The sequence below is a fragment of the Notothenia rossii genome (assembly GCF_949606895.1).
Source record: "Notothenia rossii genome assembly, chromosome: 11".
In the NCBI taxonomy this organism is placed as follows: domain Eukaryota; kingdom Metazoa; phylum Chordata; class Actinopteri; order Perciformes; family Nototheniidae; genus Notothenia; species Notothenia rossii.
Genome location: NC_136910.1, coordinates 27,839,245 through 27,900,192, shown reverse-complemented (window position 1 = coordinate 27,900,192; position 60,948 = coordinate 27,839,245). Strand labels below are relative to the sequence as shown.

The 60,948-nt window shown below is 44.9% G+C and overlaps 1 protein-coding gene and 1 long non-coding RNA gene across 4 annotated transcripts; both read left to right on the top strand.

The window, feature by feature from the left end:
• The first annotated feature begins 10,426 nt into the window (after positions 1 to 10,426).
• Positions 10,427 to 16,770, top strand: LOC307024057 (uncharacterized protein). 3 transcript variants are annotated; one of them, XM_079657853.1, is made up of 3 exons: positions 10,427 to 10,590; positions 11,609 to 11,928; positions 14,277 to 16,770. In XM_079657853.1, exons 2-3 carry the CDS (start codon positions 11,691 to 11,693, stop codon positions 15,563 to 15,565), a joined length of 1,527 nt encoding a protein of 508 aa, XP_079513979.1. In that variant the 5' UTR covers positions 10,427 to 10,590; positions 11,609 to 11,690; the 3' UTR covers positions 15,566 to 16,770. The 3 variants fall into 3 exon arrangements, with proteins under 3 accessions (XP_079513979.1, XP_079513980.1, XP_079513978.1); XM_079657854.1 differs by having other exon boundaries at positions 10,427 to 10,706; positions 11,609 to 11,744; XM_079657852.1 differs by having other exon boundaries at positions 10,427 to 10,706.
• Positions 16,771 to 30,106: 13,336 nt separating this feature from the next.
• Positions 30,107 to 31,164, top strand: LOC307023513. Its single transcript, XR_013803726.1, has 2 exons — positions 30,107 to 30,596; positions 31,034 to 31,164. It is a non-coding gene; the product is annotated as an uncharacterized lncRNA (long non-coding RNA).
• Positions 31,165 to 60,948: the final 29,784 nt, after the last annotated feature.

Here is a 60,948-nt window from a genome sequence, read left to right as displayed (position 1 = left end):
TGTTGGTTGGAAAGACAGTAGTTGAGTGATTACTGAGAGAAAATTATTAAAATAGATAATTATTCAGTGTTGTTACTTTAAGTGTTGTTACTGACCTTTTTCTCTTTTATTTTCTTTACCTCACCTGTAACTGCTGAGACCCTGAGGAACATGCACACTGGACTGACCTGCTCTGGCAACCTGATTTCCACTGTACTTAATAGTTTAATATTTGGTTATGGTATATTATTTATATACATCAAAGGCACAATGCACCCCCCAGAGAGACACATGTATTGAGTGTGATATTTTGCATAGGTCATGTGAAATCATCTTTACATACTAGAAAACTGTAGGAGCGGCAACTTGTTTTGAAATTGAATTTTTAATATCCGATAATAAAGTTGATCTGTTTTCTTTATTCTTCTCTCTTCCCAGCTCCATCCATCACCGTTCTCTGTTCCTGCAGGTCCTGCTTGCTAATAAATGCTTAATTTTTTTACACAATTACAAATAAAGTCATTGTATTGTATGACATGAAGTTGTGCTTCATTCTGAGTCAATAATAAATTCATTCTGCCTTCAACTGCAAAATGATTGTGGACTGCACCAACATCCATGTAACTGCCCCCAGTAAGATGAACCAAGCAAAGTTGACACTCAACATACAGCTGTGCTCTTAAGTTGACATGAAGAATTTGTGAAATATTGGTAATTATTTGGAAAAAATTACTGATGATGCAGAAAACTTTTTTTATTTAGGAACAGTGTTCAGGTGAAGCATTTATCACTACATATGTGTCACACTTAAAAGGCCAAACACACTGGCCAAACACACCTGGTTTACAACTCCCCAGTTGACAGCCATGACTCCGTCTAAATTGTACCCCCCAAGCACCTTCTTCATGAGGGACGCGCATGGAGTGGATGAAAGTCCCGACCTCAGCACAGCACCAAAATTGCTGGCTGTCAACCTGCCCTGCCTGTGTAACTGCCACTGAGGATTTGTCCGCTGTCCTACGGTGGCTGTCTGGATGGCAGCTTGCTGGTCTCTGCTCAGTCGCATTGAGGCAAGAATTGCCTCAAGCCCCCGACCCCCATGCTCCTTCACCAGCTCCGGCACGTTGAAAATGGCCTGATGTTGAGGCTGCAGCTCTGGCTCAGGTGACAAAAGCCATGCCATGCCACGCTGCACCCCTCAGTGGAGACCTGAACAAGTCTACTTCCTCAGTGGCGATGTCTCTGGCCAGTGGGTTGTATGTCTCCTCTTGCTGTTGGTAGAGTTGAGACACCGGCTGGACTACTTTTGAAGTGTCAGGCTTCCTCCACTGGCACTCAACTTCTGTGGAGCTGATCTGCCACATGGCAAACATTGCCAATGCTGCAGCGTGGCTGCATTTGTACATCCCCCGTGCACAACCACAGACAGCGCTCTGCATCGCGCCATCCTCTCCCATGTAGATCTGTACAAATAAAGTAAGTACCGTGTTTGTTAACATGCTATAATAGATTGAATGAGCAATACAAGGATGGTCCGGATCTGGGGGTGGGAGGGTTTATTTTTCCAAAATGTTGTCCTCTTGTCTGATTGTTGTTATTGTTTGTTTTTTCTGTATTTTTTGTAATTTGTGTTGTATTGGTTGTGATTGTACATTGTATTTTTTTAAATGTGTATTACATTTTTGAAAAACATTTGATAAAAAAAAAAGGATTTGGTCAGGATCTAGACTCAGTGTGTAGTTTATGAATTAATCAATGCTCTCTACATTAGGAAAACATACCAGTGTACCAGAGGGAGTCACACACAGCTGTGCCTAGATAACCAAACAAATTGACAAGATAACCAAAATCCTTGAATCTACACACAGCAAATAAACTCAAATGACACAACGAGATGTAAAAAGGAGATCACACATATAGTCGATATAAAACTGTCCGCTTCAATCTGAAGAGCAACTAAAACAAAACACGGGAGTGTACCTTGTTCTTGTGAACACTAATGTTATCCACAGCATCCACACCCGTATACAGTACACCCGTTCTAGGTTCTGATTGGCTCTCTAGGTTGGCATTCTAGCTTCTGACTGGCTGTCCAGGTTGTCAATCACAGCCGTGGGCATATTATACTAGTCGACTCGTAACATCGCTAAACTTTTTTTCTTGACGGTTTTCTCAGTCAACTAATGCTATTGATAACAGTAACATAAATTAACACAGCCCTGCACACTGCAGTCATTATATGCCGGGTCTGTGGTTCATCATCTTCTTTTTCATTCTCCTCCTTATTGACTGACATTAACGTTAAACATTGCACTCATGTTACTCACCGAAACCTTGTAAAGCCGGTCCCGCATATTGGCTCTTACAGAACCGACTAACTCCCCTTTCGTGTATGTACAGCTCTCAACGGGCCCAGACTTGTAGTGATTTTCACCTCGTTTTATACTTTTATTCTCATTCTGAAAGAATGAGGTGAAATGTGCCAACGTGACGGTCATCTTTGTGTTGGTGACGCGTATTGTGCGGGACCAGAGACATGTAGTTCACTGAGCGGCTTATCACAAAAAAATGTGTTACTTCACAGTTTTACGACACATTTTAATTTTTTTGACTTGCAAAATGTTCTTTTAAATTGACAAACATCATATGTGTAGTTCGTGGCACAATTCAAACCGGATCAAAAGATACGTTTTCTCTCTCCATTGAATTCAATGTATAATTTTCCGCTTCCGGGGTCCCATGGAGGCTCCCGGAAGGGGAGGGACTTCGCCTCTCTATAGAGAGGCGAAGTCCCTACCTTTCCGGGGGAGCTCAAAAGAACATTTTGCATCATGGTAAGTATTTCGTGAAACATTTGAAGAGTGGCCTACTGCGCCCTCCACCGGGTGCTAAGGAAGCAGTTCAGGGAGAGTCGAAGGAAGGCAGGCAGGCAGGGAGCTTTGCATGACATTCTTCTGGACATGTGTCATTGTGATGACAGTGAGGGTGAGTCAATCTGTTGGTTGGAAAGACAGTAGTTGAGTGATTACTGAGAGAAAATTATTAAAATAGATAATTATTCAGTGTTGTTACTTTAAGTGTTGTTACTGACCTTTTTCTCTTTTATTTTCTTTACCTCACCTGTAACTGCTGAGACCCTGAGGAACATGCACACTGGACTGACCTGCTCTGGCAACCTGATTTCCACTGTACTTAATAGTTTAATATTTGGTTATGGTATATTATTTATATACATCAAAGGCACAATGCACCCCCCAGAGAGACACATGTATTGAGTGTGATATTTTGCATAGGTCATGTGAAATCATCTTTACATACTAGAAAACTGTAGGAGCGGCAACTTGTTTTGAAATTGAATTTTTAATATCCGATAATAAAGTTGATCTGTTTTCTTTATTCTTCTCTCTTCCCAGCTCCATCCATCACCGTATTAATTGGAGGGAATAAATCAGTTATGAAATCTTCTTCTTCGCTTTAATTACGAGTCGCAACCACTTGGAGCATTATCGCCTGTGACATCACATACGCGACCCAGAATGGGATTTGGGATTTGTAGTCTTTGTAGTCGCGTATTTTTCATAGTCTTATATTTCAACAGTTTTACGACAAAATGTGACTTTTTTGACATGGAAATGATTGTTTAAGATTGACAAACATCATATGTGTAGTTTGTGGCACAATTCAAACGGGATCAAAAGATACGTTTTCTCTCTCCATTGAATTCAATGTATAATTTTTCGCTTCCGGGGTCCCATGGACCGGAAGTAGATGGGCATGACTTCGCCTCTCTATGAGCAACTCTCATAGGAATTAATGAGGCCCCGCCTCCCCCGCTGTATCCAGTTCTTATTATACATCCTGATACATGGGCAAGGCCAGGCAGGAAACATGTGACTTATCAGTAACTTTAGACATCGTAACACAATTTTAAACGAGATTTTATTGAAGATTATACATTTTACTGATACCAATTATATAATATTTACCTTGTTTATTAAAAATAAAAATAAAAAATAAAAAATATATATATATTTTCTTTTAATGTTGGAAGATGAGGGGCGGCGTCCCTAGCGCCCCTATGGGCCGGCCGCCACTGTTAGACCAGTTACTGGAGGGTATCGATGATTACAAATATACACAAACATTAGTGTATGAGGACAACCAGGGAACAATTGCCCTAGCCAAAAACCCTGTTAACAGACAGAGCGGTGTAAGCACATGGACATAAAGTACCACTTCATAAGATCAACTGTAAAGGATGGGAAACTAACTATTGTGTAGCCTACTGTCCTATTGAAGAGATGGTGGCAGACATAATGACAAAACCTGTAAATAAGCTGAAACTGAAGAAGTCAAGCAAAATAAAATACATTTAAAAAATAAAACTATAAGTTGCAAACAAATCATTTGTGTAATCATGTGAACTATAAGTCTTTTTTTTCTTTGTTTTAAGATAGGTTTTTGTTTGCAGTTCTTGTTTCTTCTTTCTCAATGATCAGACTTTTGCTCTCGCTGCAGCTTTGCGCTCCCTCATTTTTTGTTTTCGATTCTGACACAAACGTCCCAGGTGGGCGGGACTTTCAGGGGTATGTCCCCATTGGCTACTCAGTTTTTGAGTGACAGCCCACTACACCACAGATCATACATTGCAACTCATGCAGCAAACTCCGGAGTCCACTCGGCCACGTTAGTGTCGGTGTCTCCTGGGGAGTTTCATGAACATATCGGACTTCTCTTATGGATTGCTGTGCATTAGACTTGTGTTGTATAGTTTATACTTTATTCCAACTTTAAATATTTTAATACCTGAACACACTGCTGCTGTTAAATAATTTCCCAATTTGGGATTGATAAAGTGTCTGTCTGTCTATTTATTTTATAGATTAAAAAAACACATCTATGTATTTTCAAGCTAAAGGTGATAAATACTGTATACTATTATTATTCTTAAAGACATGTTACATTTCAAAAGCATATATTGCTATGTTTAGGATAAACAATTAAAGACTGCTTTAATTTAACAAATTCTACAATATAAAAGTGGCAGATTTGCTTTATTAAACAGACCTGGCCTAGGCTGCATACCAACACAATTAAGAACACGCTCACATCTTACTATGTTGGTCTGAAGAGCTGAAGCATTCATCCACAATAGATAAAAACTGTGTTGTCTCATTCTATATCCTGTGAGAAAATGATATTCATTTAGCATTACAAACTCGACATACTATTCCTAGCCTGAGGAAGATCTGAATAATCAACAGAGTTGAATGGAATCTCTAACATTTTCATGTAGAATAAAGACAAAAGAGTGATTATACAAATTACATTTATTGAAATTTGAACCAGAAGATGAAGTCTCAAAGAATGTTTTAAATAAAAGGACATAAAACAAAAAGGTGGATAATAATAAAATCTATTAAATTTAAAGACATTTGGTCAAATGAAATGACACTGAGCCAGTGATAACAACAACAATGCATGGATGAAGCTGGTGCAGGTCTTTCTTCATGCACCCCCTCCGTGCTGTCCCCTCAGAGGAAGTGGGAAAACACCACACCACGCTGTCTCAATGATCCACTCTGTTAATATGAGAGGAAAATAAATGTTTTAGGAAATGAAAAATATGAAGTTAACAAATAAAACACAGCGCAGGGGCGTCATGGACGGTAGGTTTTCCTACAAAGTTAACTCAGCCACCATTGATTTTCATATCAAATTAGCGTGTTAATAAAATAAGCTATCATGGCTTATACTTGCATATCTAAACAGAATCATGAAAGCCTGTTGGTAGAGTCAGGCACACGAGTCCGTTTGAGTGTGTGCGCCGGTGTCTGAATGCTCACTCACTGCTAACTATGTAGCTAACTGTTAGGCTACTTAGCTTGCATTGTTATTGATCTAAAGGTAGCAAAAGCTAACTTTCATAGCACAGCTTTTCTTCTCACTTAAGACCAGTGCTTGAATTGGGCCGGTACTCACCGGTACGCAGTACCGGCACTTCTGATTTTGACCCATGTGGTACCGGCACTTCTTACTGAGTACCGGCAAGGTGCCGGTACTCAGTAAAATGCCGGTACTCAGCCGCCGGCAATATACGTATATATTGTAAACGCAACGCAACGCAAATGTGGGTAGGAATCTGCCTCACAGAGGGTGACTGGCTGTCTACATGACGTGGCCTGCCGACATTGCCACTTTCATACAGATCATACTAATGCCCTCGATTGGTCTCTGTGTGTCATTCAAGCTCGGGAGGGTGTGTGTTGGTGTATGTGTGGCACGAGCGAGCGAGAAAGCGCGCGCACCGGTTACGTGTATTGTTGTTAGCATCTGGTGCTAGCTAGCTGCGCTAACGGATATAAGGAGCTGTTTCAACAACAAGGTGGAGGGAGAGTCCTTTGCTGTCAGACTGAGAGGCTGATAACTACAGCTCTGGTGAGGTAAATTACTCTCTTAGTCTTTAGATAGTTAACTTAGTTTAAGTTATCTCAGTGGGTCTCAAACGGTTCGGTCACCATTTATGTAAACACATATTTCCATTTGAGGGGGTAGTGATTAGTAAAATATGCATGAATAATAGAAACAAAATGTTAACTAGGTGAAAAAAGGTAAGATAAACTTGTTGAGAGCTAAAACTAGTCTTTGCTGTTGCCTCAAAGAGGAGCAGGGGGAGAGGAGGGAGACAGGAGAGGCCGATTCAGGAGCCCAGACACACTCACAACTATAAATGAACCAAAAACAAATAAATAAACAAGTTTCAATGTTTTTTCATATTGGATATTGTATGTTATTGGTTATGGCCATGTACTTATGATTTTATGATTATTTAAATGTATACATTTTTGTTTCATATGGGTGTAGTCTCTTTATTTCCCCCTCAAAATGCATCAGATTGATGCATTTAAGTCCAACATTTAAAACAAAATCTTACCGGGGGAGCATGCCCCCGGACCCCCCTATAGGATTTCAGGCCCGGCCGCACTGTTCCCAAATAGATTTGCATTTTTTTTTTAAATAGTAACCCATCTCCATATGTTTCTTTTTGGCTAGTAGATTTAAACTAGAGGGCTATCACTTTGTGCAGCAACGCTATTGACAAATAAATCCAGCAAAATGGCACAAAAAACTGGTAGTGGCCTCAGGGACGAGGAGTCATTTAACCAGCCAGTAGGAGTCAAGCTTTACTTTCTTTTATATCCATAAAGAAAAAGTAAATCTGTTTACAGTTGTTTCATTATGGATGTTGAGAGGTATCCATATATCTCTGCACCCCCTCTAATCTCAGATGCACCCTGAGTCATTTTGTTTAAGTACAGTGAGCCTTTCTAAAATATACAGTAAAGAGACAAACCCACCAGAATTATAGGATATACTATGACTTTGTGCCAAATACTTGTTGCTGATTTAGAGTACTGGCACCTTTTTTATTCCAATTCAAGCACTGCTTAAGACAATAAAGAAACAGACCGTATAGTACAGCACAAACAACACAAATGATCAATACTTGCATATATTTTCACTTGTAGTATTATAATAATTGAAATGCTGGTTCTTCTGCGGGTGTTCTATCCACGCTCAGCTACCGCACCGCAGCTGCCTGCACTGTTCAATCGCTGGAGGAATGGGCTGTCACTTAAAAGTGCCATACCTGCCAACCCTACCGATTTGGGCGGTAGTCTACCGCTTTTGACATGTTTCTACCGCTTACCGACTTTCCCTACCGATTTTCAATCTTCCCAAACTATAACAAATAAAAATGACACTCCATAGACACTGGACTCGACTTTTGGCGGACACCGTTTGCAGCGTGTCTGTGATCGCATCATACAAACAGTCCTCTGTGTTTCTGAAAGAGAAACAACGTGAAGACCGGGGGTAACGCTGCGGGAAAGGCAGCGTCCCCCGACGAGGCATTTGAGTCCTGCAGGATTTCCCCGTTAATATCAGTGTCTCGAAAACACATGTTGGCGACTGAAAGACATCCAGTGTTTGGTTTTTTCCTGAAGCATCCGTCACCTACAGTGTCTCAACTGAAAGAGGACCACAAACACACACAAAATATAATACAATTTTGAGATTTGGGGATATTTATCTCCCATTCTTTCACTTTTTCTGACATTTTCAACACCAAACATGTCGTTAATGTCTCTGTTTAGTGAACTACAGCAATCTGAAAGCCTGTACATTATTTATATCACACTTTACCAGTAGACAAATGCAGGAAATGACTTTTTTAATGCAGAATTTTCTGATTTATGGCGCAACACAAAGATATTTCGCTCTGTGCAAACTTTGACTCTAATATATCAACAACATGAAACAAGAATATGAACCTGGCTTTATCCAATGTTCACACAAGAGTGCTACATCCTGACACATCCTTCATCTACACTGTCTCAACTGAAAGAGGACCAGAAACACATTACAAATATAATAAAATGTGGAGACTTTGGGATATTTATCTCCCATTCTTTTACTTTTCGGGCATTTTACAGACCAAACATGTTGTTGATGTCACTATTTACCAAACTACCACTTTTTCTGAAAAATGCATACAATGATGCAATATATGTTAAATACATGGTTTAAACATGTAATTACTGGGGTTCCATTTCTTCTGATTACCTAATTTAGGCGTGCACATTTGCCGCGCGCAAACCTACCTCTTTTGGATTTGGAAAGGTTGGCATGTATGAAGTGCAAATGAGAAAGCTGCAGCGAGAGCAAAAGTCTGATTATTGAGAAAGAAGAAACAACAACTGCAAACAAAAAGATATGAACAAAGAAAAAATACTTATAGTTTACACGATTACACAAATGATTTGTTTGCAACTTATAGTTTTATTTTTGAAATTTATTTTATTTTGCTTGACTCAGTTTTTTTTTCTTTTAAACTCATAGTTTTGCTTTATTCTGAGAAAGTATTGCTTTATCTTTATGATACAAAACTAATCCCATAGGAATAATGGATAGGTAATAATGGAGAAAACAGCTCGAGTGCGCTAGAATTTGAAAGTACACAACCGAAATAAATCTGCCCCTTCCTTCAGACCTTCTTACAGAACCCCTCCTCCAACACACACAAACGTGCACATGCCCAATGAGGGCACGAGATAAGTTTGTGCACGAGATGGAAGGCTGACAGGCAGGTAGGCCATCCAGTTATTTGAGCCGGGCCGGCTCAGATAATTGGTCGTGCTTTTTACAGCGCCACGGCTTCCACAGATGACATTTTTTATTGTATTTATTGTCAAAAATTGTATTCATTGCTATCGGGATGTTAAGAGCATTCCATGGAATATAACAGATAGTGTTATGACCCAGACCACAGCGTACCTCCCTACCTCTCATCAATTCCAACTAAGGCTCCAGTGGGGACCTTGCTCCCTGTGTGTGCCTCTCCACCTCTGTTTGTTACTCTCTACTTGCTACCCTTTTCCCTCAATCTAAGGGAGTGCTTGTTCTTCCGTCTGCAAGGGAGTGCTTGTTCTTCCGTCTGTCTGTCTGTCTGTGTCTGTGTATTCTCATGTTCCGATTAACCCAGCCTCCCCCAAATGTTCTTGTTTTGTGTCTATATATACGCCGGGATCCTGAGTCGAGGCTGACCCTGTTTGCTGTGGTCCTGTGCCCTGGATCCTCTATTCTGAGTTCTGGATTAAGTCGTGGACTTCGGGTCGTGACTGGGCCTGTCTCTGCGGTCCTGCCTGGGTCTCGTCATGCTGCTTCCCTGATGGCTCCCACAGGATTGTTTTTGACACCTTCGTGGATTCATCTTCTTATTATAGACACATGCATTTCCAAACATTCGGTCTACCTACGCTGTAAAATGTATTATCTCTTCGATTTACACACGGCATCTATTGCACGTCTGTCCGTCCTGGAAGAGGGATCCCTCCTCTGTTGCTCTCCCTGAGGTTTCTCCCATTTTTCCCTTTAAACTGTGGGTTTTTCTCCGGATGTTTTTCCTTGTACGATGTGAGGGTCTAAGGACAGAGGGTGTCATTTTCTCTACTGATATTTCTCAACGGCACAGTTTGCTGTAAAGTGTCTTTACTTTAGGGTATTTTTAATATGTACATTACTTTGGCTCGACCAAATTTTTTTTCAAAATGTGCGATATAAATAAAACTTGATTTGATCTGATTCTGAAGTGAATTACCTGCCTTACCTTTAAGCATGTTCAAATGCAAGAATAGTTGGCTTTAAGATTAATTAGAATAAGAATATCAATTTAAATGTATATTGTAAATAAATCCATTCATGTCAGAGAACCCAGAGTATTGAACTTAGGAGACAACTATCTTTTATACCATAAATGGAAGTTTAGTGTTGGCCTGCGTGGTCAGTATTTGAACACCTGCTGCTAAAGAGCGTTATGCTGCAGTTGAACAGTAGATGGCGCTAATGTTGTTACTACGCCTACTATCAATGGCAACCCAAGAAGAAGAAGCTGGAGCCTCTGCAAGCTAACTGAAGCTAACGCTGTGTTTTCAGCATTATGACGTTGCACACCATAGAGCTCGCTAGTTAGCTGTGGAGCTTTTAAAACCCGGGAAACCAGGGGCACCATAATAAACTAGAAATATCAGTGTACTGTCATGTTCTCTAGTAAGTAGTTCTCCGCTTAGTAGCTCTTGTATGACCTAGCTGCTAAGTGAGGTAGCCTTCCTCGATTACAACAAGTGCGCTAATGAGACAGTGAGCTAACAGAAACAGTCAGCAGGGTAAGCTAATGTACCTGTCAGTGTTTTACTCAGTGTCTGTTCAGGGTCATATTACGTTGTCACTCCGACATGTAGCTACAGCTTTATTAAAAGTCTTTGCATTATTGTGTCCTTGGTTGCCACTAAACGTACATATAGCTAATAACCGTTACAGCATGACGTAACCTGTACATGGTTTCTGTATCCTGAGGGATACATTTATCTTACAGGCTGTGTCCATGTATAAAATGGGTATAATAATAGTGTAATTGGTGTGACATATGGGCTAATATTGGTGTTACATGGGTTTAATATAGGTGTATTAACAATGTATTATGGGACTAATGACAAATATGGGTGTAATATTGGTGTAATTACAGTAATATGGGTCTAATGCAGAACATAGCAATCAATTGATTTCCCAAAAATATCGAATGCTCATTGAAGGGTACATTATTTTATGAATTCATATTTTACTCAACCAGAAAATAATAATAATAATTTACCTATCTAAAGATCTCTCTACATAATCCCAATCAGTGTATTTGGGTGCTGCTCTATCTGTACATTATATTTATAATATAATATTGAATATGTTTTTATAATAAAAGACAAGAAAACTGAGCTGCGTTATTTTCTATTCATGCAATGAAAACAGGTCATTCTTGACTTTTAACCACAATCCCACTAGTATTAGTTGTTGTACTTAACAAACTCGATTCATCTCAAATGTGAGCACATAGCAAGAAATTCCTATCTCTGTTACCCACAGCACAACAATTCTTACAAGAGCTTGTCCCAAACAAAATATATAAATGTTACTGTCACAGAAAGTTGAGAAATGAAAAAACATACATTTGAGTATTTCTTCTTAATGATCATAATTGTTTTCAATAAATGTTCTGTTTTCTGTCTGTTTGCAGACATGGCCAAAGCAGAGTAGGGTCTGAGGACACTGAGAGTTCAGGAGGAGCGACTAAGAGCAACAAGAAGGCTTGAGGCCTTATGTCTACTTCACACACACACCCGGACTCTCGCTTTGGAGATCACCTCAGCAGGGTGAGGGCAGTGAAGATGGAGCAGCTGAGAGCACTGGTCAGCGAGCGTTTGTCTGCAGCTGCAGAGGAGATCTTCAGGATTGTAGAGAGGACAATCGTAGAATATGAAAAAGAAATGTCCTGTTCAAAGTGGGTGGTGGACAGCCACCGCAGACTGCTGGATGTCGCCAAGGCACAGAGTGAAGGTGGGTTTAACAGAGGGAAATAATAACTAGGGCTGTCAAACTATTACAATTTTTAATCAGATTAATCACAGTTTAAAACAGTGATGCAAATTAGTCGCTTTTCAGCACCTCCCGCTTTTTTAACGCTGCTTTGGGTGACTTGTGTATTTCGTGGAGAACCGAAGAGTTTTCGTTTTGGGGGGGGGGGGGGGGGGGGGTCCGTCAGTCCGTCTCAAAAAAGAAGAAGAAATCTAGATCGCAAAATAATTCAACAAGCGAGTGCCTGTTTTTTTTTCAAGGACAGGTTCCTTGAACACAACACGAGCGTAACGTGTCTTCACGTGGTTATGTCTCGTCTTAAAGGAGTGTAGACTAGACTAGAGTGCTTACGGAGAGCACCGGAACGCCGCTCCAGCTCTTCAAATATTGCAGTACCCATAAGGAGCCGTACACATGCCGCAGTGTTTGCGTGGCTGTGTCTTTAGTTGTAAGCACAGTGGCGATCTGTTGTTATTAGCATCTGGTTAGCTAGCTATGCTAACGAATTTAAAGAGCTTTTCTACAACCAGGTGGAAGAGAGCTCTCTCCTGAGAGGCTCAAATAACCTCAGCTCAGTGAGGTTAAGGCACACCTTGATATGATCATTATGATTATTAATGAGACATTAGAGACTAAATGAAAAACAGGTATAAAAAACTATATGACAGTACAAAAAAGTTGTTAAAAATAAGTGATTTGTAAAATATCCCAAAAGAAAAATCTGCTTACAGTTCTGTTTCAAATGGGTGTTGAGAGATGTATCCATAGATCTCCTCATGTTGCTCTCAAAGTGCGCCAGATTGATGCTTTTAACTTCAATATTTAAAACAAAAAATCTTCCCGGGGGAGCATGCCCCCGGACCCCCCTAGAGGAGGTTAGGTCCCCCCCACTTAAATCATGTTCACATGTATACTAAATACATTTGCATACATCTTGTGTCCATATCTTTCTGTTTTGGTGGTCATGCCATGCCGTGCACATGCATGCATGCGCGAGTCATGGTAAGATATCTGGATTAAGAGGTTGCTTTTTGTTTGCACAGCATGAAAGAAAAGGCCAAATGAATTGGTTGTGATTTTAGTTTTTTTAAGCAGAGGTTGAGTTCAATAATTTGTACGGCCCTCGGAGGATGTTGTAAAGATTGAAAGGAAAAAGGTTCCCCACCCCTGCTGTAAATAATAATAAAAACCCTTGATTTATAACTTAACATCTCTGTCTCCTATTGATCTGAGTATATTATAAAGAATAGCCAGTTAATTGAAACATTATAGCACAGGCCTTTGTCAGATGGTATATTACCCTGTTTTTTTCCTGCTTCGAATAGTTCCTCTTTTTTCACCATACCTGTGTTTGCATCACTGTTAAAAATTAATTAATCATGATTAATCACCATTCGAAATATGTCCAAAATATTCCATTTCTTTATGTATATTGTTGTGGGAATGGAAAGATAAATGAAAGAAGGCGGATATATCCATTTAACATACAGTATGTATGTTTATTATAACATTGTTCTGTGTGTCAAAATGAAAGACAGCCCACACACCTATCAATCATCAAACCGTGGGGTATTATTTCATTACGTGTTGATTTCTATCAACACGTAATGTTGTATCGATGTATATAGAGATGCACTACCGCAAAAGTATTATCCGTCAGGACTTCCTGCAACAACACCTCGCCGTTATCTTGATTCTGATTGGCCAGAAGACATTATCAAATATGTTCTATTGAGAAGACGATCACTACGTGACAAAAGTTTTCAAAACCGTTTCTAGTCTTCGGTATTTCCCTTTATATATACAGTCTATGGTATTTCCAGACAAGTGGCTACTGAAATCAATCTTACTAACTGCTGTCTGTGCAATTTACTTGGCGTGAGTTGGCGGACTTTATTTTGCTTACTTTAACATCATTTTTCATGGTGGGGCTAAGCCATTTCTTGGTATGGCTGTAGCCTACCCCAGCGTTGCCACTGGTGGGATGTATGGGGCGGGCCATTCTGCACATGCGTTAAATGCGTTAAATATTTTTAACGCAATTCATTCAAAACATTAATTACTGCCGTTAACGCGATAATTTTGACAGCATTAATAATAACACAAATCATGTGTTAAGTTTTCTGTGATAGAGTTGTTTATTATATATTTATTTGAATGGACTACACACATTACTTTTAAGATCCTGCTTATAAACTGCTTATTTTGAGCCAGTCAACATTTTATAAAAAATTTCTATATTAGAAGTATTAAATAGGAAAAAAAAATAAAACGAACGGTCAAAAGCAGTAAAATAAATGTTTTTTCTTTTCCTTTCCTTTTTTCTTCAGACTCTCTCCAGATGTCTGTCACAGATGTGCGGCTTCAGCCTGCTGCCAGTGTGAACGTCAGTGTGTGCTGGGAGGAAGCAGGAGAAGCCACGTCAGAGCAAGCTGAACACCGTCCAAATATGAACACTCATTCAGGCGGCTCTCCTTCCAGAGAAAACGATAATGAGATAGAGGTGGATATTGCAGACGATGATGTGACGCAGGAGTGTGACCCGAACATGCCGTTAAAGGTCCTCGTCGTGAATAAATCATTCAAATGTCCAGTTTGCATAAGCACTTTTTCTTCCAAGAAGACGATGGTACGTCACTTAAAAAAACATCCACGCGACGGTTCATCACTGTACCAGTGTCAGATCTGTGAGCAAAACTTCTGCCACAAGTCTGAATTCTTCGCTCACAGTAGAACACACCAAGGCCCCAAACCATACCAGTGCCAAGAGTGTGAGGAAAGTTTTGACGAGAGGGATAGTCTGCTTGTCCACAGCCTGAAACACTCTAAGGAACAACAAAATGAGTGTCTCAGTGAGAAGGAGGAGGCAGAAACTCACCTCAGATCAGTGACAGCTGCTGGTGAGATTAGAGAGCTGAACTGCACTCAGGAAATACCTGGCATTAAGACTTTCCCACTTACCTTCTCTCCCTATGATCAGAGTGAGTTTGATCAGGAGTCTCTGCAGCCCCTGTGTCTCTACCAAGTCCAGAGTCTGTGTGATATGGAAGAAGACTCCTCGGCTGCAGGAACAGTCAATCACATCAAAACTGAGCCGGCTGATGGAGTATCAGACTGCATCAATGATGATCAGTTGCTCCTTTCAGTGAACCAGAGCCAACAGGGAGAAGATGAGCCCAAACATCTCAACAATAGAGATATTCAGCCAAGTGGAACTTCAGGGAAATCCACAGAGCTCATAGTTCAGTTTGAAGAAGGAACAGCAGAGAAACCCTACAAGTGTCCGTGTTGTGCCAAATGTTTCTCCTTGCATAAGACTTTAATAAGACATGTGAGGATCCACACAGAGGACAAACAGTACCATTGCCAGTTTTGTGGGAGGAACTTCGGTCAGAAGTCAGACCTGGTCAATCACACCAGGATACACACAGGAGAGAGACCATACAAATGCCCAGAATGTGACAAATCTTTCACCCAGAAAGGAAACCTGGTGATTCACATGAGGAAACACACAGGGGATAAACCTTATCAGTGCCTGGAGTGCAGCTGTAGCTTCAGTCAGAGGGCGTCTCTGGACTACCACATGCAGAGCCACACACACTCTACAGCTCGGACCTGAGGATGGCCATTCAAAATAAACTCTTTTTTTGGCAGTGAGTGTATATTCACTTTGCATTTCATAACATTTAACAGACACTTTTATCTAAATGACTTACATACATTTCAATACTGTAGACATGCCCACAGAAGCAATTTGGGGTTAAGTATCTTGCCCAAGGAGATTTCTGGGATCAAACCATTGACCCTCTGATTGCTGGACAACCAGCCTGTGGTTTTATAAAAAAATTACGAAAACTCGTTTTTTTCTGTCATGTGCGCTAACAGCCACTATGGGACGTCTCTAGGATTTCTTTCACAAAACAGCATATTAAGCAAGCAGGATATTTTGTATGACACTTTACATTTGCAACTGGGGATTTCAATAAAACTTCCTTTGGGATCCTGCTCATGTGTTGGTGAAAGCAAATCAGAAGAAAGATGTCTTGGCCAAACAATCAAATCAGAAAGTCTGAACGGTAACTTCGTACCAAAGGAATTATCTGACCTGGGCCGACCCTTTTAAAGAGGCTTTGACTTTATTGAGGCCTTAACTTTGCACTCATGATGCGGACACTGAAGTATTGCTACTATCGACGTGTGCATAGACTACTGGCACTAGTTTCTTTGTTTAGGCCTTGATTTGTACATGTTTCTCAGACTCAAAAGTATTTGCTGGTTTGCTATGCGTCTATAAGTTTAACAGTATTAACAATTATTTGAACCTTAGTCCGATGGAGGTTCAAGTTCAAAACACCTGCTGTTTGTTTGTCTGCATGATTGAAGGAAGTTCTCTCTTTCAGGTTAATCTTCAAGTCAGCTGTTCCTGATATTAAATTAAATAGCAGTTTATTTATGGTCAGGTTATGGGATTGCCCTGTGGTGAAACTGTTTTAATGTTCCCACGGTCATAAACTAATGGTTAATCTGAACATTTTGCCACTTTTTCATTTAATTAAAGTTCTTGTCCTGTTGCTTTTGTTCGAAAACACAAAACTCATGATCTGTATCGGAAATATATTTCTAACAAACCAAACCAGTGTTTTTGACATTATGGGTGCTGTTACGTGTAAAGTATGGTTCTCGACACCACTGTAAATAGTTAATGTCAGTGTTCCTGAAAGGTTTTTAATGTGATGAGTTGGTTCCCAGTTAAACATGTTTTCAGAAAAATAAAGTCAGTGTTAATTTTGAAATGTTGTTTCAATAAAAAAATCTTGGCATTAATAGTTTACGTTTTGTATTACAAGCTGCTTTAACATATTATCTATTCTCTTATATTCTCTGTTTTATATTGCTATGAAAACATCTTCAAACAACAGTACCATTGACGGATCAATACGTCTGTTACGCCCCTGTAACGGGTGTGGATGAAGGATAGAGAGAGAGATAGAGGCTGTGCTCTGGAAGCAGATACATTAGCTGCATGTGTGTGTTGTATTTTATGCACTTTTTGTTCTCCCCAAACCTCGTCGCTTCTGTAAAGAATCCAGTCCTTATTAACTGGGGGAAATATTTGGTGTCCTCTAGACACAGCTTAATGCGCCTTTTAGGCCTTCAATGCGTCAGAAAGGCAGGAGGCGTGCCTTTCAACATCACTGACGTCATCTTATTATTTTCTGCAGACCTGAATTCAGTTGTTGTCCACGGATTTCTGACAGTGAATTAAAAATAGCTGAGCAGTGCAACAATTGGGTGAGAAAAGTGATCTAAGCAAAGATTAAGATAAAGAAGCAGCACCTTGAGAAAGGCCTTTGGACCTTTGTGCAGAAGCATGTGTTTGTGTAGGTAAAGAATGGAGAGGAGACGTATAGTTTTGTTGCAGCCTTTATTTTGATTTTACAAATCCCTGTCAAGTCTTAGAAATGTATATTGTGTTCACAGGTATGTATTTTTTATAATGTTTAAAAACGGTATGTTTTTTTAATTATTAAATTGTATGAGAAATGTGTTTCTACTTTAAATATCAAGATGACAGTTTGAAACTAAGCTTATGCTAGTGTGTGTACTAGCTAGTGATACAGACTTTTCAGTTGTCATTCTTCAGAGTTTAATTCAAAGTCAAAGATGCTTGATGTTTTGGCATGTAGTAAATCGTTCACATTATATTAATAGAAAGTCAAAATATAACCTACATGATCTTATTGCCATAACCTTTTATCCACGTAAAGGCAAAATATTGCTCCTTTTATAAGACCATAAGGGTTTATGAGCATGCCTGATGTATATAGTAATTTAACAAATGGCTATAATACCAAAAAATCCCAATTGATTTTGGACTTGAGAAAATCCAGACATTAAAATGTGCAGAAAGTGGAAGGTCTTTGAGCTTTCATATGTACTGTTTCTTTATTAATGTGTGAACATTGACATGGACTGGAGTACAGACTGATGATTTATTAGCGGATCAGGTAAGGGTGAGTGTGTGAGTTTTCTTGATAGATTTGTTTTTGGGTTACAATACTGTCGGAGGAAAATCTCAGACTAGGCTAGTTGAAAAAGTCTGGACCTCCTTCTCAACATTATATCTTATTAACTTTCTTTGTGATAATGCAATTCTAATGTGTTCTGAAGAAATCACTGGAGGCAGACAGAGTTTGGTGCAATATAACTTTTATTACGTCAAAAGACATAATAGACAGGGTACATGTTCACAAAATCAGAACCCCGAAGGCATTTTGTGTTTATTTATGCTATACAACAGTTATAGGGTATTAAGGGGTGCTGAATCCAAATCTGCTGTATATAAAGTAAAACAATGTCCCAAAATGCCTCAAAATAGAGAAATCCAACATGGCCGCCACCGCCAGCCTGAAATCTATTTTAAGTATATCTTTTTGACTAAACAAAGTACAAACTTGAATTAAATGTGCTTTTATAAGTTCTCCTACATGGGCAATCTGATGCCATATTCAGATTTGAGATGTAATGTGAATAAACTGCTTAGATCTCATATATATTGCAAACATAGTAGTTTTTAACTATGAATAATTACTCAGCTATTATTATTATTATCAGGCTACTTTTACTTACTTTGTATATTGTTTTGAGGTTAAATGTTTCAAATGTGCTGTGATGGAACCTTTGCCTTCCCCACTATTGTCAAGCGAATGCTTCATATCTCCAAATCAATGTAACAACAGCATGTCATTCTGACAGTGGGCGAGGCACTTTATCCGAAGTTGGTAGAACTGAAGTGGTCAGTAGAAGAATACAGGGACGTGCTTATCCCTTGCCTTGGAGGCCTTCACATAGTCATGAACTTCCTGGGTGTGATACGACAACACATGGTTGATTCTGGCCTGAGCGACCTATGGGTCAAGTGTGATCTGTTGGGAGCAAATGCTGCTGAGCATGTCCGGGTACAAACTTACCCTACAGCAGGCCTATTCAACTGGCGGCCCGTGGGCCAGATGCGGCCCAGAACCAACTCCCGAGTGGCCCAGCCTCCCGTAGCCAAATTCCTACACTATTACAGACCATGAACGCAACACTCTGCATTGCATAGAAACCACCAAACCACAACGCAGCACGTTTTTGGAAAGTGCCTCTAGTGGTGCTAGTAACGGTGGTCCTATGATAGCAACTCTAAAACATGTCTCTCTCAACTCTGAAGCGTAAACATAGACAAAACGGTCATTGATCTGGTGGAGCAGATCCAAGTCTAGCTGGACCTTTTCGCGACCGACTTGAGCACGGATCGGATGCTGCATTTTCCGACGCTCCCCAAACACATCACATCTCTGGCACAAATCACGGATGTGATGACAGATTTCATTGCGAGGTTGAAAGAGAACTTTGCCGGTCGATTGGATGGACTTGCTCTGCCCACAGAGGTGATGGGCTTTGCCAGAGACCCCTTCACTGTTGCAATAGAGGGGGACGTATCAACCAGAGCAAAGGAAGTCGTCCCCTGCATCGACAAGGGAAAATATACACTGGAACTTATTGACATGCAGCTCACTAAGGGGCCAGCGAAGTTTTGGAGTGATGTCAAAAAACAGCAGTTCCCTAACGTTCAGAAACTAGCGATCTGTGTGCTCAGTATGTTTGGATCAACATACACATGTGAATCAAGCTTTTTTGACACATGAACTCAATCAAAAGTAGCACTCGCTGCTCCCTGACTGACAGCACTCTTCACCAATGTCTTAGGATTGCATTGACATCCTATGAGCCAAAAATCACTGCTCTTGTTCAAAACAAAAAATGTCCCTTCTCCCATTGAGAAAGTCAGCGATAACAAATCACAAATGAGGTGATAGTAAGCACAGTTTACTATAGTAGACGTGTAGTGTAGTATTCATTCATATGTTAGTTACCCGTATCCCTTGTTATGGGTTTGTTAGTTCTTTTTGTATTCATTTAAATGCACTTTGTAATGTGTCTGGGTCAAATGTGACCAAAACGTATGATTTTTTTTGTTATTATTTGAAAAGTGAAAAAATAGTATTGCTACAGTACTACCTCTTTGTGTTGCATTGGAGCTCTTTAGCTGCTTTTTTTGTATGTGAGGACATTTATTAAGACTGTTATTATACTATTCAGTAAATGCACGTTGTGATGTGCCTGGTTAAAAAAAAAAAACCTGAATATTTGACTTCTAAAGCAAACAAATGTAATGCTACAACTGTGCACTTTTTTTTCAGATTCTGTTAAATTAATGCTAATTTGTTGTGTTTTTATGCACTTTTTGACCTACCTTTGTTGGATGAACAATGAATAAAAATTGCATGTTTTTCATCGCAGTAATATGTGTTGGTTTAAAATGTGTCACAACCCGCTTTTTATAGGCCACTGAATGTCTGGCCCAGCTGAATTTTGTAGTTATAAAATCTGGCCCAACTGAATGTGTAATTGAATAGCCCTGCCCTACAGGCTCTTTGGTATGGCGTTATATTATGGTGTTATATTTGTGCCTCTATCCTGAGCACGCAATGAAACATGTTGAGCCTAGAAAATGCGATTGAGCGCACACTTGAACATTTTTGAGCACAGAGAAATATATTTTCTCTCATAAAACTCCTGCTCCGTGCGCAAGCAGACCGCTGCACGCGCTCTCTCTCCCTCGCTCGCTCGACCTCTCCACCCTGTGCGCGCTCAGCTTTGCCTGCCTGCTCGCTCAAGTTGTCACAGCATTACAAATGTGCCACGAAAACCAACCAATCGGAGAACTCGAGAAGGTCAATTTTGATTGGCTGGTCCAGCACCATGTAGAGCAGGGATATTCAACTGGCGGCCCGCGGGCCAAATCCGGCCCGCGGGGAGCTTTCTCGTGGCCCCTGGAACGCACTCCATATTCCAATATAAAAAAAATATTTAAAAAAAATATATAAAAAAAAATATTAAAAAAAATATATATAAAAAGAATTCAAATTACAGAATTTATTTTTATAATCATTTAAATAAATGTAAATATATGTTCGCTATTATGTTATCCGAATTAAATGAGTCCAAATTATTTCTCCTTCAATAGCTCTTAAAAGGCAATCTTGCATTGGACTGATCAGTGTGTAATTATCGCGATATCGTGTCAATCTCGTTACTCTCGTTACTGATCCAAAATGAGCGGAGAGAAACGGCGGAAAATTGACGGTGAAAACCGACACTTCAACCCCAAATGGACTGATGATTTTGTATTTATTTTACCATCGCACGCCAATCCTAGACCTTTATGTTTAATATGTCAAATAACTGTTTCAGTCTGCAAGGTTGCTAATGTGAGGCGCCACTATGAGACCAAGCATGCTGCTAACTTCAATGCTGCTTACCCGCCTGGTAGCACAGCTAGACGTGGTAAAATATAAATACTTAAATCTTGTTACACTGCATCAACCACTATTCTTACAACTGCTTCTACAGCCCAGGAAAAGGCCACTGCTGCTTCCCTACGAGTGATGTTCGCTTTAGCCAAAAAGAGAAAGCCATTCACTGACGCTGAAGTTGTGAAGGAGTGTACTCTTGAGATGGTGGATGAACCTTTTGCAGGAGATAAAAACAAGGAATATATAATGAACCGTTTGCAGCAAGTACCGCTCTCTGACACATCGGGAAGTCGAAGAGTAGAGGTACTGTTTGAGGACTGTTTTTCAGCATTAATTGCCGATCTCAAATCGACAGAGTACATGTCACTCGCTGTCGATGAATCGACCGATGCAACAGATACGGCACAGCTCTCGCTGTTTGTGAGGTACTTCGATGGTGACGTTTTTAAAGAGGAGTTGTTATGCCTTTTACCACTGACAACCAGCACTACAGGTGAAGTGATTTTCGCTGCAGTTTGGAGTTTTTTTGAAGAGAAAGGTTTGGATCTAGGTAAGATCAACCTTCTCGTTACCGATGGCTGCCCGTCCATGATTGGGAAAGAAAGGGGCTTTGCATCTCGCTTATGTGCAGAGCATCCCACAGTGAACACTGCATTGCATCATACATCAATCAGTTCTGTGTGCGAAATTGTCAGGGGAGTTGAAAGAAACAATGGAGACTGTCGTAAAAATTGTGAATCATATTCGCTCGACGTCAGGTCTGCAGCACCGACTGTTCAAAATGCTGCTTCAAGAGCAGGAAGCCGCATACTCAGACCTATTGCAACATAACGATGTCCGCTGGTTGAGCCGAGGACGTGTTCTCGAACGTTTCTTTGCACTGCGAAAGGAGGTGAGTGAATTCCTCTCAAGCCAGAAATCAAGCAAAGCTAAAGACCTACTTGCACGCATGCAAAAGCCGGATTTCATTGCACAGATTGCCTTTTTGTGCGACATCATGGGCCACCTAAACACACTCAACCTGCAGCTACAGGGGGGAGGGTCAAGTGTGGCTGAGATCATTGAGAAGGTTAGTGCGTTTCGGGTGAACCTGGACCTCTTTCTACCTGACGTAATGGGGAGGAAGATCCACTTCCCAACACTACGCAACGTCCCCGGGAGCAGCGCAGCAATGGCTGGAATGAAGGGACTTTTGAAAAGCTTGGCTGAAAACTTCACAGAGCGATTCAACGACTTCAAGATTCCAAAACAGGTTCTTTTATTTGTGCGCAATCCATTTGCGGTCGATGTTTCCGGGTCCTGTCCAGCCGAGGCGAAAGCCGTGATGCCCGGTATTGACGAGGCTGCATTCCAGCTGGAGTTGGTGCAAATTCAGAGCTCTGATGTGCTGAAAGCAACATTCGAGAAGAGGGACTGTGCGAGTTTTGGGCTCATTCTACTCATCAGTTTCATCACTGCCGGAGACTGGCTATCTACCTGTTAACCATGTTTGGATCTACTTACATATGCGAGTCCGGATTTTCGACAATGAACTTGATAAAGAATCAACATCGCAATCGACTCACGGATGAACATCTCAACCAGTGCATGCAGCTTGCTCTGACCTCGCACCGACCTGAATTCAGCAAACTGGCTATGGCTCGGAAATGCAACTTCTCACACTGATTTGTCAGGTAGCTTCTATTTTCATTTATTTTGTAATGATGGGACGCTGCCTATGCTTGCATCTTTGTTAATCTCGGACTTCTAGGCCTCCTCTGCCTCTTACTGATCGCATTTGCTACCCTAGGCCTAGCATTGTTTTCTGGTATTTGTTGCCACCCAGCATTTTGGTGTTATAATACACAAATCTATATGGATTCATTAGAATAAAGTAGCTGTGGTATGGGGGGGCGGGCGTGGTTTAGCGGCAGGTTGTAAAGCAGGGGGCGGAGCGGCTAATTGCCTGGGATTGACGTAGCTGTCAAGTGGATTAGAATGATAGGAATGCGGTGGTATTTAACCACGTGTGTTTTTGTTCTCTCAGTAGGAGACTGGCGGACAGACGGAAAGACGAACGTTACGCCAGGACGAGAATCCAGACCCCTGCCAGTTATCATTTGCCCGTTGAGGGATTGTTCTGTTTTAGCCACCTCGGGAACCTTGTGTGAAATAAATATCCGTTTACCCGACTGCGTCTCGCTCTCCCTCCTTATATTCCGCAGCAGACCACAAATCTGCCACAGTAGCCTACATTACTATTTTGGTTGCCTATTTTACTACTACTACAATAATAATAACAATATCAATAATAATAATAATAATAATTTATTATTGCATGGTTGGTTGTACAATAACAATGGCATTTGTTCATTTTCATTGTCAGTCTTGTGGCCCTCGCCTTCAAGACATTTTACAATTGTGGCCCCCTTCCTAATCTAGTTGAATACCCCTGATGTAGAGAGAAGAGTTGCGACAGCGGAAGTCCAAAATGCTTGATTGTCACGTGGTTCAGAGAGACTCAGAAAGTTCCCGGAAGTTTGTGGCGGGCCATTTGAATCACGATTTGAATGCATTGATAACAGGATAGAAATGCAATTTTTGGTAGTTATTGGTCAATAAAGGTTTTGATTTGCAATATGTATACAACATATCGATATGTGTATGTAGTTACATCAATGTTTTTTGTTTTATTTAAGTAAAATGTGCTCATATTTGAGGATTAAGACAAAATAAGAAGTACTTTATTGATACCAATTGGGGAAATGTTTACGCTGCAGCAGCAAAAGACAAGGCATTGTACATTAGACAGTTAAAAGACTAGAATTAAACAATCGAAAATGTAAACATCTTAAATAGAAATAACATAGCATTACAAAAAGTAGAAAATATACATGGATAGTGTGAACAGCTATCTTACCTGTTAACATACATGTTCGGCTAACGTTGCCTTGGTTACAGAGCCTGTTGCTGTTTATTGCTTTTAATTCTTTAAAACAAATATTATCTTCTTAAACTTGTATGACTCAAGAACATCACATCCTTATTGATATATTTAGAGGGAGGGAAGGAAGGAAGGTTTCAAAAATTCTGATTAGAATAATTTCTACCATTTCTTTAATTCATGGTGTTTTCACTAATCCCCTGGTAATTGAGGACATAAGTCATCTAAATGACTAATGTAATCTTTATGACTTTCAGAAAGGACAGGAGACCGACAGGTGCCTATCAATGATTGTCAACTGACAGCACAATGAGTCAAAGCACAAGCAGCAACAGCATGATGATGTTAAATGTGTTGTTTTAGGAACATCCATGTAAATAAATGGAATTCAATAAACATTGAATAGCATGCGTGCAGTTTGTCTGTGCCTTTTCCTCTGTGTTGTCCTGGCATATAGTCTCCCCCATGGTTTGCTGTGCTGCTGGGGGATGCTCCAATCACTCAGAGAGGAGGAAAGAATGGCAGGCTCAAGTCAGCAGGAGCCTTTTAACTATCAGAAAAGACAACAGCAACAAAATATGTGAGGTAATCATATTTTTCACAAAACGAAGACCACACCATTGGGAAGCTTAATGTCTTTTTAATCAAAAATAAGGAACAGGGAGAGGCTTGCAAAACTCTGGGAGTTGAGACTCAGGCTCAGGGTGAGGGTCTCATTGCAGGTCTTCCGGCTCCATTGAATCCCCCTGGGGTTCTTGTGCTGAGAGAGGGAGACAAAGACAGGAGAAAGGGTTAGATACATCTAGCAAGCTATAGGATGGGAAATGGCTGACCTATTTTGAACTTACCTTGTATTTTCACTCTCACTTAAGTCCCTCTCCCTTTGCCATCAATCCAAAATCAGCTGAGCTGCAACATAATACAGAGAGGTATAATCAACAGAATCACAAGCACATAATATGACTCTGCTAAAAACACTCAACCATAAATTACGTTTTTGTTTACTTGTCTCAAATATCCACTCTAAATCCATATCAATAGCAATGTATCACAAAAATAGCTCTCTTCCTTATTAGTGTGTAACGTTAACTATATTATGCTAGCTTGAACTCCAAAATGGATATCCTCATTTCACCACCTCCACCCACTACAATCACACGCCCCAATGTTATATTTAACTCCCTCCACCCCGGATAAAAGCACGTTAAGAAGCCCTTTCTCTCTAATTCCACAACGTTGGACGGAATAAACATTAAGAGAACGGATTAATAGGCTGTTCATGGTTAACATGTGTTGCTAACTTTATCCGGTCCTAGCCTAATCTGTTTAGTTGTCCGGTTGAAAATTAACGCAAGCTCTATGCCCATTGTAGAACAGGACACAGAAGTCGGTCCAGGTTCTGGTCAACCCAAAATTGTGATAGACAGAGAAACATGTTTGTCATTCTGCCACCTCTAATGCTTACACAGGGTTCCTGAAGGTTTCGCCAACTCAAATTTAAGACTTTTTAAGACCTTTTTAAGACCACTTTGAATAGAATTTAAGACCTATTTCACGGCAATAAAGTATGAGGGAAAATTGCTATGAAAGAAGAAATACGTCCCATAATTACTTACAAAGTAAATGTATTCATGTTCAACATAAGAACAATGACTGAACATAACAGCATAACAATACACAAAACTGTGATGTGTGTGTGTGTGTGTGTGTGTGTGTGTGTGTGTGTGTGTGTGTGTGTGTGTGTGTGTGTGTGTGTGTGTGTGTGTGTGTGTGTGTGGGTGTGTGTGTGTGTGTGTGTGTGTGTGTGTGTGTGTGTTAGGGCTGTGCAATTAATCGTATTTTAATCGCAATTACGATTTTGGCCTGCCACAATTACGAAAACAACATAATCGAAAAAAACGATCATGATATTAATTATTGACCAACATAATCGTGATTATTGCCATAATCGAGCAGCCCTAGTGTGTGTGTGTGTGTGTGTGTGAGAGAGAGAGAGAGAGAGAGAGAGAGAGAGAGAGAGAGAGAGAGAGAGAGAAAGAGCGAGAGATAGAGAGAGAGAAACTATATTCAGAGCTCTGCTGCCTTGGCTACACTATTTCACCGTTGCTGTTATATGATTGGTGTTTAGCTACGGTATTTAGCGTCTACAGCACCTCCGCTTTTAGAGTTGACGTTGTAGACCCAAACGTCGCCCGGAGGTTCCACCAGTGTTGTTGCGGGAGCTGCTGCACTGGCTCACGCTCCACTAGCTAATGCTACATTAGCAAAACGAACGCAAATTTTATTTGCAAAAGGTGCAGCGGGCTTCAAACACGTTCCCCTCCACTGGTTTCAACCAAGCACTAAATTAGATGTTTTCCAACAAAATACGGTTGAACTGACACTTCCCCATATTAATTTGTAAGTAGATTCGAAGATACATGAGTTTCTGACTGCCGCTGGCTGAAGCTTGGTTGCTAGGTTATTAGCTGGGTGTTCTCCAATAAGGGGCCGGGGGAAACAAAGTTAGTGATTACTGGTTCCATGTTGATTTAATTCAATACAAATTGTTGGGGGGAACTGAAAAGCTATTACCGTACTGGTTACTTTGCAGCCCGGACATTTCCCCCAAAACACATTTAGACACGATCTCAACACAGAAGTACCTTTCAAATCCGATCATTTTTAAGACCTTCTAAATCATATTTAAGACCTTTCTTGTTTTTTTGGCCATATTTAAGACCTTTTTAAGGCCTTAAATTCATATTATCAAATTTAAGACTTTTTAAGACACCGCGGGAACCCTGTTACAGCAAGTAACCAATACCTCAGAAGGGTTCATGACGTTCATGTAGGCTACGGTTTGTTTGCTGTTTGCTTAAACTACCCCTATAGGTATGTTGCCGGCTAGCAAACTCAGGCATTGCAAACAATAACGTGATATCAGAAAACTAGAAATGTATAACTCACCTGACACTGTGGCGTGCTATTCTCTTTATTCGAGTCTGTCATGTCCTGTAATGTCAACGACGGATGTGTAATAAGTAGACCCTCCAGAAAAACGCGATTCTGCGATCGCAGAATTTAACGCATAATCAGCAAAATGGCGCAGATTTTTTAAAATGCCGCATATTTATCAAAAGGCCGCATAATCCCTGCATTTTTCCACACAAAGTTGAGAAGAAAAAAAAGTTAACTCGTCTTGACATGACGTCATCAGCTTGCGCATCACAGAATGTAAACAACACTGTATAGAGTGAACGTGTGGAGCTCACACGATATAGAAAACACCAAGATGAAAAAAACGAATCCATCTCATTTACCGACGAACATTTCTACTAAAGACCGGGCAAAAAGTGGGGGGAAACTATTCTGCACCCCGTGCAACGGTGTTGGAGCATAAGAGAAAATCGACGGTGACGACCCACTTTCATTCATTCAAAAATTCGAAAATGCTTTCTGCTGCTGCGGACAAGAAAGACATTCAACTCCCGTTCACCGAGGTATCAACCTCCAAAACCCTTTCGAGGGCTACAAGAAACGAGGTGAGTAGCCTACAAGATTGAAGCTGGTCAGATGACGAACGAGTAAATGAAAACAGAATGAGGCGGAGAAGTGTGTGTGTGTGTGTGTGGGGGGGGGGGGGGTGTGAGATTAAAATAGCCCAATTGCTTTTACAATAAATAAACATGGAATGTGTTTAATTGAATAGTAAAGGGGTTTAACGTTAGTGGCAGGTTGTGTGTGAGAGAGAATAAATAAGACAGCCCAACATTTAAAAAAATTGTTATTCTTTTTCCCCGCATATTTAGCATATTTCGCAACTTCCCGCATATTTCGCAACTTCCCGCAATTTCACTGCATAAAATCACATAAAAACCCCGCATGTTTAATCGCATAATAAAGGATTTTAGCCCGCATAATCAAGGAGTTTAGCCCGCATAATAAAGGATTTTTGCCCGCGTTTTTCTGGAGGTTCTAAATAAGAACGTCAACAGCCTAATGGCAACCGAAAATCCCTCTCTCATCTCAGATAGAAGATATGATTGGAGACGACCAGCCAATCAGAATTGACCTTCTCGAGTTCTCCGATTGGTTGGTTTTGTGGCACATTTGTAACGCTGTGACAACTTGAGCGAGCACAGGCGAAGCTGAGCGTGCACAGGGTGGAGAGGTCGAGCGAGCGGGGGAGAGAGAGCGCGTGCAGCGGTCTGTTTGCGCACGGAGTAGGAGTTTTATGAAAGAAAATATATTTCTCTGTGCTCAAAAATGTTCAAGTGTGCGCTCAATCGCATTTTCTAGGCTCAACATGTTTCATTGCGTGCTCAGGATAGAGGCACAAATATAAAGCCATATTCTTAAAGGTAAGAAGAAGTTTAAAGATTTATATTGCGGATATTATCAGTACATCTGATTCAAATTAACATGTGTATTAAAGGATGTCAGTGGATTATCCCTAAATTAGTAGATTTAGGGAACGTTTACAGATAACAGATAAAGCTAGGATACCGGATCAAGTTAGCAACACACGTTGAACAGCCTTTTAATTGTAAATTCCGTTCTCTTAATGTCATTTCGTCCAACGTTGTTGAATTAGAGAAGAGGGGCTTCTAAACAGGATTGTATGTGGGGGTGGAGGGAGTTAAATATTAGATAAATATAACTTTGGTGCGTGTAAGAGTGAGTGTTTTTAGCAGAGCCATATTGTGTCCTTGTGATTATGTTGATTATTACCTGTCTGTATAATGTTGCAGCTCAGCTGATTTTGGATTGATGTCAAAGGGAAGGGGACTTAAGTGAGAGTGAAAACACAAGGTAAGTTTAATACTACTGTTTTATATAAGTAAGTATACTAAACATGTATTCTATCACTGTATTATAAGTAATCTTGTTAGTAACCTACTGTATGGCAGGTGGAGGGGCAGTGATGTTACAGGTGGAGGAGCAAGACTGCAAACTCACAAGACAGAGAAATCAAAGTTTGTTCTCCAGAGAAGAGGTTGATTTCACTTCATTTATTTCATATTTTCTAAAGATGTGGAAATGGCAAAAAATAATAATTGAGAGCTGTAACCAAGACAACTGTAACAACATGAGTAGAGAGCCACCAAGGTTTTTCAAGTTCCTCTCTTACTCCATTTTGCCAACCCAAACTTCCAGGTACATGACGGGAAACCTTGCTTGTTTTTGTTGTTTGCGCTCCTCTGGCTGGGTGCTGGCAGGTGGAGGGCAGTGATGTTGGCAGGTGGAGGGACAGTGATGTTACGGGTGGAGGGGCAGTGATGTTAGCTGTTACACACCAGGTTCAAACTTAACACATTGCATCCTTCTTTGCAGTGTGCTTATTCCTGGAAGGGGAATCTGCAATTCCTGCAGAGTTTTGTAACCCGTTGGTCTGCACGCAAAGCGAATTTTTAAAGTTTTCTTAATTGTCTCATTGCTCCATTTCATCCCCTTTGTGGTGAGTCTGCCTAATGCCTTAAGTTGGTCTTTTGAAAACATTTTCTTATATTTGTTGTACCAAATTTTCATTGTTTTCTTGAGAGCTGCATTTTCCTTCCTGATTTTTCTTAGGGCAGACTTTGCTTTTTTGGTGATTCCTTCTTGGCTCTTTAATTTTCTCTTAATTTTTTTTAATAGATCTGTTTGACTGGCTGCTGGTTCCCTCGTATGCTGACTTGCTGCTGGTTCCCTTGTATGCTGACTGGCTGCTGGTTCCCTCGTATGCTGACTGGCTGCTGGTTCCCTTGTATGCTGACTGGCTGCTGGTTCCCTTGTATGCTGACTGGCCTCTGGTTCCCATGTATGCTGACTGGCTGCTGGTTCCCTCGTATGCTGACTGGCTGCTGGTTCCCTCGTATGCTGACTGGCTGCTGGTTCCCTCGTATGCTGACTGGCTGCTGGTTCCCTCGTATGCTAACTGGCTGCTGGTTCCCTCGTATGCTGACTGGCTGCTGGTTCCCTTGTATGCTGACTGGCTGCTGGTTCCCTCGTATGCTGACTGGCTGCTGGTTCCCTCGTATGCTGACTGGCTGCTGGCTGAGTGGGTGGTGTCCACCCTCCCTGTCTCTCCTCACTAGCCATGTCATCTCTTTCTTCACCCTCACTTTCCTTTCTCTCAGTCTCCTCATCCCTTCTTCCCTCAATCTTTGAGACTAATGTAAGTAGAAGACATGGCACTGTAGATTTTCGAACATTTAAAATATTATACCACTTCAAAATAAGAAATATGACTTTTGTTACTAAGAGTTCATACTTATTATACCTGTGTCACCTTTCACACTATAGCTGTGATCATGAACTATGGGCTTTGTAGATACAGGTCCCGGGGTGAATCGTGGTGCAGGGGCCTTCTCTTTTTGACTACAGGGCGATGCACGAAGATGGTGCGTATAGCCTCTGCTCTCAGCCTAGTCTTGCCCTTTGTTGTCTTGACAAACTGGTCTGCATCAAAATGTGCCTGCGGAGTGACTTGAGGTTACTTCACACACAGAACAACTCAGTTTTGTCTGCCCACATACATATTCCATAGTGGTTGAATACACAGTATTAGGAAACACTTTATACTTACTGGACATATTATACTCATTACATACTGTATATAAAATATGACCAAGAATGTGAGACAACTTTATAGAAATTCATATCACATCTGTTACTGATGCCATTTGTCATACTTTGTTAAACTCACAAATAATAAAGTTCCATAACTTCAGTTGTGAACAAAGACCACACCTTATCTCCCCAAGGCAATTTCCCATCCAATAGGTGTGCTATATAGGTGTGTATAACCCTTTCTCCTGTCTGTTACTCCCTCTTTCAGCACAAGAACCAGAGGGGGATTCAATGGAGCCTGAATACCTGCACTGAGACCCTCACCCTGCACCCTGAGTCTCAACTCTGTGTTTTCAAGCCTTTCCCTGTTTTTTTGTATTAAACAAAACATTAAGCTTTCCCAATGTTGTGGTTTTCGTTTTGTGAAAAAGTGCAAATGCAGTGTTTGTATATAATTACCTCACATATTTTTTTGCTGTTGGTCGTGAAATTGCTCCTAGTGACTTGAGTCAGCCATTTTTTCCTGCGCTCTGTGTCAGTGGGGAAGCTGTACATTCGTACTCCTTTCTCTGAGCGATTTGAGCATCCCCAGGCAGCACAGCAAACCATGGTGGCGACTAGGAGGCAGCACAGCAAACCTGGACAACACGGAGGAAAAAGGCACAGACAAACTGCATGATATGCTATTCAATGTTTATTGAATTCCATGTATTTGCAATGGATGTTTCTAAAACAACACATTTAACATCATCATCATGCTGCTGCTGCTGCTGCTGCTAGTCCTTTGATAGTCACCTGTCGGTCTCCTGTCCTTTCTGAAAGCCATAAAGATGACATTAGTCATTTAGATAACTTGTGTCCTCAATTACCATGGGATTACTGAAACTACCATGAATTTAAGAAAATAGTAGAAATGAATCTAATCTGAATTTTGAAGCATTCCTTTAGATCCCCTCCCTCTAAATATATCAATAAACATTAGAAAGTGATGCTCCTGACTACCATACAAGTTTAAGAAGATAATATTGGTTTTAAAGAATTCAAAGCTATAAACCGCAACAGGCTCTTTAACCAAGGCACTGTTAGCCTAACATGTAAACTAGTTGTTCACACTAATCCTAATATTATCACTTAATATTAGCAAATTCTATTTTATTTTTTAAAACATATTGATGTAAATACATACACATATCGATTTGTTGTATAAATATTGCAAATCAAAACCTTTATTCACTAATAATTACCAAAAATCGAAGTTCTATCTCCTGTTATCAATGCATTAACATTGCCCGCCAATAATTTCCGGGGAACAATCCTCGTCTGCATGAACCACGTGACGATAACCTTTTTTGGACTTCCGCTGTCGTAACTCTTCTATCTATCTGGCGCTGGGCCCAGCTATAGTAACTGAACAATTGACCAATCATATCTTCCCTCTAAATGGGAGGGTGTTATTATCGCGGACTTTATGACAAGTTCCGCCCGCTGTGAAACTTTTCTTGTTTCCATAGCAACAACAACTTCCTGTCAACAGCGTTAACTTGCCTTCAAAATAAAAGCATGCCAAATTACACTGAAGACATACAACGGCAACGAAAGTAACAAACACAATGCAATATCCTTTTCAATTTCAAAGAACACAAATAGGGTTATTTACAGGTGTTGTTTTGTGTGGTAGAGGGTCGCTTTCATTGATGCGTTTTACACCCCGGGCCATTGTTTTGGTATTCCGCTGAAGTATACGCTGTGACGTAATAACTCGAGGGAAGGGGTGGGAGTCAGAGGGCCTAGGTATAAAAGTCACGGCTCGCCACTGCTTTTGACATACTATACTAGTACTTTTAAAATAAATGTTCGGACATTCTACACTGTGACAATTTTTTTATTAAATATATGAAATACTATACTATGACTAGGATTATTAGGCCTCTCTGAAGAACCAGCACCTTACCGTGGTAGAGACGTTTGTGTGCCCTGATGAACCTGGGGGCTGTGTTGTCTGGAACCTTGTGTTCCTGGTAGGGTCTCCCATGGCAAATTGGTCTCAGGCAAGGGGCCAGACTAAGATTGGTTCACAAGACCTCATGAAAGACGACACACGAAGTGAGGATACCCGGCCCGGAGGAAGCCCGGGGTCCCCTTCTGGAGCCAGGCCCAGAACGAGGACTCGTCGGCGAGCGTCTGGTGGCCGGGCTTGCCACGGGGCCCGGCAGGGCACAGCCCGAAAAAGCGACGTGGGCAACACCTCCGCTTCTCCGTCCCGCGGGCCCACCACCTACGGGAAACAGCGATGGGGTCGGGTGCGCTGCCAGAAGGGTGGCAGTGAAGGCAGAGGGTCTCGACGGACCAGACCCGGGCGACAGAAGCTGGCTTTGGGGACGTGGAACGTCACCTCTCTGGGGGGGAAGGAGTCGAAGCTTGTGCGGGAGGTGGAGCGTTACCAGTTGGATCTGGTTGGGCTCACCTCTACGCACAGCGTCGGCTCTGGAACCTTACTTCTGGATAGGGGTTGGACTCTATTCTTCTCCGGAGTTGCTCAAGGTGTGAGGCGCCGGGCGGGTGTGGGGATACTCACAAGTCCCCGGTTGGGTGCTTCGTTGTTGGAGTCTACCCCAGTGGACGAGAGGATTGCCTCCCTACGCCTGCGGGTTATGGGGGGGAAAACTCTGACTGTTGTGTGTGCTTATGCACCCAACAGCAGTTCAGAGTACACAGCCTTCTTGGAGACCCTGGAAAGAGTCCTGTATGGGGCTCCTGAAGGGGACTCTTTAATCTTGCTGGGAGACTTCAACGCACATGTGGGCAATGATGGAGACACTTGGAGGGGAGTGATTGGGAGGAACGGCCCCCCTGATCTGAACCGGAGTGGTGGTTTGTTACTGGACTTCTGTGCTAGTCATGGATTGGCCATAACAAACACCATGTTTGAACATAAGGATGCTCATAAGTGTACGAGGTACCAGAGCACCCTAGGCAGAAGGTCCATGATCGATTTCGTTATCGTATCGTCGGACCTGAGGCCGTATGTTTTGGACACTCGGGTAAAGAGAGGGGCGGAGTTATCAACTGATCACCATCTGGTGGTGAGTTGGGTTGAGTGGCGGGGGAAGCCTCTGGATAGACCTGGTAAGCCCAAACGTGTAGTTCGGGTGAACTGGGAACGTCTGGAGGAGGCCCAAGTTCAGGAGGCCTTCAACTCACACCTCCGGCGGAGCTTTTCGGGCATTCTTGTGGAGGTTGGGGACATTGAACCAGAGTGGTCGGTGTTTAAAGCCTCTATTGCCGAAGCCGCGGCGGGGAGCTGTGGTCTCAAGGTCCTAGGTGCCTCAAGGGGCGGTAACCCTCGAACCTCCTGGTGGACACCGGTGGTAAGAACCATGCTGGGGGGTCTCCAGGCAACAAAATGTATCCGAGCCAAAGTGCACATACAGCGGATGAATTCCTCCATGAAGTTACACAGCCGTTTTTTTTCTGAGTCCTCTCAAAAACCGGGTTTCCGATTTCGTGCAGAAGGTAGCTTGTAAAACATGAACGGTTTTTAACAACGGAGGAGGGGAAGTCTGGATTCCCCTCTCCGTTGTACCTTGCAACGGGGGAGGGGAAAAGTGTTCGGCGCTTCGTCCCGAAGCGCCGAACACTTTTCCCCTTCTCCAATTTTCAGATCCCCTCTCCCATGTAATTTTAAAAGTTCATTTTTTGATTATTTTAACATATAATTGACCGTTTTCTTTCATTTTTTTTTCATTCCACGGGTGGGGGCCTATGGCAGGCTGCCTATGAGCTCCCAAATTTGGCCCGGATCATCCGGGATTTGTGGGATAAGCTCCATAAACTGACAAAGTCATCCAAACATGTCGCTTTTATAGCCCAAAGATATATCATGCAAATACATTAAAATAGTAAAAGGTACGATTGTGCTCGGCATCAACCGGAATTTGATTTATATAGCCCCCAAAAAATGATTAAAAATCGTTTTCGTGGGGAAAAGTGTTAAAACGCCTGATTAAAGCATTTGCGGGACACCAGCGAGCTCCAGACTATGTGCATTGTGTCGGGGACCCTGGAGAACGATAAGACCCATCATTTAAATACAAAAAACACCATTAAAAGTCACTTTTAGGGGCAAAAAACAGCCTCTGTCCACTTCGTTAACAAACTGATGGGGAAATGGACAAAATCGTGATTAAAGCATTTTGCGGGACCCCAGCGAGCTCCAGACTAGTTTCATTGTGTCGGGGACCCTGGAGAACGATAAGACCCATCATTTAAATACAAAAAACACCATTAAAAGTCACTTTTAGGGGCAAAAAACAGCCTCTGTCCACTTCGTTAACAAACTGATGGGGAAATGGACAAAATCGTGATTAAAGCATTTTGCGGGACCCCAGCGAGCTCCAGACTAGTTTCATTGTGTCGGGGACCCTGGAGAACGATAAGACCCATCATTTAAATACAAAAAACACCATTAAAAGTCACTTTTAGGGGCAAAAAACAGCCTCTGTCCACTTCGTTAACAAACTGATGGGCAAATGGACAAAAGTGTGATTAAAGCATTTGCGGGACCCCAGCGAGCTCCAGACTAGTTGCATTGTCTTGGGGACCCTCCACAAGGATAAGACCCATCATTTAAATACAAAAAACACCATTAAAAGTCACTTTTAGGGGCAAAAAACAGCCTCTGTCCACTTCGTTAACAAACTGATGGGCAAATGGACAAAAGTGTGATTAAAGCATTTGCGGGACCCCAGCGAGCTCCAGACTAGTTGCATTGTCTTGGGGACCCTCCACAAGGATAAGACCCATCATTTAAATACAAAAAACACCATTAAAAGTCACTTTTAAGGGCAAAAAACAGCCTCTGTCCACTTCGTTAACAAACTGATGGGGAAATGGACAAAATCGTGATTAAAGCATTTTGCGGGACCCCAGCGAGCTCCAGACTAGTTGCATTGTGTCGGGGACCCTCCGCAATGATAAGACCAATCATTTAAATACAAAAAACACCATTAAAAGTCACTTTTAGGGGCGAAAAACAGCCTCTGTCCACTTCGTTAACAAACTGATAGGCAAATGGACAGAAGGGGGAACACGGCCCAGCCGCTGCTCCGCTGCTCCAGACTATGTGCATTGTGTCGGGGAGCCAGGTCAAACCCCTCCATGCACACCGCCAGAACCAGAACCTCACGACCCTGGTGACCTTAAAGGTGTTTGTCTTTGTTTGTTTTTGTACTCCACATAGACAGGCAGGTGTTCAGCACCGCGGGCCCGCTGCTGCTGCTGCTGGAAGGTGGAACACTTTGAGTCTTTTTATTTTCTCTTTTCTCCCTGCTCCTGCACACACCTTTTGTTCCCCTCCTCTGCCTTACACATCCTCCCACGCTCGAGCACTCCTCACTCGGACTAAACCCCTCCATGCACACCGCCAGAACCAGAACCTCACGACCCTGGTGACCTTAAAGGTGTTGTCTTTGTTTGTTTTTGTATTCCACATAGACAGGCTGGGGTTCAGCACCACGCACAGAGCCTACCCGCTACCTCCAGGGCGCATCACCACATTTTACAAGCCAGGAAAGGTGCATGGATCCTGGGTAAACATTGATTAAGTGTTTTTAAATGTGTGGAACAGTGTTTTGTCACTTTCAAAACTCTCCTGTCATTGACCGGAGAATTTGGGTCGATGTTGTATTCAATCTGGCCATTAATATTCCAGTGAGACGAAGTACGTACATTGACCGGAGTGATCCCATGTTAATGTTGTCCAAATACCGGAACATTCCCTAACCTTCCTCCACACTCTGAAAAAGTCAGAGTTATTTTTTGGAGAACCATCAAAAATGGGTGAAAATGAAAAAATGTATCCGAGAATAGTGCCCCATAAGGCGGGTAAAGTCCCCTGTCAACTCCCCTCACCTTCCTCCACACTCTGAAAAAGTCAGAGTTATTTTTTGGAGAACCATCAAAAATGGGTGAAAATGAAAAAATGTATCCGAGAATAGTGCCCCATAAGGCGGGTAAAGTCCCCTGTCAACTCCCCTCACCTTCCTCCACACTCTGAAAAAGTCAGAGTTATTTTTTGGAGAACCATCAAAAATAGGTGAAAATGAAAAAATGTATCGGAGAATAGTGCCCCATAAGGCGGGTAAAGTCCCCTGTCAACTCCCCTCACCTTCCTCCACACTTTGAAAAAGTCAGAGTTATTTTTTGGAGAACCATCAAAAATGGGTGAAAATGAAAAAATGTATCCGAGAATAGTGCCCCATAAGGCGGGTAAAGTCCCCTGTCAACTCCCCTCACCTTCCTCCACACTCTGAAAAAGTCAGAGTTATTTTTTGGAGAACCATCAAAAATGGGTGAAAATGAAAAAATGTATCCGAGAATAGTGCCCCATAAGGCGGGTAAAGTCCCCTGTCAACTCCCCTCACCTTCCTCCACACTCTGAAAAAGTCAGAGTTATTTTTTGGAGAACCATCAAAAATGGGTGAAAATGAAAAATTGTATCCGAGAATAGTGCCCCATAAGGCGGGTAAAGTCCCCTGTCAACTCCCCTCACATTCCTCCACACTCTGAAAAAGTCAGAGTTATTTTTTGGAGAACCATCAAAAAGGGCTAAAAGTGTTGAAATGTATCCGAGAATACTGCCCCATAAGGCGGATAAAGTCCCCTGTCAACTCCCCTCACCTTCCTCCAGAGCCCAGTTCAAAAACTTTAAGTTTGGTGAGGGGAGTTGACAGGGGACTTTACCCGCCTTATGGGGCACTATTCTCGGATACATTTTTTCATTTTCACCCATTTTTGATGGTTCTCCAAAAAATAACTCTGACTTTTTCAGAGTGTGGAGGAAGGTGAGGGGAGTTGACAGGGGACTTTACCCGCCTTATGGGGCACTATTCTCGGATACATTTTTTCATTTTCACCCATTTTTGATGGTTCTCCAAAAAATAACTCTGACTTTTTCAAAGTGTGGAGGAAGGTGAGGGGAGTTGACAGGGGACTTAACCCGCCTTATGGGGCACTATTCTCGGATACATTTTTTCATTTTCACCCATTTTTGATGGTTCTCCAAAAAATAACTCTGACTTTTTCAGAGTGTGGAGGAAGGTGAGGGGAGTTGACAGGGGACTTTACCCGCCTTATGGGGCACTATTCTCGGATACATTTTTTCATTTTCACCCATTTTTGATGGTTCTCCAAAAAATAACTCTGACTTTTTCAGAGTGTGGAGGAAGGTGAGGGGAGTTGACAGGGGACTTTACCCGCCTTATGGGGCACTATTCTCGGATACATTTTTTCATTTTCACCCATTTTTGATGGTTCTCCAAAAAATAACTCTGACTTTTTCAGAGTGTGGAGGAAGGTGAGGGGAGTTGACAGGGGACTTTACCCGCCTTATGGGGCACTATTCTCGGATACATTTTTTCATTTTCACCCATTTTTGATGGTTCTCCAAAAAATAACTCTGACTTTTTCAGAGTGTGGAGGAAGGTGAGGGGAGTTGACAGGGGACTTTACCCGCCTTATGGGGCACTATTCTCGGATACATTTTTTCATTTTCACCCATTTTTGATGGTTCTCCAAAAAATAACTCTGACTTTTTCAGAGTGTGGAGGAAGGTGAGGGGAGTTGACAAGGGACTTTACCCGCCTTATGGGGCACTATTCTCGGATACATTTTTTCATTTTCACCCATTTTTGATGGAACTCCAAAAAGACAAGTTAGTCTTTTTTCTTCCCCCTTCCTCTTCTGATTTCTCACTGATCGAATGGCAAACGCGACCCGCCATCGGAGGGCCTCCGCCGGCCCGGCCTCGTGCCGGTGCTCTGGCGGTCGGTTCCTCCGAACTGCGGGTTCGACTCTGATGGCCGGGAGGGACGAGGGAAACGTCGGGGGGGTCTGCTGGAGGCTCCTGCTGGAGTCTTGCGTTCACTGGGACCTGGCTCGAAAAACTCGAAACCCTGACTCCAGTGCGGTGTTGCGGCCATGCGCCTCCGGGTACCAGACTCCCCTGCCTCCTCCGTGTTGCGTGGGCTGCGTGGGGGTAACCCTGCGTGTCCGTTACCCTGCGTGTCTCTTACCTCCCAGGCCGACCGATATGAAGCGTTTCCAAGACGAACCGTCTGACTCAGGGGTCCCACCACAGGTTCCGTAGCGGGGTGGAAGTTCCACCTCCCCTCTTTGCCGCGGAATGCAAAACAAACACCTGTTTCTCTCATCCTCCACTGTGGCATAGCGGCCTTAGTCGGCTGCGGCATTCAGCAATTGGCCTTGCTCCGGGCACAGGACCCTACTTCATCAAACTACCTATTTGCTTGTCTGCAAAGACATTGATCGAATGGCAAACGTGACCCGCCATCGGAAGGCCTCCGCCGGCCCGGCTTCGTGCCGGTGCTCTGGCGGTCGTTTCTTCCAAACTGCGGGTTTGACTCTGCTCCTGGGAGCACATATGCTTGTCTGCAAAGAGGGACATGCCTGGTCCCGCCCAGGTGTTCTTCTACGGCTAGTGTCCAGCCAGCTGCGGTATCATCAAATTTGACCCGCCATCGGAGGGCCTCCTCCCCCGGGTCCAGCTTCCGGTGCTTGGCGGTCGGTTCCTCCAAACTGTGGGATTGACTCTGCTCCTGGGAGCACATATGCTTGTCTGCAAAGAGGGACATGCCTGGTCCCGCCCAGGTGTTCTTCTACGGCTAGTGTCCAGCCAGCTGCGGTATCATCAACTTTGACCCGCCATCGGAGGGCCTCCTCCCCGGGTCCAGCTTCCGGTGCTTGGCGGTCGGTTCCTCCAAACTGTGGGATTGACTCTGCTCCTGGGAGCACATATGCTTGTCTGCAAAGAGGGACATGCCTGGTCCCGCCCAGGTGTTCTTCTACGGCTAGTGTCCAGCCAGCTGCGGTATCATCAAATTTGACCCGCCATCGGAGGGCCTCCTCCCCCGGGTCCAGCTTCCGGTGCTTGGCGGTCGGTTCCTCCAAACTGTGGGATTGACTCTGCTCCTGGGAGCGCATATGCTTGTCTGCAAAGAGGGACATGCCTGGTCCCGCCCAGGTGTTCTTCTACGGCTAGTGTCCAGCCAGCTGCGGTATCATCAACTTTGACCCGCCATCGGAGGGCCTCCTCCCCCGGGTCCAGCTTCCGGTGCTTGGCGGTCGGTTCCTCCAAACTGTGGGATTGACTCTGCTCCTGGGAGCACATATGCTTGTCTGCAAAGAGGGACATGCCTGGTCCCGCCCAGGTGTTCTTCTACGGCTAGTGTCCAGCCAGCTGCGGTATCATCAAATTTGACCCGCCATCGGAGGGCCTCCTCCCCCGGGTCCAGCTTCCGGTGCTTGGCGGTCGGTTCATCCAAACTACGGGTAATCCTGGAGCGGACATAAACAAATAATGATATTTTACAGGACATGATGGATATGTGTTTTTTCCAGGCTTTTTGGAAATAAACCAAATGTGATTTTGCAGTGCATGATATAGCTCATTTTACCCATGTGATGTTGTGCAGTACATTACTGAGCTCATTTAACGATATGGTCTACCAGGTGAAGTGGGATGCTGCCATTTCCCAACTGGTCTCCGGAGGAATATAAGGAGAGTTGACAGGGGACTCTGCCCAGTGCTCATGAACCAAATGAGGGGTGTGTTAGAGGGGAAAGGCTCTGGCTGTTTCTGCAGCCTCTGCATCTACCTTCTCTCCCCACCCCGATACCAGCGCGTGCCTGCTGTAAAAGGCAGGTGCACGGGCTCTCACTTCCACTAACTCTGAGCCTGGCTCCCGAGCAGCACGTTCTCCCCGGCAGTCCGCCAGCAGATGAAAAACACCCACCTCTCCGCCTCTTCCGAGGTACGAGGGAACCGCGCGGGGGGGTCTGCTGGAGGTTCCTGCCGGGTGCTCCGTACTGCGTTTCACCGGGACCTGGCACGAAAAACTCGGAACTCTGACTCCAGTGCGGTGTGGCGGTCTCGCCCTGGCCGTCCACCGTGCGCCTCCAGGTACCTGACTCCCCTGCCTCCTCCGGGGGCAGGTGCGAGGGGTTCAATGCCTCCTCCCCCCGCTGCGGCGAAAGCCGGAGCGGGACGGAGCGCCCGGAGGTACTGTTACCCCCACGTTTTGTACCCAAAACTGTCTTGTGAGTTCGTGGCAGAACCATGAAACAAAAAACAATCAATGTATCGGACCCATCGCCAGTCGCGTTGGTGCGGAGGTGGGACCATTTTAACCAGGTGGTAACCCAAGTCCTCCCCTTGGTCCGTGTTCCCTGCATTGAAGCATCGGACCCATGGTTGCAATCAGCAGTTGGCTAACGCATATAAACGGAGAAACAGAAAACCATTTAAATAGAATTCATTGTGTGTGTTTTTGGAAGGATGTTGACCGAATGCCCGGTGTGCAGCCTCCGCTATCTGGCTTTGAATAAGCACCTTAAGCACAAACATGCAGTGCGGAACCTGGATGAAAGAGGCATCATTCTTAAAATGGCCAGTGGTAGAATAAATGTTCGGACCAAACCCTGTCCCATCACAGGGTGTTCGTATGCTGGGAGGAAACTACACCGTCATGTAACTCGTGACCACCCTGAGTTCTCCCGAGATGAGGCACATCAGGTCATGGCAAGGCTGAAGCATAGTGTGGCCCTGCAGTTGCTCCATGACCTCCGAGAGACTAATCCCATCATTGGAATGGCTACATCATTGGATATAGACAATGAGGAGGAATACCCGGTGCACCCTCCACCCTTCTCCCCACATACCGAGTGTGACGAAGAGGACTGCATGCAGGTGAGGCTGGACAATGTGGCATTGAGGGCTCAGAAGGATGCCCTCATTGATGAGGTGAAGACCCTGCGCTCCAGGCTAAAACAGGGTCTAAAACCCAGGAAGCAGAATGCCACTGCTGCTCTGCTTGAGGAAGACGAAGAATGTATACGATTTAAGGGCGTAGCAATCCCAAGTACCCCCGACATGAACTCAGTAGCCTCCGGCAGCAATACCCCTCTCAAGACCCCGGTGAAGACTGTCATGCGGTCCATAGAAGCCTCTGCGAGTGAGACCCCCCTCAAGTCTGTGATGCGGTCCCCAGAAGCCTCCGGAAGCAAGACCCCGGTGAAGACTGTCATGCGGTCCGACAAAGCCTCCGGTAGTGAGACCCCGGTGAAGACTGTCATGCGGTCCCCAGAAGCCTCCGGAAGCAAGACCCCGGTGAAGACTGTCATGCGGTCCGACAAAGCCTCCGGTAGAGAGACCCCTCTCAAGTCTGTGATGCGGTCCCCAGAAGCCTCCGGAAGCAAGACCCCAGTGAAGACTGTCATGTGGTCCCCAGAAGCCTCCGGTAGTGAGACCCCAGTGAAGACTGTCATGCGGTCCATAGAAGCCTCTGCGAGTGAGATCCCTCTCAAGTCTGTGATGCGGTCCCCAGAAGCCTCCGGAAGCAAGACCCCGATGCAGACTGTCATGCGGTCCGTAGAAGCCTCCTGTAGTGAGACCCCTGTATGCCAGAAGACCCGTGCGTCTGTCTCCAATAAGCTGAAAGCTAATCTGGCTAAGGACTGGCCCTCTTCCCAAAATCAATGGTGCACTGGGAAGGGACTGCGGAATACCATGCGTGAAATCACGTTGCCTAAAAGCATGGAGACGTACATTCAGACATACAGAGGTCATTGTGAGGGTCTTGCACCGACAGTAAAACGGAAAGAGAATTGCATCTCCAATGTCAGCCGGATAAAGAACTTCATAGTATTCATGGCCCATGGTTTTGACCGGCTGTCAGACTGGCTGTTTCTAAAAGACACAAAGAGGGTCCGTGGCTGGAGCAAGTATATTTCAGAGTCGGGCCGGACAGTCACAACATCGCTGTTGTTCCTGAAGACTGTGAACCATTTCCTGAGGTACTTGTCTGCATCAAAGCTCCGGGGGTGCAGGCTCACCCAGTCTGATATGACCCACATCATCAGAGAGGTGAAAGCCAACATTAACGATTTGAAAAAGTCTGTCACTCTCCACCAGTTTAAGGTGAAGAGGGACAAGCTGGATCGTCTGCCGAGCCAGGCGGAGCTTCTCGCCGCCATGGCGGCCGCTGAGAAGCGCATCCCTGATCTCCTTGACCTGATGGCTAGCAATCCGACCTCAATCACCCAGTACCTGCTATATGGCTATCTAACCCTCCATTGGAGCCTCCTGTATGGCCACCGTCCGGGTGTGTATGCAAACATGACCAACACGGAGGTCTTTGAGGCGGACAGAAGGGGCACTGCTGAGGGCTACATCATCCACGTGCAGGATCACAAGACTGCCAAGACATTTGGTGAAGCACAGCTGGTGCTTACAATAAAGGAGTTTAGCTGGGTCATGCGGTGGATGGGGATAAAAGAGGGCTTGTCGGGTCCTCAGAATGAATTCTTCCTTTTCACATCGGGGAAGCAGGCTTCCAAGAACCTGAACGCTCACTTGAAGAGGGCTTGGGCTGATGCTGGGCTAGAAACAGCCATCACCTTCACCATCTTGCGCACTGCCCTGGCTGACAATATCAAGCATCACCAAGATCCAGAAAGCAGGTCGATTCTGGCTAGGTTTATGTGCCACGACGTAAGCACTGCAGACCGGTTCTACGCGAATACGCCTGGAATAAAGGAGGCATTGAAGATCCGCTCCATGTTCAGGGCGGCGGCAGCAGCTGCAGCAGCATCATCATCAGAAGGAGGTCTACCACCGTCAGCTACCTCCGAAGAGGATTCAGGGGCGGAGAGCAGCGATACCTCTTCTTCAGGACCGATTGGTACTCCTGATGAGGGGAAAGGGGCCGTGGACTCAACCTTTTTTCCCCGGTGCACTGTACAAGTTAGACGGCTAATATGGCCCCCTGGCCCCTGTTAATCATGTTGTTATTATGTTTATTTTGTATACTGTTTTTGTAAAAGTGGTGTGATAATTAAATAAAAAAAAAAAAAAAAACATTAGTATAACCTTGAAGGTTCCCAGGGGCAAATACAGTGCCTGTCATTTTGCAGGATATAATTTAACATGTAACCTCTCCTGGAAATGGACATACTCTGTGCATTTCCAGGAGAGGTTCCATGTTAAATTATATCCTGCAATATCCTCCAAAGAAGGGGTGGTAGTGTCATGAATAAGGCCGAATATGTATGCCGATGTGCGGACGGTAAAGCACCGCAAAATCCACCCCTTTAGGGTAACCAGGGGCATGAAGTTCTGTAGGGTGTGAACATCTGGGTTTAGTCCGAGTGAGGAGTGCTCGAGCGTGGGAGGATGTGTAATGCAGAGGAGGTTAACAAAAGGTGTGTGCAGGAGCAGGGAGAAAAGAGAAAATAAAAAGACTCAAAGTGTTCCACCTTCCAGCAGCAGCAGCAGCGGGCCCGCTCTGTCCCTGCCTGTCTATGTGGAGTACAAAAACAAACAAAGACAAACACCTTTAAGGTCACCAGGGGCGTGAGGTTCTGGTTCTGGCGGTGTGCATGGAGGGGTTTAGTCCGAGTGAGGAGTGCTCGAGCGTGGGAGGATGTGTAAGGCAGAGGAGGGTAACAAAAGGTGTGTGCAGGAGCAGGGAGAAAAGAGAAAATAAAAAGACTCAAATTGTTCCACCTTCCAGCAGCAGCAGCAGCGGGCCCGCTCTGTCCGTGGTGCTGAACACCTGCCTGTCTATGTGGAGTACAAAAACAAACAAAGACAAACACCTTTAAGGTCACCAGGGGCGTGAGGTTCTGGTTCTGGCGGTGTGCATGGAGGGGTTTAGTCCGAGTGAGGAGTGCTCGAGCGTGGGAGGATGTGTAAGGCAGAGGAGGGGAACAAAAAAAAACGAATACAAATAAGTTAAAGTGTGAACCTCCAGCAGGGCAGGTGCTGCTGCTGCTGCTGCTGCTGCTGCTGCTGCTGCTGCTGCTGCTGCTGCTGCTGCTGCTGCTGCTGCTGCTGTGAAGGAGGACGAATATTGATGCTTGTGTTCGGACGGTAAAGCACCGCAAAATCCACCCCCCGTTAAAGGTGACCAGGGGCATGAGATTCTGCAGGGTGTGAACATCTGGGTTTAGTCCGTGGGGGAGTGCTTAAGTCCGGGGGCCCGGGGTCTCACGGTGCACGAGGTTATGGAAGTGCCACTGTTGCCGGAGGTCCTTAGTCCGTCCTTTGGGGCTCTGTCAGGGGCTACAGAGAGGTGGTTTTCCCGGTCCCTCTCCTGGAGGTATGAAATAACCTGAGCTCCATGTGAGGGAGCCGTGCTGGAGCTGCTTAGTCCGTCCTTTGGTGGTCTTTGAGGGGCTAATGAGAGGTGTTTTCCCCGGTCTATTTGATGGAAGTCTGACACGAGCAGAGTGTGCATGCTTTGAAACTAATCCACCCACACTTAGCATGCTATTTTAGGGTATAAATCGTACCTTGTCACCATGCACTGTGATCCCTGGGACGACGCGCCCTGCTGTGGGGACACATGAGAACTGCACTCAAATCACTTTGTGCTTTTTAAACAGTTTAACATATTTTTTTCCACATTTAAAAAACGCTTTCTGCCCTGGAAATCATTTCTAATCATTATTACCGTTATGGAGGGGCTGCAGGAACACTTTCCCCGCCTTGCAAACATTTATTCCTGGTTCAAATAATCAATTTGTTCCGCCTGCTTTGCGTCAGCACCTCTGCGGCTGTCGGATTAACACAGATGAATGCACTTTTAACACTCACGCAGCCAGAATTCCTGCTCTTTTCCTGGGTTACAAAGTGAGGTGACGCAGCCTGTCCTCTGAGTCTCCCCGCCTCTCATAGACTTATTTCTGGGTAAAAAAAGCCATGTGCTCCGCCCCCTGGATCTCTGCATGTGTGTGTGTGCCTGTGAGTCTGTGGCTACTGTCCACATGCCCGCATTAGGAGGCACTATTTTCGGATACATTTTCTCATTTTCACCACTTTTCATGTTTTTATTATGTATATTGTTATATTATTATTATTATTATTATTATTGTATATATGTATACTGTGTATACTGTTTTTGTAAAAATCATGTGATTATTAAATAAATAATAAAACATGAATATAACCTTGAAGTTTCCCAGGGGCAAATACAGTGCCAGGTGTCAGACTATTTAAACAATGTTTACCCAGGATTCCGACACCTTCCCTGGCTTGTAAAATGCGGTGATGCGCCCTGGAGGTATCAGACTATTTTAAACAACTTTTCCCCGCCTTTCAAACACTTGTTCCTGGCTTATAGCCTGTCATTTTGCAGGATATAATTTAACATGGAACCTCTCCCAGGGGCAAATACAGTGCCAGGTGTCAGACTATTTAAACAATGTTTACCCAGGATTCCGACACCTTCCCTGGCTTGTAAAATGCGGTGATGCGCCCTGGAGGTATCAGACTATTTTAAACAACTTTTCCCCGCCTTTCAAACACTTGTTCCTGGCTTATAGCCTGTCATTTTGCAGGATATAATTTAACATGGAACCTCTCCTGGAAATGGACATACTCTGCGCATTTCTAGGAGAGGTTCCATGTTAAATTATATCCTGCAAAATGACAGGCAACAACTCTCTTCCAGACGTTTAAAAACACTTTTCCGACTATTTTAAACAACTTTTCCCCGCCTTTCAAACACTTGTTCCTGGCTTATAGCCTGTCATTTTGCAGGATATAATTTAACATGGAACCTCTCCTGGAAATGGACATACTCTGCGCATTTCCAGGAGAGGTTCCATGTTAAATTATATCCTGCAAAATGACAGGCAACAACTCTCTTCCAGACGTTTAAAAACACTTTTCCGACTATTTTAAACAACTTTTCCCCGCCTTTCAAACACTTGTTCCTGGCTTATAGCCTGTCATTTTGCAGGATATAATTTAACATGGAACCTCTCCTGGAAATGGACATACTCTGCGCATTTCCAGGAGAGGTTCCATGTTAAATTATATCCTGCAAAATGACAGGCAACAACTCTCTTCCAGACGTTTAAAAACACTTTTCCGACTATTTTAAACAACTTTTCCCCGCCTTTCAAACACTTGTTCCTGGCTTATAGCCTGTCATTTTGCAGGATATAATTTAACATGGAACCTCTCCTGGAAATGGACATACTCTGCGCATTTCCAGGAGAGGTTCCATGTTAAATTATATCCTGCAAAATGACAGGCTACAACTCTCTTCCAGACGTTTAAAAACACTTTCCCCGACCATTTAAACATTATTTATGGCTTGTAAAGTGCGGTGATGAGCCCTGACAGTATCAGACTATTTAAAGGGTTACCAGGAGCATGAGAATATCCTCCACAGAAGGGGTGGTGGTGCCGTGAATAAGGCCGAATATGGATACCGATGTGCGGACGGTAAAGCACCGCAAAATCCACCCCCTTTAGGTTAACCAGGGGCATGGAGTTCTGTAGGGTGTGAACATCTGGGTTTAGTCCGTGGGGGAGTGCTTAAGTCCGGGAGTCCGGGGACTCACGGTGTGCAAGGTTATGGAGGTGCCCATGTCAGGGACACATGCTGGAGGTCTGTGGTCCGTCCTTTGGGGGTCTTGGAGGGGCCACAGAGAGGAGATTTCCCCGGTCTCTGTCCTGGATGAGTGAAATAAACAGAGTCTCCATGTCAGGGACACATGCTGGAGGTCTCTCTCCCGAGAGTGGACGTCCATTGCCTGTAAATTGGTCTAACATTAGGTCTGTCACTTTGGCTAACCGCACCACTGTCTGTCGTCTCCCGCAAGTGGACATCCATTGTCACTTTGGCTAACCGCACCACTGTCTGTCGTCTCCCGCAAGTGGACATCCATTGCCCCTAAATAGGGGGAGTGCTTAAGTCCGGGAGTCCGGGGACTCACGGTGTGCAAGGTTATGGAGGTGCCCATGTCAGGGACACATGCTGGAGGTCTGTGGTCCGTCCTTTGGGGGTCTTGGAGGGGCCACAGAGAGGAGATTTCCCCGGTCTCTGTCCTGGATGAGTGAAATAAACAGAGTCTCCATGTCAGGGACACATGCTGGAGGTCTCTCTCCCGAGAGTGGACGTCCATTGCCTGTAAATTGGTCTAACATTAGGTCTGTCACTTTGGCTAACCGCACCACTGTCTGTCGTCTCCCGCAAGTGGACATCCATTGTCACTTTGGCTAACCGCACCACTGTCTGTCGTCTCCCGCAAGTGGACATCCATTGCCCCTAAATAGGGTCAGGGAAGCCGTCCGACTGAAGAAGGAGGCCTTCAGGGATTTGTTATCCCGGGGGACTCCCGAGGCAGTTGCAAGGTACCGACAGGCCCGAAGGGCAGCAGCCTCAGCCGTGCCCGAGGCAAAGCTGCGGGTGTGGGAGAAGTTCGGAGAAGACATGGAAAAGGACTTTCGGGCGGCACCAAAGTTGTTCTGGAAAACTGTCCGACACCTCAGGAGGGGGAAGCAGGGAACCATCCAAGCTGTGTACAGTAAGGATGGGACGTTGTTGACCTCAACTGATGGAGTGTTAGGGCGTTGGAAGGAGCACTTTGAGGAACTCCTGAACCCGATAACTCCGCCCTCTATGTTAGAGGCAGAGCTGGAGTATGACGGGGGATCGACACCAATCTCCCGGGGGGAGGTCACTGAGGTCGTCAAACAACTTCACAGTGGCAAAGTCCCGGGGGTGGATGAGATCCGCCCAGAAATGCTGAAGGCTCTGGGTGTTGAGGGACTGTCATGGTTGACACGTCTCATCAACGTTGCGTGGAAGTCGGAAACAGTACCGAAGGAGTGGCAGACCGGGGTGGTGGTTCCCCTTTTTAAAAAGGGGGATCAGAGGGTGTGTGCCAATTACAGAGGCATCACACTACTCAGCCTCCCCGGGAAAGTTTACTCTAAGGTACTCGAAAGGAGGGTCAGGCCGATTGTCGAACCTCAGATTGAGGAGGAACAATGCGGATTCCGTCCTGGTCGTGGAACGATGGATCAGCTTTTTACTCTCGCAAGGATCCTGGAGGGGGCCTGGGAGTACGCTTATCCAGTCTACATGTGTTTTGTAGACTTGGAGAAGGCGTATGACCGGGTTCCCAGGGAGTCACTGTGGGAGGTGCTGTGGGAGTATGGGGTGAGGGGGTCTCTACTCAGGGCCATCCAATCTCTGTACTCCCAAAGCGAGAGCTGTGTCCGGGTCCTCGGCAGTAAGTCGGACCCATTTCAGGTGAGGGTTGGCCTCCGCCAGGGCTGCGCTTTGTCACCAATCCTGTTTGTAATATACATGGCTCGGATTTCGAGGCGTAGTCGTGGGGGAGGGGGTCTGCAGTTCGGTGGACTAAGGATTGCACCACTGCCTTTTTGCAGATGATGTGGTTCTGATGGATTCATCGGTCTGCGACCTTCAGCACTCACTGGATCAGTTCGCAACTGAGTGTGAAGCGGCTGGGATGAGGATCAGCACCTCCAAATCTGAGGCCATGGTTCTCAGCAGGAAACCGATGGACTGTCCACTCCAAGTAGGGAATGAGTCCTTACCCCAAGTGAAGGAGTTCAAGTATCTCGGGGTCTTGTTCTCGAGTGAGGGAACAATGGAGCATGAGATGGGTCGGAGAATCGGAGCAGCGGGAGTGGTACTGCAGTCGCCAGAAGGCAAAGCTCTCTGTCTACCGCGCCATTTTCGTTCCTACCCTCACCTATGGTCATGAAGGATGGGTCATGACCGAAATAACGAGATCGCGGGTACAAGCGGCCGAGATGGGTTTTCTCCGCAGGGTGGCTGGTGTCTCCCTTAGGGATAAGGTGAGAAGTTCGGTCATCCGGGAGGGACTCGGAGTTGAACCGCTCCTCCTTCGCGTCGAAAGAAGCCAGTTGAGGTGGTTCGGGCACCTAGTTAGGATGCCACCTGGGCGCCTCCCTAGGGAGGTGTTCCAGGCACGTCCAGCTGGGAAGAGACCAAGGGGTAGACCTAGAACCAGATGGAGGGATTATATCTCTTCGCTGGCCTGGGAGCGCCTTGGGATCCCCCAGTCAGAGCTGGTTGATGTGGCCAGGGAAAAAAGAGAGTTTGGGGCTCTCTGCTGGAACTGCTACCTCCGTGACCCGACCACGGATAAGCGAGAAGATGGATGGATGGATGGACTAGGATTTATTCAACATACTGGTGTATACAATAACCGTTTTCATATTTTGACCTCCTTCATGATATTTTCATAATATTCTATTATTTTGCCTCTTTTTCTCTATATTTTCAACACACTGACTATACTATGACCGTTTGGACACTCTGCTATTTACTATTTACCTTTTTTTATTTTCGATATATTATTAGACTATGTCTTTTATTGAGATATTTTCGACATACTGTTAAACACATTTTATCGTTATATGAGTTTTTTTTGTTTGTTTTGTTTTTTTCATGGTATTTTCGAACATAACATACAATTACTTTTTTCTTTTTCTTCTGAAAGAATATTTTTGTGTCAGATTAGACTTTAAAGGATAATGAGAGTTTTAAAGGGGGAGACACGTGTACAGGCTGGATTTAAAACTGCGTCCATCGTAGCAGCAAGAGTTCTTTTAAATTATTTTTTATTCTAAATATATTTTTTCTATTTTCTTGTTGATGTTTTTTTATTTTTCAGCGTACGAGATTGTATTTTTTCCACATCTTATTTTATCACAGTTTTTTCATATTTTCAACATACTTTTATTTTGTCTTTTTCTTTTCATATATAAATATATATTTTTTTTTTTTTGGACATAATATATAATGAATAATTTCATTTTATTTATTTATTTTGTTATGCTATACCATGACTTATTTTTTTGTATCCTATTTTTCTATACAATAATTCATTTCGACATAGTATATTAAAACATTTTAAAAACACATTATGTACATACCAAACATATATCACTTTATTTCATTATTTTTCAACATACATGAAGGTGGCACACCTTAACCAAGCCAACCAACAATAGATTGTGGCAAAGCCAGGGTGACAGCTAGTGATGTGACGAGCCGAGGCTTCGGAACACGGTTTGAGTTATCCAGGAAGTTTCTGGTGAAGCGCGTATCGCGGCTTGTATCATTCTAGGTCATTGACTGCTTCAGTTATTGGTTCAGAGGGTTCAGATGTGTTAAACCACTGACACTTCACAGTTGTATTACACTCATATGGTGTCACGATTCTCATGTTATGTCACGTTTATAGTTTTGTAGGTTTGGGTGTTTTTGCTGTTTTCCATGTCATGTTTTCCTTTGGGTTATTGTCTGGTCCTTTCCCCTGTGTTTTTCCTCTTGTCATTAGTTTCCCTGGTGTGTCTAATTGTCTGATTATGTTCACCTGGGCCCCTGTGTTTTCTCCTCCCTCCTCACCTGTGTCTTATTGTGTGATTGAGTCTGGTGTGTATTTAAGTTCTGGGTTGTCTGTCTGTCTTGTTTCGGTTCGTCTTGTTCCAGGACTAGTTATGTGGTGAGTGTTCTGTTTGTCATTGTACACATATATCATAGCCTTGAAATAAAGGAAGTTTCAGTTTGTATCTGCATTTGGGTCCTGCTTGTTTCACATACCGTGACAGTACGAACCGACCAAAAAATGGGCCCAGCAGATCCGTTCGAGTCGGAATTATTAAATGTTTCCTTTTTTTTGGCTAACTGCTCGGATAGATGGAAGAGAGCACCCGGAGTTCAGCAGCGGGAGGCTGTATTGTCGGAGGCGCGCCAGATGGCTAGAGAGAAACCAGGTGGGTGAAGTTCTTACCTGGCTGGATTTCAAAGATCCTCCCTGTGTGTGATTCCCGGCCTGCTAGCCCCAGGCATGCTAGCTCCCGGCCTCCCAATTCCCAACCTGGCACCATACGCCTTGGTGGGTTCCGGCTGAAGTCAACCCGTGCTTCTGCCCCAGTTCCTGCTCCTGTCCAGGAGTCATATTCTGGAACTCGTCTGGCTTATGGAGGTCCACGGAGTATTCAGGCGGCTGCTAAGAGGAGGAGTCGCAAGGCCAAGCTAGCAGCTCAAGCCCCAAGAGCCATGGTTCCGGCTCCAGAACCGGACCTTACAGCCATGTTTCCGGCTCCAGAACCGGACCTTACAGCCATGTTTCCGGCTCCAGAACCGGACATACAGCCATGTTTCCGGCCCCAGAACCGGACCTTACAGCCATGGTCCCGGCTTCAGTGCCGGCTCCAGTAACCATGGCCCCGACTCCGGCTCCTCGTCACCGGCCGACTCCAGCACCTCGTCTCCGGTTGGCTGTCCGTCCGACGCCAGCTCCCCGTGTCCTGATGGCTGTCCGTCCGACGCCAGCTCCCCGTGTCCTGTCAGCATACCGGCCGACTCCAGCACCTCGTCTCCGGTTGGCTGTCCGTCCGACGCCAGCTCCCCGTGTCCTGATGGCTGTCCGTCCGACGCCAACTCCATGTCTTGTCACGTTGGAGGTCCTGCAGACTACTCTTCTGCCGGGGGTCCTGCCAACACCATGTCCTGTGCCGTTGGAGGTCCCGCAGACTACTCTTCTGCCGGGGGTCCTGCCAACTCCATGTCTTGTCACGTTGGAGGTCCCGCAGACTGCTCTTCTGCCGAGGGTCCTTCCAACCCCATGTCCTGTGCCGTTGGAGGTCCCGCAGACTACTCTTCTGCTGGGGGTCCTGCCAACTCCATGTCTTGTCAAGTTGGAGGTCCCGCAGACTGCTCTTCTGCCGAGGGTCCTGCCAACCCCATGTCCTGTGCCGTTGGAGGTCCCGCAGACTACTCTTCTGCCGGGGGTCCTGCCAACCCCATGTCCTGAGCCGTTGGAGGTCCCGCAGACTGCTCTTCTGCCGGGGGTCCTGCCAACCCCATGTCCTGAGCCGTTGGAGGTCCCGCAGACTGCTCTTCTGCCGGGGGTCCTGCCAACCCCATGTCCTGTGCCGTTGGAGGTCCCGCAGACTCCTCTTCTGCCGGGGGTCCTGCCAACTCCATGTCTGGTCCCGTTGGAGGTCCCGCAGACTACTCTTCTGCCAGGGGTCCTGCCAACCCCATGTCCTGAGCCGTTGGAGGTCCCGCAGACTGCTCTTCTGCCGGGGGTCCTGCCAACCCCATGTCCTGAGCCGTTGGAGGTCCCGCAGACTGCTCTTCTGCCGGGGGTCCTGCCAACCCCATGTCCTGTGCCGTTGGAGGTCCCGCCGACTGCTCTCCTGCCGGGGGTCCTGCCGGTCCTGTGTCCTCTTCCATGGGGGATCTTGCCGACACCGGCTCCTGACCTGCCTCCGGAGCTGTCTGGTCTTCACCCCTCCTCGGACTCTGCCTTGCCCCCGGGCCGTCCGCCCGAGATTCCCTCCATGGACTCTGCCTTGCCCCCGGGCCGTCCGCCCGAATTCCCCTTTTTGAACTCTGCCTTGCCCCCGGGCCGTCCGCCCGAATTCCCCTTTTTTGAACTCTGCCTTGCCCCCGGGCCGTCCGCCCTCCACCCGTCCTCCAGACCCCCTCCACCCACCCTGCTGGATTTTTGTTTTTTTGGGACGTCTGGAATCCGTCCCTTGAGGGGGGAGTTATGTCACGATTCTCATGTTATGTCACGTTTATAGTTTTGTAGGTTTGGGTGTTTTTGCTGTTTTCCATGTCATGTTTTCCTTTGGGTTATTGTCTGGTCCTTTCCCCTGTGTTTTTCCTCTTGTCATTAGTTTCCCTGGTGTGTCTAATTGTCTGATTATGTTCACCTGGGCCCCTGTGTTTTCTCCTCCCTCCTCACCTGTGTCTTATTGTGTGATTGAGTCTGGTGTGTATTTAAGTTCTGGGTTGTCTGTCTGTCTTGGTTCGGTTCGTCTTGTTCCAGGACTAGTTCTGCGGTGAGTGTTCTGTTTGTCATGGTACACATATATCATAGCCTTGAAATAAAGGAAGTTTCAGTTTGTATCTGCATTTGGGTCCTGCTTGTTTCACAAACCGTGACATATGGCCCCTCCTGTTACCGGACCCGGTCAAGAGGACGCAGACCCACCCTCTAAAGATTGTTTGTTTGCACCTATATAACTTACTGACGTTTGTACTGTGTGCCTTCGGTGTGTGTCCCATCCCTTAGTTTGGTTTCTAAACCTGCTTGCTTTTCCTGGTTTTCAATAAAGGTTCTGCACAAAATTGCACACGTCGGAAAAAGGCAAGAAATGCGCGAAAACCGAAAAAATAAGCAGCATCTGGCTGCATTTCAATGATACTGTCAAGGGGAGAACACTGAGGCATGAACTCAATTGCACGACTCAAAACTCAGACTCAGATAGCGTTTTCAAAATAAAGACTTTACTGGAATTTGCACAGTAATAAAACAAGGAAAACAAAACCACTCTTTCGAGGAAAACTATAATGCGATCTATAGCATAGGTCCGTGAAAGGTCCGTGAAAAGGTCCGTGAGGTAAGCCGATACGTGGTCTTCGTGAGACAACGAACTGACAATTAACAGGAGGGAGCTAACACAATATATACACAGGTAAAGGGGACACAGTTGGAAACAATCAGGGCGGGGAAAATAATCAAGGACGCAGGAGACAGAAAAGGGGCGGGGAGCGTGGAGGCCTGAAATGAGAGGAAGAAATAATTAAGGGTATAGACATAAAGCACAAGACAAAGGGACATGACAACTCTAACATAAAGAATAAACTTTCACAATAAGTTTCTTGGACATGACAGTACCCCCCCTTCTAGGGACGGCTCCTGACGGCCCAGGCTCCTCTGAGTTGAGGCGGTCAAAATCCTCAATGAGGCTTTTGTCCACGATGAAGCGGGAAGGAATCCATTGCCGCTCCTCAGGACCATAACCCTTCTAGTCAACCAGTAACTGTCGCCCTCTACCCCTTTTCCGACTAGCCAATAGTGACTTGACCGTGTAAACCGGACCTCCATCGATCATCCGGGGGGGCGGGGGGGGTTTGACGGTGGGAACCATAGCGCTCTCCTTCAATGGTTTTAATTTCCCTACATGGAAGGTGGGATGTACCTTCATGGCCCTGGGAAGCCGTAGTCTCACTGAGACTGGGTTTATGACCTTGGTGATGGGAAAAGGACCCACAAACCGGGGAGCCAGTTTTCGGGAGAGTACGTGGAGGGGAAGGTCTCGTGTAGAGAGCCAGACTTTTTGGCCTGGCTGGTATACAGGGGCTGGTCGGCGTTTTCGGTCTGCTGCTCTCTTAACCAGTTGTGAATTCCTGCAGAGTATCTTCCTAGCCGCAGCCCACACACGCCGACAACGCCTGACCAGAGCGTGGGCAGACGGGACCGTGACCTCCCTCTCCGTGGCTGGGAACAGTGGCGGCTGGTAGCCATAAACACAGTGAAACGGGGACAGGCCCGTGGCAGAAGTAGGGAGGATGTTGTGTGCATACTCAACCCAGGTGAGGTGCTCGCTCCAGGAGGATGGATTCTGGGACACCAGGCAGCGCAGGCAGGTCTCCAGTTCTTGATTTAGGCGCTCTGTCTGGCCGTTAGACTCCGGATGATATCCAGACGAGAGACTGACCGTGGCACCGATGAGGCTGCAGAACTCCTTCCAGAAGCGTGACACAAACTGGGGGCCCCGGTCGGAGACAATATCCTTAGGGAAACCATGAAGCCGAAACACATTCTGCATCATGACCTCCGCCGTTTCCTTAGCTGAGGGCATCTTTGGCAGAGCAATGAAATGTGTCATTTTGGAAAATCTGTCCACTACCGTGAGAACTGTGGTTTTACCTCTAGAGAGGGGCAGGCCAGTGACGAAGTCCATGGAGATCTCTGACCAGGGCCTGTTGGGAATAGGGAGTGGTTGTAATAACCCTATTCGCGACCTGGAAGAGGTCTTGTTTCGAGCGCAGATAGGGCACGCCTCCACATACTCCTTCACCTCCTTCTCCATGGATGTCCACCAGAAACGTTGTTTAACAATGAACATAGTTCTCTTGACTCCGGGGTGGCAGGTGAGCAGCGAAGTGTGAGCCCAGTGGATCACCTGTGGTCGCTCGGCCTCCTGAACAAAAATCCGGTTAGGCGGGCAACCCCTTGGTGCAGGAGCTCCAGCATTGGCACGTATTACCTCCTTTTCTACTGGCCAAGTCAGCGCTCCTACCACCCGGTTCAATGGGATGATGGGTTCCGGCTCCTTGGCTGCAGGCACAGGGTCAAACAGACGGGACAGAGCGTCAGGCTTGACATTCTGAGACCCCGGCCTGTAGGAAAGAACAAAGTCAAAACGGTTGAAAAACAAGGTCCACCTAGCCTGGCGGGAGTTCAGTCTTTTGGCCTTTCTGATGTACTCCAGGTTCTTGTGATCGGTCCAGACCACAAAAGGATGCTCGGCTCCCTCCAACCAATGCCTCCACTCTTCCAACGCTAACTTCACGGCCAGCAACTCACGGTTTCCCACGTCATAATTTCTCTCTGCCGGGGAGAGCTTCCTGGACAGGAAGGCGCAGGGGTGAAGTTTGTTGTCCTTCTGTTGTTGCTGGGAGAGGACCGCTCCCACCCCCTCGTTGGAGGCATCCACTTCCACCACGAACTGGCGAGTGGGATCCGGCATGGTAAGTATGGGGGCAGTGGTGAACATCTTTTTCAGCCGAGAAAAAGCCTCCTCAGCCTGAGGAGACCACACAAAAGGCACCTGAGGGGACGTGAGGACATGAAGAGGAGCTGCAATAGCGCTGAAGCTCCGCACAAAACGTCTGTAAAAATTAGCAAAGCCTAAAAACTGCTGCACTTTTTTGCGAGAGTCAGGGGTAGGCCAACAGGCTACTGCGCTAACCTTCTCTGGGTCCATCATAACCTGACCTGGGGAAATGATGAAGCCCAAAAAAGTGACTGTTTCCACATGAAATTCACACTTTTCAGCTTTGACAAACAACTTATTTTGGAGCAGTTTCTGTAGAACCAGGCGGACATGTTGTTTGTGGGTGTGAAGGTCAGGGGAGTAGATCAGAATGTCGTCCAGATAAACAAAAACGAAACGGTTCAGAAACTCCCTCAACACGTCGTTGATCATAGCCTGGAAGACTGCAGGAGCGTTTGACAATCCAAACGGCATGACCAGGTATTCATAATGTCCTGAAGGGGTGTTAAAACCCGTCTTCCATTCATCGCCCTCCCTGATCCTGACCAAATGATAGGCGTTCCGCAGGTCTAATTTGGTGAAAACCTTGGCTTCCTGAAGCTGCTCGAAAGCGGACGAGATGAGAGGGAGGGGGTACCGGTTTTTAACCGTAATGTCATTGAGAGGTGAGTAGTCGATACAGGGCCTAAGAGACCCATCCTTTTTGCCCACGAAAAAAAAACCTGCCCCTGCTGGGGATGAGGAATGACGAATAAGCCCTGTCTTGAGGGAGGCATCAATATAGTCCTTCATGGCCTCTTTCTCAGGTCCTGAAATTGCATAAAGTCGACCCTTAGGAATGGGAGACCCGGCATTCAAGTCAATAGCACAGTCATAGGAGCGGTGAGGAGGAAGAGCCAGAGCTTTGGACTTACTAAAAACTTCACTAAGGTCGTGGTAGCAGGAAGGAACTGAAAGTACATCCGGAAGATATATTTTTGGGACTGTATCCTGCCTAACACTCCCAGTGTTACATCCCCTGTCAATCTCTGCTACCTGCTTAAAACAGAGATCAATGCAATTCTTTCCCCACCCCTCCACCCTCCCAGATTGCCAATCTATGTGAGGGTTATGAAGTTTCAACCAGGGAAACCCCAAAATGAGTGGATGTTGGGCTGAGTTAAATAAGTGAAAAGACATTGTCTCATGGTGGTTATCATTACATCTTACTTCTAAAGGCTCCGTTTGGTGAGTCACTTTAAACAACAGCCGCCCATCGAGAGCACTCGCTTCAAGAGGCTGGGGTAGAGGTTTAGTTTTTATGTCCCATTTTTTAACTAAACCCCAATCCATAAGACTTTCGTCCGCCCCTGAGTCAATGAGAACACCATGAGTAACTACATTGTCTCTGATTTTTACCTGGATCCGGGTCAGGGTGCGAGGAGGAAAGTCAGAGGAAGAGATCCGGCTCACCAACGTACTCCTCTTCATTGGTGAGCCTCCTCTTTTACCGGACAAGCCGCTTGTGGGTGTCCGCGCTGCCCGCAGTAGAAACACAGACCTTCCTTGAATCGACGCTGACGTTCTGCCAGCGACAGCTTGGCGCGGCCCAACTGCATTGGCTCCTCCACGGAGCCAGGGGGCGCTGTTGTCCGGAACGCAGGTGGTGAGGGGTGACGGGGCCTCCAAGAAGAAGTAATATCCAGCGGCGAGCGTCTCCTCTGGAGCGGTGGATCAACCGCATCCTTGGATTTATTCCTTCTCCTCTCCGTCAAACGATTGTCTATACGTAAAGCCATGGATATGACAGAGTCCAAATCAGCGGGCAGATCGAGAGGCGCCAGCTGGTCTTGTAAAGAATCCGAGAGACCGCTGACGAAAGCGTCAAACAATGCAGCGGAGTTCCAGCCGCTGTCGGCTGCCTTAGTCCGGAACTCGATGGCGTAGTCAGCCACACTCCGCTGATGTTGTCGCAGCTTGATCAGAGCCCGAGCTGCTTCTCTGCCCGGCGTGGTTTGATCGAAGGTCTTCCTCATAGTGTCTATGAAGTTTTCCAGAGACCCGCAGATAGGCGAGCCTCGGGACCATTCTGCCGTGGCCCACGCTGCTGCTCGGCCGGAGAGATGAGAGATCATAAAAGCCACTTTGGAAATGTCCGTGGGAAAAGCAGCCGGTTGGTGGTGATAGTGTAACTCACACTGCACGATGAACGGCCGGCAGCCTTCTGAGTCCCCGGAGTACCTTTCGGGTGGAGCCAGACGCATGGAAGCCCTGTGCGGCTCAGTAACCCGGTTGGGATCGAATCCGGTCACCGCTGGAACCGGAGGAGTCGTAGGAGGAGAAACAGCCTGCAGGTGAGTGAGCACACGCTGAACCTCTGCTGCCAGTAGATTAACTTGGGTCGTCAACGATGTTTGTAGTTCCCCCTGGCTGCTGGTTAGATCCTGCACTCCCTGCTGCATGGTGGCCATACGCTCCTCTTGTTGCCCAAGACGTTGGCCCTGAGAACGGATAGCGTTCTTAATCTGATCTGAGTCGGCTGAGTTCATTTTGATGGTCAGTTCGTACTGTCAAGGGGAGAACACTGAGGCATGAACTCAATTGCACGACTCAAAACTCAGACTCAGATAGCGTTTTCAAAATAAAGACTTTACTGGAATTTGCACAGTAATAAAACAAGGAAAACAAAACCACTCTTTCGAGAAAAACTATAATGCGATCTATAGCATAGGTCCGTGAAAGGTCCGTGAAAAGGTCCGTGAGGTAAGCCGATACGTGGTCTTCGTGAGACAACGAACTGACAATTAACAGGAGGGAGCTAACACAATATATACACAGGTAAAGGGGACACAGTTGGAAACAATCAGGGCGGGGAAAATAATCAAGGACGCAGGAGACAGAAAAGGGGCGGGGAGCGTGGAGGCCTGAAATGAGAGGAAGAAATAATTAAGGGTATAGACATAAAGCACAAGACAAAGGGACATGACAACTCTAACATAAAGAATAAACTTTCACAATAAGTTTCTTGGACATGACAGATATTGGAGAAAGCAAAGCTGAGTGCAGGATTTCTAAAATGAAATTAACCTTCAGAGCAGGGTTTTGTTTTGGTAACCACTCAGCATTTATTGCCAGAGGTGGGAGAAGTTCAGGTCCTGTACTTGAGTAAAAGTTCCAGAGCGTAGGAATACTCGGTTATAATAAAAAGTCCTGAATTCAAAATGTTACAAGTAAAAGTAGAAAAGTATTATCATCAAAATATACTTAAACTACCACCTGCAGAGGGATCTAGATGCAGGTGTGCTTTTCCCCATAGAGACCGCCTCGCTGCACATTATCTCTTGCATAAAGATAGATCGTGGGTCCCTTATAACATGTTGTACACAGTGGAAATAAACATTCTGGTAACCTTAACATCAGGGATCTTATAAATTAAACTCCTTCTGAATAAAACCATCACAGTAGCCTTACCTTACTGATCCCTCTTCAAATAGAAGAAAAACAAGTTAATTTACCAGCAGAGAGAAAATTGATTATTACATTATTAATGTGACTAATAAAGAGCAGTTTGATTAAGTATTATTCTGTTGATGGATGTCATTACATTTGGTGAAATGCACATAATGACTTGTTAAAGACTCGTTTTGTCAAAGTTTAGGACTTGGACTTGACTTGAACTTGCCCATCCTGACTTGAGACTTGACTCGGACTTGAGTGCAAAGACTTGAGACTTGACTCGGACTTGCAAAACAATGACTTGGTCTCACGTGTTGGAGATTTGGAGGATGTTTAAAACCAACCTCGTCTCCGCGTGTCGTTTGATAAGCTGGGTAAATTCGTAAAAAGGAAGGGATTAAGAAACACCAGAATGCAAGTTAAACAATAATCTTATTTTAATGATACAAAGTAACAATACAAATACAAAGGAATCACGAAGCACTCTGCAGAGTACTCCGGGCTCAGGTTCTACCACGTGTGAGACAGGTCTCAGGAACGGCCGGTCAAAAACAAGAGCGCGAACCAAAGGAAAACACAGGCTTTCATACTAAAACACAGGAGGAGGTGTGTGAATGCTTCCCCCAGAGGTCATCTTATTGGGAGAGACCAACACATGGCCTGTCGCACCCAATCAGTGCGACACAGCAGAAGAAACCCGGAAACAAAAAGTCTCTTTCAGTTTGACGAAGACCAGACACCTTTTGGTGTCTGGTACGAACCTGCTCTAAACAACAAGTTTCCTTATCGTATTTCACATCTTGCAGCCAGCACACACACATCCCCTTTATGGCCCTTTGTCCCTGAATCCATCTTCCCCCCTCAGGTTACCACACACAAGTTAAAAGTATGTTTTAAGATATAGTTGTTATAGTTGGCTAAATATACGTAATACATGTAAATCACTTTCATATCAATAATAACGAGGAACACATTACCTATGCTCTTAAGCAGTATTAGAGATGCTTTTCAAATAGTCAAACTTCACAGAGGCCTAATATAGAGAACACACTCATTTGTCCTACCGCCTTTCCATTTGTTTGAGCTATTGTTCACATCTTTACTTCAAATAAAAGGTTTCACATTGTATATTTCCAGCTTCCTTTACACATACTGTTATTATTAATACAAAGTAATTAACCACACACATCTATTGAAAACAAGTAGATTTCCCTGATAATTGACATACTGAAAATCTTAGGAAGAATGTCCCCTCCCCCAGCTCTCTCGTCCCTATCATAAAAGCTGCTTCC

What these genes read in the sequence shown, in the direction of transcription:
- LOC307024057 (XM_079657853.1), top strand. Translation starts at nt 11,691, where the DNA reads ATGTCTACTTCACACACACACCCGGACTCTCGCTTTGGAGATCACCTC. An exon ending in CGCCAAGGCACAGAGTGAAG is followed by an intron (nt 11,929 to 14,276) that starts GTGGGTTTAACA and finishes TTTTTTCTTCAG; the next exon opens with ACTCTCTCCAGATGTCTGTC.